Here is a 60948-nt window from a genome sequence, read left to right as displayed (position 1 = left end):
TTCTTTCAACCACAAATGGAAATAATAGTTCCAAACTTTGTTTCATTTAATTGAATCAAATTCAGTATGTGTCTCTGCTTTCCATCTCTAATTGGAGTTTAACATTTAACATTTAATAGATTATCAGTGTCAATCAGATATCAACCATTCAAAAAACAATTGACCATATAAATGTGCATAACTTATCGCATGTTTCGTACTTGTTTCTAGGTTTGTTTGGACCGGAAGCTAGATTCTTAAATTATTATGGGTATTTACTTCTCTTTCCCATGTGTCGATTCGCATAACTGCCATTAAACGCTCACTTTGCTATACTTATATAAAAAAGTCGTTTCTGTACAATTAAACCCAGCACGATCACGCCCCAGGCATGTTAAGACATAACATAACATTCCCCTGACCAAAAGCAAATAAAAACAAGCACCTCAATCAAGCACCATGAAGCGAAACATTTATTTAAAAATAAATTACATTTTTTTAACGCACAACATCCATCCTCACTTTACCTTTGGCCGCAATGTAATTGTATTGCAAAACCAAATAAACATAACGCATGTGTTGCAGATCGTTTTGTGCGTTTCTCTCTCAGCCTCCACTAACGATTGTTTTTTTTTCAGGACTCCCGCTCACACGAGCACTAACATGTTTTCTTTGCGTACGGGTTGATCCCGAAGGCTGTAAACATAGACGAAGCGGTCACTTTTTTATTGAAATTACACCTTTTGATACATGATGCTGCTATGAAAGGTTTGCAAATGATAATCGTTACAATCGAACAATGCGAACCACTTAACCATCTACTAGCGCGATTGTTACGTATGTGAAAGGGTAAGAGCCAAAGTGCGGAAAAATGGTGTAAGTCAACCGTTGTTACACGGCACAATGTTGTCAGGTTAATGGTGTAGCGACGCGTTAACCTTCAATGTCGGTGAATAAATCGCAAGCTTTCGCGACAGAGATAAGCGTTTATGGACGAGCTTTTGCTAGCATCGATTAAATGCAGTACTACATAGGCTCTTCAATAACAGGAATGAAGCGACAAGGTGCAGCAATAATACCTTTTTTATATTTTTTGAGCTCAATAGAGTACATAAACCAAGCATTCTTCTTTTACTCATATGTTGCAGGTTGAAAGCATACTGCATAAAATCTTAAAATCATCGTCTTTGCATCCAAATATCGTTTAGGAACTTGATGTCACCCTTGGGAGTGATACAAATCCCCACAAAAAAGAAAAACACGTACCGATTCAGACGCTTCTTTTTATTTCGAAAACATCCCTTTCAATCAGAGTAAGGGCAGACTGGGAGACATACACGCACACATCCTCCATCTCGTAACATGCACGATAACGAACAGTATAGAACAGGAGAAAAATGTTGTCTGGTTCTTATCTTTGTCATTTTCATTTGCCTCGGATTCATCCTCCGCAGGCCAGGCCCATTAAATTGAAACACAATCAACGGGAGGCTTGTTTGTTTGTGCGTGATGTGGTTCGTTTTTCTGTCACTATTCAACTCGTATGGGAAGTTGTCTTCATGTGAGGCTTATGTGCCTGGACAGTGTACATATTTTCCATTTTTTGTTGAGTAGGATTTTACATTGCTGGCAAATGTTTGGAAAGTAAAATAACGTTCACATTCTGGTTGCTTCTTGATCCTTTTTTCCATGCAAAATCATAAAAAAATCCCACGAGGATTTTTTTATATTAAAAAACCTCTAGTAAATTGCCTCCGTTCACTTAACTCACGCAAAAACTATCCCCAACGTGGGGAACTTAAACTGATTTGCATCATTTCCAAAAACTGAGCTTTCCCGAAGAACTTTCCACACCAATTAAGATGCCTTCAACTCAGTCCAAATAGACGAAAGGACGAATACACCATTCAAGTGTAAGTGTTTTTTGCTGTTTTTAAATTGGACCCTCCAGCCTCCAGAGAAGTCTTTGCTCGGGCACCGTACGGCACCCACAAAAATAACCACTTCAATTTTTCAACAAATTTTGCATTCCAATGAATGATGAATTCAAAATTATTCAAATGAAAGTAATGGTTTCCGTTTCGGCATTTCGCTTCGTACGCACAGCCGCCCTGTAAAGTAGGGTGGCCGTTCTCTACCCTCGGCTCGTCAAGTGTACCGTCCGCTACGTTCAAAAGCGCCCATCGATAGCGCCCACCATCATCATACCTTTTTGGTGTGCCTGAGCTCTGCTAATGACCGACCGCTTTGATGCGAGCGCGAGCTTATACTGCTTCGGACGTTCTTTCCGGCTCCGTGCGGTCATTCGTGACGCAAACGTGACGCATACTGGCAAACGCTTAGCAAACTATACCCCGCTTAAATTTGCAAACGGCTGATGGCGAATGATAGCGGTGCCAGAGCGGTCACGAAGCGACCGAGTGGACGTTGATTGACGTTGACGAATCGTTGAAATGATTTACTTGCTGACCTTCGCACTGGTGTGGGCTAGAAACTGGAATCGTATTTAGAATAATAACGCACCTTCTGCCGCTCACTGCCACGCGGGTTGTTTTAATTATTGGCGAAGCTTACGGAAACACTCATTAGCGAAAGCGAAACGTTATCTGTGTGATGAGTGTGGCTGATCAGGGAGATAATATGGATTTCGGAACCGAATTTTACCACCAACTCACAAACACCATCCCACAATTATCGTTATGAAAAAAATGTTGTTATTGAGCGCAGATTGTGAGCCCTTTTTATTCAAAAACAAGTTTTTTTCCCAATGTCGACATAGACTGATAATTGATTTAGGGTTCAAGCTTACCATTTCGATCGATATTTTGTACGAAATAGATTTTTTATATTAAATTTAATACTTAGTTTGCACTCAATGAGACGATTAAAACGACCTAAATTCTAAGATCGAATTTCCATGCAATCAACATATTTCTCTTTCGCAACAATAAAATATCACTCAAGAAAAATAAAATAATAAAGATTCCATTCCGTAACACACGCTTAACACAACTAATCCACTCACGACTATTCACAAGCATTTGCAAAAAATCGAAATCAACACCTATCAAAACCGACACTAACTCCCTTGCGCTTATTCGAAACGTTATCTGACTGTCACCAGGCCTCCTCCAGGGTCTGTCGATGCGCAATATTTGAATGATTTATTGCATCGGCATGCCCAATGGCAGCATGGCAGTACAATCACGCCCCGGAGAAACACATGGTGCTGATGGTGCAACTAGCTAATATCACACGCAACATGCAGCAGGGATCCCACTTTCGGAATCTGTCACACCGCTGACAGCATTAGTTCAACGTTCGAGCAGGAAATAGAATATCATGCATCATGCACAGTGAAAGTGAAGTGAAATAGGTTGAACAGCCCGACAACTAGCCCAATTTGAGGTGAACGTTTTTGCAGTGTACAAACGAGCGAACTAACCTTACCTCACAGTTTTCTCCAACTCCAAAAATCTCCGAAGCAGCCCTGTGATGGATAATATTCTATTTTTAATGTTTCATCAACGCAATCGATGGCAATCACGGCCGTCCAAAATGTCTCGTTTCACTCAGTGCCAGTGTCAGAACAGAAGTTTCCCGTTGAATTTCAATCTCACTCTCTCTACCTCCGTTGCATACATAAGCGAAATCTCCACACACCCACGCCCTTTTTACTTGTGCGTGACCCGTGGTCATTTCTATGCTCCAGGCACACAAACATCTGCATCGACACTTGCGAAAAGTTAACTCAGAGCCTCAAATTTACAATCGAATTTGATTGAATGTACAGAGTGGTTGCCTTGGGGTGAAGCTGCCACCTGCTGACATTCACCCATAGTTGGAGTTTATTTTCGTTGAATTTCACATCGACACGGCCGTGATGGTCAAAACCTATTGATACTGTGAAGGGTTGGCTAACAATTTTCCAACCACGAATTTAAGTGGAACATAGCGAAGAGGTGTGCACAACCATTGCGTATTCCACGACTCAATGGTGTGGAGTTGTGTGGAAATACAATTATAGAATGCCAAAGTCACACCCACACGTGGACGCCTGAGGTACTGACAACTTCATTAATTATTGTGGGTGTTAGGATAATACGGCTTTCCATATTTGTTAATAAGTTTGTAAGATACACGAAATATATGTATGTATCATATTCTCCGGTATATTTCAAACGCCAAGCCAACAATACAATATTGTAACCTATCAACTCCTAACCCTCTACACCAGACATGATGTTCGAGCCGATTTTCCGATCCACCCTCAAAACCAACTGAGGGCTGCTTTGCCACACAATAATTCCCTCACTGATAGACTCAACCCGTTCGATAGTATGCGCCTCGGCCTCGTGGTACTTCAATCGATGAGCGAAATTGTCACGGTGGATCCACAGTGATTGGTAGTCAGGTAGAGTGCTACAAGATGGTGTACCGAGAAAATCTATAAGCCTCTGCGTAAGTTAACTGATTAACTATATTATGTTATCGCAAGAATGCATACAGGGTAAACTTTCCAGAAATTAGGAGAAACATTCTACGGTTATAACTTTTCTTAGCATAATACTATACATGATACTATACATACCACAAATTCGTTATCGATGCCAGAAAAAGAACATATATTTTAAAATAATGATGTTATATTTATTCGTTTCTACCAAACACTTTTGTTTTCGCTTTTCATTCTGCTGTAAATGAATGTTGCTTAAAACTTGATAATATAAAATATTAAAATACTAGTTAATTTGGCCCGGTTACAGGGTTATGCAAGATAATTTCTGGGGTATATAATAACCTGCAGGCAACGGATTTCTTAAAATACAACGCAAATTCCATGTGGTTTTTAATTCCAAGTGATGCATTAATCCCGAACCCATGTAATCCTGAAATTTTATATAACTTATTCTGGTGCTGGAACTGATTCCATTCCCGTATAGGTATTATAATTTGTCATAAACCTGATCGTGGAACTGATCCTAACCCCTTACTGATCCTAACCCCTTACTGATCCTTTTTACTGATCCTGATCCATTCCGGTCGGGAAGTTGATCCCATTCCCATACCGGATCTGAAAAATATCTTGACCCTATAGGGTAAACGTACCTATAGTGGTGTAGTAACAATAGTGGTAGTATGGCTCTAAAATGTGATAATAAGATTATGAAGAACAATTAACTTATTTATTTCATTGTTTAATGTTCTCTGTTCTTTTAAAAAAGGCTATAAAAGTTAAATTGGGCCATTCCATTGCAGTGATAGAAACACAACATATTTTGTGAAATGTGTCAACATTCTTCCAAAATCCTTAGGATTTCAAAACTCATATTTTTGCTAACGTTTTAAATGACCACATAACAATGCAATTATTATTTTTTTAACACAACTTTCGTGAAATGTTATTGATTTACTAATATTTATTGCCTATTGACCATATTTTCGCATTTTTATTTGTTTTTTTTTGCCATAGTGCCATTATAGGTACAAAAAACAGCCATGTTGCTAGAGTGGTCATAATTATAAAATTAGTAAATACCGAACATTTTAGACTTTTTTGCGAGATATTGTTAACATTTCGTATTGTTTACACTAAAATAAGCAACGGAAGTTTCCTGTAAGTAATTTACCAAAAAAGTCAAAAAATCGTATATTCAACTGAGTGAATAACCGACTTCGAATCAAGCTTACTCTTACTGGTTTTTAAAGACTACAGTTATAAAGTTTTTAGTTAATATTTCAATCACTAATCACACTTAATACATTTTTACGATCAAATTATGTAAGAAAACAATATTATGGATGTGATTCTTACTATTCATTTGAAAACAGCTTCAAACTAAGTTCCGTGTTTATTATACACAGTTTTTAAGTATCTTTGTTTACCAACACGATAGTAACACAATACTACGACTATAGGAACCATACCACCATTATAGGTACAACGAAGCAGTCACAAAAATATACATTTTTCGTAAATTTGTTGTGTTTGATGGTTAAAATGCTTGTGATTGCGAAGATAAAACATATTCCCATTGCTTTCTGTTAAAATATTCATAAATTTACCTTCCTGACACTTTAAATCTATTAAAGTACATTTGTACCCTTACATTGATATTTTTACCCTACCGGTACTTAAATTGTATATATATATATACCGTTATAACAGCTCCAAAAATCGTGCCGGCCTTGGAATTGATCCCGCACCCACACCAAAACCTACACTAAACCCATAACGGTCCTGGAACTGATCCTGACTCCATGCAGATCCTGCAACACATACCTTTCGGTACTGGAACAGAACCCTCTACTGATCCTTGAAATGATTAAGATTCCATGTCAGTCATGGAACAGATCCTGATTCCAACCCCTGATACTGCTTCCTTATATATTTCGGGACCTGAATAGTACCTGAATCTGACTCACTAATCGAACCACCCAGTCCAGTTTTCCTATTTTTATCTCTTGTTGCATCGAGGGGTCCCGCGGTACTATCGTCAACTCGGACATTTTAATAACATGCCCGTCCCATGGACCGTCGCCCTAATCAAGGATTGACTATCCGGCTAAGTGGTACTAAGTATCGAAAGCCTGTAAAGACCGGCATGACCTGTTCATCCTAAAAGAAGCTTATTTGTTTCAGTTACTTTTTCGTATAAATGTTTTCGCAACGTTTTTATACATCCGGATCAAGTTCTTTGGACCACTGATTGGAACATTTTAGTTATGCTTAAACCAAAAATTAGGCTCATGCATAGAAAAATCTCGAAAGACCACGGAAAAAAGTTAAATTATTCAATTCTGACTGTAATTTGTATCATTGTTCTCCATACGTTTCAAAATACCAAAAACTAAGTCAGCGTTGCGTTTTCTATAGTCGATGTGGTTGCCATTGTATGGATGTAAACTAAGCAAAAAACATCCAAGCTACCGCTGGAAAGTAACGCTGATCAGCCTTTACTAGAATTTTATAATAGAGATAATGATCCATTATCACCTAATTCAATCTCCCATTGATGTAGCCACTTATATGTTTCCAATATCTTAACAAGCTAAGAATCCAGGACTCCAAAAGGATACTATTTCTGTCCCATTAAAATCAGCATGTATAAGACGAGCTCGTAAAGCCCCTAGTAAAACAAGCAAAAAATAATACAAGTCCTTATCATCAAAATGTTCATAATGATTGAGCTACAACCTTTCTGGGAACACACTTGGCCCGTAATCAATCAGAATTAAGCCTGACTTTTATGGTTTGTTAAATTCTCCCACTCTTCCATGCTGCTAAAGTCATAGAGTCATCTCATTTTCACAACCCCATACCCAACGCGCAGCAAGGTAGTAAGCTACAGGTGACTGGCCCCACAATAAACAGAACACAAAATTGGCACATTTCTGTAACTGAATAATCTGGTTACAAACACACACCTGGCTATCACCCACCCTGGGGGGTCGGACTGTTTAAAAGCATTTTCTCGTCCTCTCTGCACGAAATCCCTTTGCGGAAAGAAACCTGCAACGCTGTGAGCGATGGGATATTCTACTTGTTTGTTGTTTTCCTCATCAACTCAACACCTCCCACTCGTTTCCATCTTCCTCAGATATTCCACAAGACCGCGCTACTAAAGGTAGATTTAGCAGCCATATCCATACACTTCAAGCTTTGACTCTTGTTAGCAGGTGTTGTTTAAAGTGTGATGCTAAAAAATGGGCCACTACCAGCAAATCAAATCATACCTTCCGAGAAGTGCTCACTGAATCCTCTATTGTGGGTGTTTAGAGCGGCAAAAAAACAGTTCAAGAGGATCAAAATTATCATGCTCCGATGGCAGGGCACCAGCAATTGTGCACACGTGTACCTGATAAGCAATTCAGATCAATGCAAATTAAGCTGACCTTCCGACCGGCTAGATTGAACTGGAGATGGGTTTAGTTGCTGTACGTTACGCTCTAGCTGATAATGCCACGTACGAATGATTTTTCGCTAAACTCCAGTGAGCATTTTGCTTTTGATTGCTGTATTGTAGCTTGTTTAATTTGGTGAGTACTTTCATTACAATTTCCCAATCCAGGACTTCTTTTATGAATTTTACCCTTTACTAGACGTAATTCCACGCACAGTGACATTCGGTAAAAGACATCAGCCTCACAGGGTTTTCGTCTTTTGTTACAACTCACTCACAAATGCCAATCACTCCTCCGCTGAGTAAAGCAGCTGATGCAAAGCTTTTTGGCAAATGTGACTTCTGCATGATTTGTTTACGCTTGAATGTCCCGGATAATTACCTTCGCTTCGAAAGTACTGGACCGGTTCTTTATGGCATTTCTACACTGCTGTTTGAACTGCTAGTACAATGCGTTGCTATACATTTGTCCAACCATAAAAATACCAAAGATCGGATTGGTTCGATAGTAAATTGTGACTTTTTTACGATTCAGCTGATGTTGCAGTAATTATAGTCGTCATAACCGCATCATAAACTATACGCAATGAAACGAGAACAATCTGGCTGAAGGCCATTCGGTTGCCTTCGCTAACAGTTGGAGTCAAGATGATAGAAAACCAGACGGGAAAGCTCATGTTGCTGTGTCAGTTAAAAATAATCCGTTTACTCGCACAAGGGGGATTATCATTCGTTTAGAAAGTATATCTTCTTCTTCTTTGGCTCAACAACCGATGTCGGTCAAGGCCTGGCTGTACCCACTTGTGGGCTTGGCTTTCAGTGACTAATTGATTCCCCCCATAGCAGGATTGTCAATCCTACGTATGGCGGCACGGTCTATTTGGGGATTGAACCCATGACGGGCATGTTGTTAAGTCGTACGAGATGACGACTATTCTACGAGACCGGCTGTCAGAAAGTATATATAAAACCGAATAAAACAATAAATTTTACATTCAACTGTAACGCTAATGCCAATAATCCTTCTTATCAACAGAATAACTGTAAAAATCATCATGTCATGTACATGTGCGTGTACATTATCCTCCCATCATGTGTGTACAGCATTCAAACTATGCAAAACAAATTTTGTACATAAACAAACCACGTTATGAAATGATTCAATGATGCATAATCAAGCCCTCTCATTTACATGCGAATTATCGAGTGTTTTTTGTTTCCTCGCCACGAAACAAACGGTCATAAACTGTGAAAAGAATATGCAAGAATATGCTCTAAACCGGAGTGCAACAATCACATACTCGTTTAGTAGTGAACAAAAGCACCAACCGACCGGCCGTAAAGCAAACATTTTATTAAGCCAAACATATGACTGTGCTAAGGCGCTAGAAGATATAGAGACCACGCTTTTGCCTGGACAGATCCTATCTTGGTGTGAGGAGTGCTTAATGAAAGAGAAAATTGCAAATCCTGTACTCAGCCTCAGCCGCAATGCAAACACCGAATGTAAACAAGAGACGGCCCAACGGCACGGCTCAAGATAGAAGAGATTCCATTCGCCTTCTACTCGCTCACCAGATTACCAATCAGCCATTAACGAGCAAACACTGCGAGGGAAATTCGTCTTGTGAAAGAAGAACAGGATTAAGAGACGAATGTTGAAAAGATGACCGAAAAAGAGGGTTTCGACAGACATATTTGCTTTGAGTATTGTTATACACTATATATATTTTTTTTTGTATTTAAACATTTGACACAACTTTTGCGTGTTTTGTTTAAACGCAAAATATTTTTATACAAATTTTCAATTTTTTCAAGAAATATCACAACTTTATGGAAGTTATACAATATCTTCAACAATTGGTTAGAAATGTTTGTGTGTGTTTGGTTATTTGCAATAAACTAACAAACTGAAACCACAGATACGTACACATGAAAAAATTCTTTAAGAAAATCGATTGAACGTTCGTGCTTTCCATTCCGATTCTAAACTCGTTTCGTATTCTTTTAGTTTGAGGAGTAACAGGGAAGCAGGATGAAATGTTCTGTTAAAGAGTCTGCCTGAACTTTTCTTTTCCTGTTTCATTTCCTGCCATTCTGAACCTTCTTTTGAGTGCCAGGTTACAGCTACAAATGGCTCCGCAAATCGCAAACTGCACCCAAAGAAACGGAAAACGATCCTGACGCTATCTGATTGCATATGCTCCAGTTCCGGTTGCTCAGTCGGCTCATCGATTTTGGCTTCCATACGTCGTCACTGCAAACATGCACTGGGATGGAGCAAGCACAAGTTTTGCTCACTTACATATTGGCATATCACACACATACAGTGCCCTAGATGCCCTATAGTAAGTAGCATTAAACTTGGTTTGCGTTCACAGTTGCCTTTTGGCCCTGCGGCTAAGGTAGAATTGAAGATTCCGTTCTTTTAAACACACATTAAAACAAAACAAAAAACACCCAAAAAAATACCATGAACTTTTTGTTTTAATTTCAAGTATAACTAAGATTAAATTGACATTTTCAACTTTTTATGTCCCAATCAAGGCTCCCTGTGACACAACATTTACCAAATACATCAAAGACCCGGTTTTCTTTTTATTTCTCACTGAAGATGTCTACGGTGCTACGGGACAAAAGCAACGGTTTCAACAGCAAAACGGTCGTATAAAGCGGTTTCAAGCGTGTCAATATTGACTACCCGTACGGCACACCATATCAATGGAAAATGATCGTGAAATTCGTTTGAGTTGCGTTGTGTCATTTTAAAAGGATTTCCCCCTCAAGCACATAAACGATTCACTTGTGTGTTAATTTTCCCCATGAATAATGCTCAAATGTAACCAAATAGGAAGTTTATAAAGGGTAGGACAACTATGAGTCTATATTTCTTATTTTATGATCAGCTTTTGGGGTTGTTTGATGGCAAGTGATATAGTTTATTCCTGCTGAAAGTTGAGCAAGTAACTCGCCATAATCGACACACAATTCCTTGTTAGGCTTAAAGCCAAACCATTGCGTCTAAAGTAAATATCTTCTCAATCGGTGCCTCCCGAACGCGCAGCTTACGGATTGAGAATAAACCGACCCACTCTTAGCCAACGATGATGATTTCCACAACACTAAGGGCCAAAGGCTTCGGTGTGCTCGTTGGGATCATAAATCTAGCGGTGCAGCACTTAGATAAATGACCTTTGTGAGCCGTAGGCCGTTTGATGATAAATCTCTTCACAGAACGTTCGTCATTGCTCTCCGCACAGATAGAGTGCCGATGTCTTGAAGCGTGTTTACCGTCACGTCAAAGTCGTCCCATCGATTTTGGCAGCTGTTAGCTTTCAGCCACAACAGGGGAGTCTTTTGAATGGTTTCGAATATGATTTATGTCGTTCACTAGCTAACACTACACGGTTGCACTCTTGCCACTCCAAACAATATGGATCAGCTTAATGGCTGTTCAAGTGAATCGATCGTGTGTGTATGTTTCTGTTTTGTTACCACAATGTTATCGAAGGAATTGAAAAAAAGAAGAAGCAACTCAACACACGAGTGGCTCACAAAGAAAAGCAAACACAACACCGCTGCTCTCTTCGCCTGAAGGGATATTGGAATTCTGGAGAAGCAGTTCACCCTAACAACCCGATGTGGGCAGGACTTATAAGCTTTGAGTAAACAGACCCATGCAGTAGACAGACCCATGGAAAGTTTAAAAAAATGTTCTTGGCTTTCTGGTTTCTTTTGGAAAATATGGTTCTTCAAATACGCTTCCTTCCCAGTATTTCCTTGTTTTTTCTGCAAAACAGAAAGCCATAACATTTTTTGATAGTTTTCGAAGTCGCTGAACAAGATAAAAAAAACATGCCCCAAAATTCTAAACGCAATAGCATGTGAAAGAAAACGTCTTAGAAAATCATTTAAAAACAACTGGCAGCTTGAACTGCTTAGTGACCTAAAAATTAAGCGTGTGTAGCTAAATACTTTATCATTTGTCATAGCTCCAACGACCCTTTCGAACCATTGCACTGGAATAAGTATCGAATTGTTTGGGTGTTCGATAATGGCATGTATTGATACCAACTGGCAGACAGTCGTCTACCAAACTAATGTCCACTTCTTGAACGCTGGCTACCACATGTACAGAGTAATTGAGAAATAGAGTATTTAATGAATGGCTTGCTTCCGTTGGTCAATTAATAATGTTTATGTGTTTCTAAATTGCAAGGAGGTCATTCATTAAAAGACTTCCCGGCAGCAAGGGATTGTGATATTTATCATGGATTTACCAGTCTTTTTGACAAAAGTAGGAATATTCTGAAACTAGTTTCTTTATTTAATGACCTGTTCATTGAGAAATAATAATCATTGATAGCTTTGTTTTAAATATTTATTTATGCTCATAAACCATCTTTTTCTTAGGCATGTGGTTCCTAAAATATGCAATGATATCAAATAACAAATTTATCGCCATTTGTCATTCAAGATATTGAAAGCTTAAATTTAAACACTGTAGCTTACTAAACTCAAACAAAAAACGATAACGGGGAAGCGTTGAGCGGTGTAATGAAACATTTCTACTTTTTCTCATCTTCTTTTTATTGTATAGATTTCAGCTCCCACATATTTCCTGTTTTTTCTCCTGGTGTATGCAACAGTGCGTAGTAATTGCCCATCGATCCAAGCGGTAGGAAAGCGATTCGACTGCAAATCAGCTTAAATGAGCTTATTCCCCCCACACACATGCACTGCATAATTTACCCTTCTCCCAGAGCATCGCCATCGACCATCTCGACCAGCCTGGGCACTTGGCAGGAAGTTTATCGAAAAATCACCGAATCATAGGTGAGCGATAAAGTCTATCTTGAAGTGGTCCCAGCAGGACGTGTTGGTCGGTTGAAGCACCTCAACAAATCATGTGTGATGTATTTGGGTAGATGAAATGTGCCACCACCTCTCGTGGCTATGAATTATTTTGGGAACGTGAATATTTCACCATCAAGATCCGGTTCTGTCGGCAAACACAAACTTGAGATACGCGACTGCTGGTTGAACCCTGAGTTGAATTCCTTCCAAAACATTCATATAAATGCTCTAACTCAGTTCAGCTTAAGTGAGTGTTTTGTTCCATTCATTTCTATCTCATGAATTCTGAGAAGAGCATGCAAAACAAATCAGAACGATTGAACTTTTCGGCAAATGACAAATTAACATCACCATCACCCCTGAAATATTTTTACCGTCTATAATTTATTCACCAAAATGGATAACTTTAATTCAAATGGAAAATCAACACGATTCTTAATCCAAGAATAATTGGTTTCCAGGAAAAACGAGCGCTCATCATTGGCTGTCCTTGCGTCTCTTATAGAAAACCGACATTCCCTCTCCTTCAAACTATGAGTTTGGCTCATCTTCCGGCCCTGATTTCATTTCGTAGCCAGCTCGTCCATTCCACCTGCCTTATGAATGAGATTTCAGCAGTCCGCCTTTCTGTTTGACCTCGACCACACGAACACAGCACAAACGCATTCGATATTCACAGCATGTACACAGCGATGTGTATAATTTTGCTGAAAAAGCTAAAGTCACTCATGATGCTGGGCTGAAATGGAATTCTTCGACCAGTCTTACCAGTATGCACATGTCCAGCCTAAGCTCGTTTGAGTTCATCGAACAGACAGTCCATTTTTGCCTTCGGTATACGAGCCTACCGATTCAGATCTGGCTGGTAATATTATTCCTCTCGTGTGAGCTTCCATGTGAGAGCATCATTTTGGGGTTTTCTTTGAATTGCTGGTCAATGTTGGTGCCGGTAAAGTTGGTCTGTCTTGCGGAACTATGGGAGCACCTTCCTAGATGAGATGGAAAGTTTCCAAGTAGAGGTAATTTTTTCAATTGCAATTAAGAAAGTTTGAATGGAAATTTTACTCTGCTTGAGGTGTCTGGGTAATGAGGTTTTGTTGAAACTAAAATGAACTCCAAACTACATCAATCTTGTCCATTGAGCTTCAAGCATCGAAACCACAAGTGCAGTAAGCTCAACCATCATAAACGAACTTTGATTTTAATGCACAACACGTTCTTTTACTCTTTCAACGAACTACGGAAGGCAATGTTCTCGATATGTCTTTCACCGGGAGCCAAATACACCAAACGATATTGGCCTAGAGGTGGTAAACCCAATCAGCATCAGTTTGCTGAAGCTAAGACCACAATCATGTAAGATTTTTGATGCAGTTTTTCCACTAGCGTTGGCAATAGTGCGAAGTATTTGAGTCGTGTTCCATACAAGGTGAACTGAATAAACCAATCTTGCATAACATTAAATGAGACAATTCAATATTTTCGATTCAAACTAGCACACTTTAACGCAAAAATTCTTTCGCATTAAAAAAAACATAATTAGGACTTTATCAAATACTTTATGATGGATTTCATTCGTTTCTCAAGCAGCGATTTGTAATGCTATGTTATGATCACATGTTATCAACGTTTCAAGAGCATCGAAAAGTACTTTACTTGCACACAAAAAGCATCGTTCAAACAGGGATAGCAGAATGAAACAAAATGGTAAAATCGCGTTTATGTACATGGCACTTCATTTTCCAGAAACGTCGATTTGATTTCATTTGAATCAGTTTAATAGTAAGGAATAATCATTCAAAAACTAATATTTTATTCTCAGGGAAGCCCAAATTTGCAATTGTTTCTGCAATTGTTAAGCAACGTAGTCTGACTCTGTTTAACGTGGATCGATATCAACCAACCATTATCGCCCGCAGTGTACAGTGCGTGTAGAACAATCCAAATTCAAATTATGTATCACACGCGCAATTAACGATAATGCTGGATGGTGTCCAAGTGCAGTGCAACCTTAAACTCCCTGTTGGTGCTTAAATGGAGATTTATGTATTGCAGTGGGGGTATATCTCCGTGGTACATTAGAGCAACTAGCCTGTATAATCCCTAACAGCAAATAATCAATGCTAAATATCCCCTTTAAAAGCTGCCTGTCAGTCTCATAAACAACACATCAGCTTCAAGGGCAGCCGTATCAAAAATAAAACTATTAAAAAAATCAATTTTTGTGACACACAAAAGCAATCCATTCCAGCTCTACCAGCTCACAGACACAATCCGGCAACAGAATGCGAGAACGGCCAATTTATTCCGCCAACTGTCCAAAATAATTTCACTCCTGTCACGTCAACCACGAAGCGGCCTACGCCAGATGTCCTTTTTCTCGTTTTCCTGCCCTGCAATACCTTATTCAGCTGGTCAGCAAAATAAGAAAACCACAAGCATTAAAAATAAATATAACACACTCCAAAAAAGAGCATGCTTCAGAAGGCTCAGTGCAAAAACTACATGTTGCTTGAGCAGTCTCCCTAAAAAACATTTCCATTTTGCACCCAGTGTCGTCTCTATCAAACAACATATCCTGCAGCTCTTAATCTTTCTCGCTTTTCTCTTGGTTTAATGTTGAAATTAGGATTTTTCTGATCTTTTTCTCTAAATGAATATTTTCATTGTGAAATTCCTTTTCTCGCTCGTGTTGCTTCAAACCGAGTATGAATTGGCAGACATTGTGAGACATGCCGCTATCATCAGAACCGCGCCACACACCAATCTGTATCCATTCATCTTTCTCAAACAGCTTGGAGCGTGGGACGACGATGACGATGGATCAAATGGCTGTTTGTATGAGTGTGTCTGTGTGCCTCATGATTAGCGTCATTTATGGTTGGAAGAATCTTCAAGGTTCCGTCTAGGACACAACGTCTGCAGCCAGTGGCAGAACAGACAAAAAACATAGCTTAAATTTACTTTCTAGAGTGCTTAAAGTGTTTCGTAAGTAAAAGAATCTCAACCCAGTAGACTAGTTAACGTTCTTTTATCTCCAGTCGATAGATTTTCCCTTGACTAAATACATTCCAATCGCAACGCGTGCTCCAATTTGGGGGTCAACTAGTTCCCTACTGCACCATTTGACTTCTCCTTGTAATAACCGAGAGTTACAAGAACGGTCAGATTTAAGAAGTGCATTATGTACGAGGAACGGTTTCTGATGTTTCGGACCGCTCAACAAATTGACGTCTATTAGCTCCCAGGAGATCGGTGAAAACGGTGCCATATTATCAAAAGCTCTAACATTTCTACCTGCCAATACCGACGTTCAATATCCACTTCCTTGGCGCACTGTTGGCTTCTTTCGGTCAATTCCATTGGGCCTTGTAAATCACAAACCCCCAGGCAAATATGTGGGCAAGAAAAATAATGCTGCGAAAAAGGATCTCTCAGCGGCAGCGCACAGATTGCTTTTCCGTTAAAGTACGGCTTCCAATGGACGCAAGCCGAAAAATTCATTCACACCAATCCTCATTTCCCACTGACCTGAGCGGAGTTTCATCGCTTCGTTCTACGCTTCCAAACACTTCCACTATCTTTTCAGCACACACATTCAGATAAACTCGCACAAACACCGACTGGAAAGAAACTATTTGCTTCGAATCGTTCTTACCGCAATGCACCATGGCTAGCTGAGTTTGGTAAGCTTTGTTTGCGTTTCCTGGCAGCTGTCCGATGCCATTCGGGTATGAGTGTGTCTCGTTCACTACACTCCTTCCTCCTCTTCGTCTGAACCATCCGTTCCTCTGGTCCTGTACCCAATCAAACAACTTCAATGTCGATTTCGATTGAGTCTATCCTTGTAAAACATTGAAAATGTGTTCCTCAAACCGATTGCACCCAGTCGATCCAGTAGAAGCAGCAACAGCTAGTGGCAGGTGCTCGTTATTGTTGAGGATTTGTGGTCAATAAGCAGCTGTGCAGCAGGGGAGGGTTCTGTTTTCGTATCCATTGCACTGATTGCTTTGTGGACAACTTTGTGGATGACACAGTTGGGGAATGCAATTACAGAGTGCACTATTTGCATTCCTACTGAAGTAAATTGCATGACGATTCCAGGTCATTCTACACCTGTTGCTGGTGGAAGTAAATTTTAAGTTAAATATTTCAAAACTAAAACAAAATTTCCTTTTTTCTTACAAAGTTAACGCAATCGTTGTGTTGGACAAGTGAGCTTTTACATGAATGTGTCCATTTTGCTGACATAAAGGTAACTTCCAGCATCCGGACAAACACACTCACACATACACAGATATTCCTCCATTACATATTCATATTTCAAAACCAGAGCCAGCATTGTACGCAAAGCATATGCAAATTCACTGCTACTGCAGAACGATTAGGTCAGTTTGTGACAGCAAAACCACATGGAAAGGAAAGAAAGAACCTACAACGCTCCACACAGCTCCATCATAGAGGGTAAATTGAGTTCCAGTTGCTGTAATTGCCGGATCAAAGTGGCTTATGTCTGATGCATGTTGGACATTAATATTTCTACTAGAAAAGAGGATTTTGCCCTTGACAGTTTGCTAACACCTCTTGAACGTTTTACAATCTTAAATAATAAAGTACATCGAAAAGTTATTAATGTTTTCTATTTTATTGTCTTGAATTTAATGTATTAAAAATAAAATTCGTGAAAACCAATTGCCTTTACAACGTTTACTTTATGAATATTCACGCTATAAAACACAAATATCAGAAAAAACTTCAGAATGGTACTGATAGAGACAGACCGTTCTGTGTATGCAAAAGCAGTTAGACAATTGCACCGAAAGCGGTGTAACAAAGGTTCAGTTGTGGAATAAATTTCAATTTTCAATTTCCTTCAATGCATCTTATATTACTAACCGAGTCCATATCCTTTCCTCTCCTTGGTTGGATGACGATGTACGAAGGAGTTAACAATTGTGGCCATTTGAATAATGCAGCTCCGCCGGAAGGTGAAACCGAAAAAGCAAACACCCGGGAACATATTTTCTAACACCCAACCTGGCTACGAAAAGGAAGCAAATAGATATAAAAATAGTACAGCATATTAACTGGACAAAAACAACGACTATTTGTCTTTCAAGCAAGGATCTGAAAAACTCGAAACAACATGACTAATGTAAGGAACACTGAACAAGCTACTGAATAAATTTGTTATACAAGGAATAGAATAATGTTTTAAATTGAAATGGTTTGTTTCTAGGATTTATAACATTGTTCATGGCTTTTAACATATTCAGCATTCAGCACATTGCTTGTTTCAATCTATTATAGCATTATCTGTTCATCAAATGCTCCTTTGAATTGATTTTATACCCAGAAAAACTTTACACAACAAAGATACCGAACTAAATATTTCGCTGCACTGGAATTTAATGACGTCACGGGGGAACTATGCGTTGGGTACAATCGAATTGCTCGAAAGAGCACGTAATAGTTACACATTATTTATTCAACAGTACACTCTATTTCCGGTTAACTTTTCTCGTCCCATCTTCTCAAAAGGTAAATTACACGTTTCGGTTTTTGTAATATATTATTATCAACTGGGGTTTGTGACACACCACCAGCCTTTGCTAGCCCTTTTCCGCCTGAACGCACTACACGGCTCTACCCATTAGTTTATTCTCGTGGACTTTTGATCGAAGAACACAGTAGCTGCAATCCTATCATGAAGTGAATAGGTGAAATGTTCCCTCATACAACAAAGTTGCACAAGGACCTTAACGGTTTGTGGACTGCATGAACAATTGGGAGAGGGTTTTGGCAAAATGACGAAGTAAGAGCATTTCAGGTTCAAAAAGGCTAAACATTTTATCCTTTCAACCTAGTTTTCAGAGTATCGAGGCTGCCATTTCAAAGTTTGTTAAGCTATTTAAATATCATTTTTGTGCATTCAATGTAGTACGAAAAGCGAGGGAAAATTAATCAACCAAACTGTCTCTTCTGCACATTTACTCAACAACTTTTCAACACTTTGCAGTTAAGTCATAGATTTTTAATAATTCGTAGGACATGATTCCAAGGCCAAAACTCGTCTGAAAGCCATGCATGAACAACAAGTATGCCCCATCTTCATACAATTTTTCACAACGTGCGTAGTCTTCCCTATTTTTCCGGCATTCTTTCCTGTAAAAACCGAGAAAAAGTACCGTTTTGTGAAGTTGTCTCGTCGTTTCGTCAATTACGTGCCTTGCGTGCATCAAAATAGAAAGTGGAGAAACCTTTCTCTTTGCCCGCGGTGTTGCATAAATCAGACTCTAATTAGTTCGGATACGTGTGTGAAGATGTGAGAGTGCATTTCTTTTACAACGCTATCTCGTCGGTACACGTCCGCATGGATGCACGAATATGCTCGTAATGGCATTAAAAAGGAAATCCCAACTTTCTCCTCTGGAATGATCTCATTTGCTCCTGCGTACATAAACACGTAGGCATGAACAAAAAAAGGTTACCATGAGGTGGAATAGCTATTAAACCTAACAACTTTTTAAAACTTTACCATAGAGAATTTACTTGAGCAAATGGGAGAATACGCCGCAAAGGATGCAACGCATTAAACCCAGACATTAACAAACGCGTTATTTTCCAAATATAAATGTCTAGATGGGGTTTACGTCAAAAACGAAAAAATAAGATTTTATGAGCGAGGGAACCATATCATTTTATGAGCAACGTTTTATAACGCATTTTGTCAAATCATTATCCGTAACTTTAGATATTTTACTTTATGTAGCACTCACTGTTAAGAATAAATCTGTAAAAAGAGCATTGCAATTGCCACACTTAAATTATCCATTCGTCCGTCTTCATTTCTTTCTTATAACTAATCTCATGTAAATAACCTACCCGCATAGCTTTTTTCGTGCTGAAAACATCTTCAAGGAAAAAGCTCCATGGATTGATATTATGAAGGCACTTCAAATTAAACCAGCTGCATGAGAAGGCACAGTTCTTTCACTCCTCACCATAAGGTGCCCACACGTGGGCTTTGCTAGGAACCACTTTCATAAATTTGACACTTTCTTTCTAGTACAGCCAAAAATACACCAGTATTTTTTTTGTGTCACATGCAAATTGTTCCCGTTTTGTTGCGTCACCACAGCAAACAACTTTTTTCTTACCCAGTGTTCTCGAAAATTAACATGCCTCCATGTTGCACACGGTCTGCTGTTGTAGATAATGTAATGGCAGAATAACTTGTTCTGTTGCGGTTCTTCGAAAAGGACGGTACATATCACACAAATGGGTCCTATTTCCTGGAAGTTTTCAAAACACATAGTTACAATGGAAAATTATCCTCGGAAAAATAAAGAGACATTAAAACACATCTGCAGATGTGTACGATGTACTGAACGAACAACTCACTCCACGACTGCAGTCAACCCAGTGCCCTCCACCACCAAGTATAAGTGTCAATTTATCACACAAAGCAGCATCCCACGCCACCTACCTTGCGCTACCCAAAACACAAAATCCATTCCCCGTTTTTGTATTGTCAGGGGACCAACCATATTGCACATTGTTGTTTATGTGCACTTTGCGTTATTTTGGAGCGATTCTGTAAATACATTTAGAGTAGCGTGTTTATATAAATTACTTTGAACTTCATCACAACTGACTGTTTGAGCTTTGCATGTTCCAATTTGACAAATGTTCGCAGTAAATAAAAATATTAATTGTTTTGTATGGTCTCGTTAAGCTCGTTTGGTGAACACAATTGACCGGAAATTCTTTTAGGTGAAAGCAAACAATATCTTGTGTTGTCGTGTGGAATTTGCAAACAATGTTTAGTGTAAATTGCAAACAAACTCACAATGTGTTGGAAAAACTTTACAATATTTTAAAAGTGCGAATAATTGAATTTGTAAAGCTCATTCAGTTTAAAGAATGTGTCATGAACTGCGACGAGTACAATGGTAAATATTTTAACAACAATTCTTTTCTGGTATCAAACTATGCCCTTTTTGTTTAAAAAATTTGTTCAGCGAAATATTTTGAAATCTTTTGATTTCATTTCATAAAACATCAATTTCCCACATTCCAACCGGGTTGATTTTGCTCAAATACCGACGTTTACTAACACCATTTCCAATTATTCTCAATGCGTATGGGTTTCATGTTTTTCTTATGAAACTAAAAAAACAACGAATTTCATGAGCTGGTTCACTTGCACCAGATAAAGCAAAGTGTGAAATCGATTTCATCCATCGGGAGGAAACTTTACAAATTTTTTGCGATAATTGAAATGCCATCGGCAATCGGGCCAAGCTCGTACTCGTTTTTTTTGTTTGTAATCATTCTTCGTTTTTCTATCCAATTCCAAACATACCAACACCCTTGTCCAGAAGGTGGTTACATCGTGTCAGCTGATGAATGGAAGTGTGTAAGACGGAAACTTTTGCTTTCCAATGTTTCGATACTTTATCGTGACAAGCCATATCGACGACGGTCGTTCAACATGATGTGCAAAGAAGTTTTCAGGTATAAGCACTCACACATGCATACACAGAATGAAGGCAGTTTCGTACCCTTACCATGTGACTTTGGATAGCAATAGTTCTTATTTTTATTCGCTTTAGTATAGATTTAGAACAAAGCTGATTATTTTTTCCAAATCATATAAAATATATTACGAAATATTTCTTTCTTGTTACATTCATTTTTTTAAACAATCATGTTGGTTATTCGTATAAAACATTCTTTATTTATTTATTTTGAACTACAAGCAAAATATGTTATATGGTTCAATGTTAACCAGGTATGATAATATTACTTGAGAGAACAGATAATATAATAAAATTTGAGAACAGATTGTGTTCTAAAGATATTATTCTCTTTTTTAACGGAATAAGAACATTCGAAGCAAATATTCATGGGAAATGTACAAAAGCTAGCTCGCAAATAGTTTTAAAGTAACATTCATTTTTTTTTTTTGGAGCTGGGGTATGAAAACCAACCACAGTGTTGAAAAGAAAGCTCTGATAACGTGCATTTTAAATTTGTTAAACATTCCTCATAGTACCTGCACTCTTTGGTACAAGGTCTGTTGACGCCGTCAACCGTCAATTTAGATGCAAAAGCCTCCTTGCACGGGTCACGCGATAGATGGCGCTGTCGGTCGCTTCGAAATTAATCGGTTTATCGAAAACCGACCAGCGACGGCACGAGCCGAAGCCCTTAGGGGGAATGACCGGAGCAGCAGGATGACGGGCAGATTCCTTCGCGCACCCGAGCATACGCACGTGATTTTTTAGCGCCACCTTGCGAAATAGTAATAAATTATACCATTCAAAATTCGGCTAAAAACGTTTAATTGATCTCTGGGTAGAAAGAATCGGTTGCATCGCAACATTCTAAAAAATCACTCGTTACACTATTAAGTGTTCTTATCCTTCGCGGTACTCACCCATTGCCGGTATAAAGCTTCCTGAGGAAATCGGAAATAAAACTGTGCTGAAGAAGTAGTGTCGTGAAATGGCTAATAACGAGGAAAGTTCGTACGAGGAATTCATCTGCGGAAAGTGTTCGGCGGCCTGTATTGAAGAATATATCGTGTGTGACGAATGTAGAACGGCTTACCACGCGAAGTGCATTGCAATAGATGATGCCGCTAAAGACCGGGAATGGTTTTGTGATAAGTGCGCGAACGCCACGAAAGAGCAATCTACATCCACGCCAACGGGTTACCGTCAGCCGGCGGATAACACGATGATGGAGATAAGTCGCATCTTTGAGCAGATGAAGGCCTGCATGGAGAGTGGGGTGAGACAGAAAAGCGCACCGCCGCGGAAAACGTGCTACGCCTGCAACATACCCGGTGATACCGATATGATTGAGTGCAACGGGTGTAACCGGTACGTGCACCTTACCTGTTTGACCGGAAGTGAGTCATCCTCCTCACGGAAGTGGCTTTGTGCCTTCTGCACCCTCAATAAGATGAAAGAGCAGTGTACTATCCCGCTCGACCAGGTGATGAATAGACTGGAGAGCATCGAGCGAAAAATGGAGACGACTGCGAAAGCGCCGCCTCCCATGCATGGCTACGCGTCATGTTCAACAACGTATGGACTTTCGATGGAGGGCGCTGGCGATATAACACGAAGTCAAGCGTCCGCTAGGCAAGCTGGTGCCGGACAACTACCAACATTCTCCGGTAACCCTGAAGAATGGGGTATGTTTATTTCCACCTTCGAGGAAACTACGCAACTCTGCGGTTTCACCGACAGAGAAAACGTAAACCGTCTCCAGCACGCGCTTAAAGGAAAGGCGCTTAAGGCAGTGCAGCTGCGTCTTCGGAAGGCGGAAAACTTAGAAGAAATCATCGAAACCCTACGCACCATGTATGGACGCCCACAGCTTATAGTGAATACCCTAATGGAGCAGATTAGAAAGGCTCCGACGCCTCGAGTGGAAAAGTTGGAGTCGATAGTCGAATACGGCGTTATGGTAGAGGAGATTCATGCTGCCGTGAAAACCAGTGGTCTAGAGCTACGCTACGATGGTCCGATTCTGGAAGAATTGGTCGGACGCCTTCCCTCAGTTGTAGCGTTTTTATGGGGAATGCAACGAGTGGGAAAAGCGCCAGCCACGCTTGCGGAATTCAGTGAGTGGATGCGGAACGCCAGGGAAGCTGCATTGATCGCTTCTCCGTCATCAAAACAGACGGAAGAAAGACGCACCACTAAGCATCTGAATGTCCATGTACCGTCCGACCAACCGGACCAGTCCGCCCAACGGAAGTGTGCATGCAGTGAGAATTGCAACCAACTGGACGAATGCGAGGCGTTTCGTCTGCTAGCTCCCGCCGATAGATGGAAGCACATTAGGAGTGAGCGTCTGTGCAGCACGTGCTTACGACGCCATAGGAACGCTTGCCGCGTCACACGACGGTGCGACGTAGATGGATGCTCCAGACCTCATCATCCGTTACTACATTTACAACCCGAGCGGAGGCTGGCTGAAGATAGAAGGTATGGTTCTAACATGTCTCACTCCACAGGGTCGCATGGCGATGGTGGTATACTGCTTCGCTATGTTCCTGTAACGCTGCATGGACCAGGTGGACGAACACTGAACACCACGGCGCTCCTAGATGAGGGCTCTACTGTCACGCTAATGGAGCACCGGCTGGTGAAGGAGCTTGGAGTCGAAGGATCAGCAAAGCCGCTGTGTCTAAGCTGGACCGGTGGTCAAGCCCGTGAGGAGCGAGAGTCTGTGGAAACAGCCATTACCATCTCTGGAACGCGGGACGGCGATACAAAGTTCATCATGCCAGCCGTACGAACGGTCCGTTCACTGGGTTTGCCGTCGCAATCGCTGCAAGTAGAAAGGTTATTGGATCAATATAAACACCTTCATTCGCTACCGATATCGTCTTATGTTTCAGCTGTGCCACGACTACTGATCGGAATCGACAACTATCACTTGACCAGACCACTAAGGACGGTGGAAGGAGACGCTAATGAACCTACTGCAACAACAACGCGTCTTGGTTGGGTGGTTTCAGGTAATATCGGTAAAGAGCGCAGCGCTTTCGAGCAACATCCCGTATCTACTCATGGTTTGCTATTGTGCGAATGTCAAAACCTTGACGCAAGGATCGAAGCTGCGCTGAAAGGAGGTTTTGCTCTGGAAGACGTTCGAACAAATGATACTAAAACCTTTATGTCGAAGCACGATGAACAAGCCATTCAGATTCTGCACGCTCGAACGAAACGAATAGACGGTAGATATGAAACAGGATTGCTGTGGCGACATGAAGGACTCAAGCTACCTAATAACAAACCTATGGCTCGGAAGAGGTTGGAGTGTTTAGAACGGCGAATGAAACGAACTACGGGGCTTAGAGAAACCTTGAACGATAAAATATGGAGCTACCTGGAGAAAGGTTACGTTCGACAACTATCGGAGGACGAAAAAACAGCTACCCACCCAAGAATCTGGTACCTGCCTATTTTTCCCGTGATTAACCCCAACAAGCCGGGCAAAGTACGCATAGTCTGGGATGCCGCAGCAACGTTTAGAGGGGTTTCTTTAAATTCTATGCTGTTAACTGGTCCAGATTTTTTAGCTCCTCTCCCGTCAGTGCTGCAGAGGTTTAGAGAATATCGAGTAGCAGTAGCGGCCGATATACGCGAGATGTACCACCAGGTTGCTATAAATCGAGACGACCAGAACAGTCAACGGTTTTTGTGGCGTTGGCGGGACGATCAAGAAATCGACGAATACGTGATGATGCGGATGACGTTTGGAGCAGCGTGTTCACCGAGCTGCGCGCAGTTTGTAAAAAATACGAACGCGGACAGATACGCTTCGTTATACCCGCGCGCAGTAGAATCCGTAAAGAGCGATCACTACGTCGATGACCTGCTCGTTAGTACAGAAACTGTCGACGAAGCAAAACAACTAGCACGACAGATAACAGAAATACATGAAGATGGAGGTTTCCTGCTACATAACTGGTTATCGAACAATCGAGAAGTCCTTAGCTGTGTAGACGAAGGCGGCCAGACACACAAAGATCTAGACATTAGTGCCACACCCGTGGCGCAGAAGATCCTGGGAATGTGGTGGGACACCCAAGCGGATACATTTCGGTTCAGGGCTCCCGCTCACGATTTGGAACTTCTACAAGGGAAGATTGTCCCTACGAAACGAGAAGTCCTCCAAGTATTGATGAGAATTTACGACCCATTAGGTTTGATCGCCGGTCTACTTTTCTACTTAAAGTTCTTGCTGCAAGAGATATGGAGAAGTGGAGCGGGATGGGATGAACCCATCCCAACAGATCTTCAAGGAAAGTGGGTGGAATGGATCAGCTGCCTCCCTCACCTAGAAGCGATTAGAATCCCGCGGTGTTACCGACTTTCGCTACCACTGGAGAAGTGTAAACTGCAGCTGCACGTCTTTGTAGACGCTGGGAAGGACGGATTAACTGCCGTGGCCTACTTTCGCTACTATCGGGATAGCGACGCAGAGATAACTCTCGTGGGAGCCAAGACCCGCGTAGCGCCGTTAAAGTATCTATCAGTGCCTCGCCTCGAACTACAAGCCGCTGTACTGGGTACAAAACTTGCGAAAAGTATAGCCGATGCCCATCGAGAGAAGATTTCGGAACGGTTCTTCTGGACCGACTCGAAGGATGTTATCCTTTGGATCAATTCGGACCATAGAAAATACAGTACGTTCGTGGCACATCGAACTGGCGCAATACTAGAAGCTACAGATCCCCACGAATGGCGCTGGGTGCCCACGAAATACAACGTCGCGGATGAAGGGACCAAATGGTCAAAACTTGGCCACCATCTCACAAGCAGCGACTGGTTTACAGGACCATCCTTTCTTAGCCAACCAGAGTCGGAATGGCCTAAACTGACCATGAGTGAGCGAACAACAAACGAGGAGATTCGAAAAACTGTTTGCAATCATGTCGTCAAGGTGCCGGTGTTCGAAGCGGAACGATTTTCGCGATGGCTTAAACTAAAAAACGCTATGGGATACGTGTGGCGTTTCATCAACAACTGCAAGGTGCCCAAAAGTCAAAAGGATGGACGATCGTTCGGTCCCCTAAGCATCGCAGAACTGCAGCAGGCGGAGAGAAGTATATTGCGAGAGGTGCAACAGATGGTATATCCGGAAGAATACCGCATCCTTCATAAAGCCAGAGACAACGCCGAGCCCACACTTTTCGTTCATCGCTCTAGTCCGCTGCGCAAAAGAAGCCCCTACATGGATCGAGATGGTGTCCTTAGGGTCAAAGGTAGAATCGACGCGTGCTCATTCATTAGCGAAGATACAAAACGTCCGGTGATCCTGCCCAAAGCTAATTTCGTCACGGACCTGATCATCGATTTCTACCACCGAAAATATCGACACGCGAACCACCTTGTCCTAATAAATGAAGTTCGCCAACGGTACGATATTCCCGCACTAAGAGCAGCGTGTGGTCGAGTGCGGGCTAGGTGCCAGCTATGCCGAATAAAAAAGGCGAAACCGAATGTACCGATGATGGGAGAACTACCGGAATGCCGCTTGTCGCCCTGCACTCGACCCTTCACCTTTACCGGAGTGGACTATTTTGGACCGTTCACGGTAGTAAACGGTAGGAAAACGGAGAAAAGATGGGGAGTTCTCTTTACCTGTCTGGTGGTGCGGGCGATACACATTGAAGTCGCGCATACACTGTCCACTAGTTCCTGCATCCTCGCCCTCCGCAACTTCATAGCTCGCCGAGGAACACCAAACGAGATAGTATCTGACCGGGGTACCAACTTCGTCGGCGCCAATCGGGAACTCCAGGAAGGGCTAAAAGATATAAACATGAGTAAGATCGTCGAGGAGCTGAACCTCACCAGCGTAAAGTGGACCTTCAATCCGCCAGGAGCACCGCATTTTGGAGGTGCCTGGGAGCGGCTCGTACAATCGGTGAAGAAAACATTGGCAAACATTCAGTTTACCAAACATCCATCAGATGCGGTGTTCAACAGTTGGTTGATGGAAGTTGAATTTATCATCAATTCTCGTCCTCTTACAGATGTTCCGGTTGATCGTGAAGAGGACTCCCCACTTACGCCAAACCACTTCCTTCTCGGATCCTCGTGCGGGGCCAAGCCGATAACCAGCTACGAGGTGTCGGCCGAGTCTATAAAAAACACCTGGAAGACGTCACAGGTGTACGCCGATATCTTCTGGCGAAAGTGGGTGTCGTGCTACCTGCCCACTCTTACCAAGCGGACCAAGTGGTTTGACACCGTGAAACCTATTACGGTGGGCGACGTGGTGCTAATCGTTGACGAAACACTCCCGCGCAGATGCTGGCCAAAGGGACGCGTAGTTCGAGCCATCGTATCGAGAGACGGCGCGGTCAGACGAGTACACGTGCAAACGGCATCCGGAAAAATAATCGAAAGGCCGGCTGTCAAGATAGCAGTAATTGACGTATCCGCATGAAAGTGTTTGCAATGTTTACAAACACTGGGGGCCAGTGTTGACGCCGTCAACCGTCAATTTAGATGCAAAAGCCTCCTTGCACGGGTCACGCGATAGATGGCGCTGTCGGTCGCTTCGAAATTAATCGGTTTATCGAAAACCGACCAGCGACGGCACGAGCCGAAGCCCTTAGGGGGAATGACCGGAGCAGCAGGATGACGGGCAGATTCCTTCGCGCACCCGAGCATACGCACGTGATTTTTTAGCGCCACCTTGCGAAATAGTAATAAATTATACCATTCAAAATTCGGCTAAAAAACGTTTAATTGATCTCTGGGTAGAAAGACCCAGCAACAAGGTCCAAACACTGATTCAGTTACAGCCAAATGCATTATCCTGTGAGCTATCACTTAAGCCGATTATACCAATCTCATCAATCTTCAGAGTACTTTGCTTTTGGCCCTCTTTCTTTCTTTCTCTCATATCTGAAAGAATTATACATGCTGTTGTTCACCTATCGTTTATTATATTTCACAATGTCTTTTCATAATTGGATATAATAATAATTTTTTTCATTTCTTCATCTTTCTTCTGATAAACAATTTCATTGAAACTGGCGATCCATGTTTATCCTTTTAAAAATAGGTGTTACACGCAGCTTAAATAGAGTCTGTTAAGGTTCTAAAAGTAAACATACTTTTGAATTCTTGTGACATTCCATTGCAAGTTTGAACGTTCTCTTTGCACAAAAGCTGTTTTTTATATTTTCAAAAGATCATTTAACTTTATGTTACTTACAACTAGTACATTGTATGCCTTTTATATTTCAAAAACTGCTCCCATCACTACCCTGTCGTTAGCTTACAACTGAGCCGCAAAGTTAGCTTGGCCATACCGATGTCGCATTTCTTTGCTGGAAGAAACGTAATGAAGGTGTGTTCTGGTTTATCCTGAAAAAAATGTAACGTACACGACTCAGAAGCTACTTCAGTGGTCGTTAAGCTCACTGCAAGTTAAAATGGTTCAAGGTTTAGTGATCTTTATTTCGTTAGTTTCGTTCGTTTCGCTGCGTTAGTTTTGCACCTCAGCATCTTTTTGTTGAAGTTAATTTAGTTTATTCCCTTTGCATGCTTAAAGCAGCTCTTCGACGTTTTTGGTATTGCGTATCGCTGGTTTTCTCGTTATTTTTACTTACCCAAGAAGCATCCTTCGGCAGTCCAACCGAATTTCAACTAAAGATAGAACACTTCAGACAAAGTTGCCCACTTCAAGTAGAATAACTAAATAAATGAATCTGCCTCAGCTGCTACACAAGGGAGTGCCTCGTTTGGGCCAGTTTTTTGTTCCAATTAAAGTTTGCCGCATTATTCCTCGCCGGCGAGAAAGTCATTTTCAAAATTGATGCCTTCCGAACGTAAAGCTTTCCATCTGGCAGAAGTCTCACGGTTTCCAATGCCGTTACCGGACCGGGAGTGTCAATTCGGATGATAATCAGATAAACGAGCTAGTTTAATTACTGCGCAGGATTCGATTTAATAACTAAATCGGATCGGACCATCAACCAATTGCAAACAGCTTTTTTGTGAAGAACTTCAGAGTAGCTGGCAAAAGGCCGTGGGAGTGTGAATTGCAAGTTGATACTTGAAGCACTCTTCACGATCATCGCTTTGGTAGCGCTCTTTTATGCGAAACTTATTCATTTTCAGGGTACATCTCAACAGTTTTTTGCTTCATAAAATTGAGCATAATAGTCAATGTTCAACATCTTTAGAACGCTCGTTCTTATCTCACTTAGAGCACTTCACGATGGTTGAATTTGTTACAGGTACGTAACGAGTCACTCGTACCGTTCAATCGATATCCATTGCGAAAGGGAAAACACAAAAAAGAACACACACACAATCTCGGGAAACCACACTATCAAAACCATTCTATGGTGTAACTTGAGCGAAGTGAGGTTTCGCGGCTGAAGCTAAATTGCCATACCAAACCAAAACAGTAATCGATGCGAAGCAGGCGCAGTCTCGTACATTACAGTGAAACGGCAGTGGCATAGAGTGGTGGGACGCATTGCTCATTTTGTCTAGACATTGCGGTAATGCTGGGGGCAAAAATTGAAATTCTTTCCCTTAACCGATCGGGTAGATCCGGTTTTTCACGGCGAAAAACTTCAACCAACAAAAAAGAGACAACCACATTACCTTCTGCGCCATTAACCGAACACGACGCTTGAGAACTTGAGAAATTTTGTGTTTCATCTGTTCTTTGTTGCTGTTCATTCGCGTCACAATATTGCTGTCAACAAGCACGAGGGATTGGTTTCACACAAAATCAAAACGGGTTCATTCCACTGGCAAGGGTTAAAGGATGCGTCGATAAAGCAAAGTTAAAAAAAATCAGAATGGAAGATCGGAGAATCGGTGTTTTCATTTAACAAAAAGCTCAATACTAGAGATGGTGAAATTTAATACAAAATAAATTAAAAACCTCTCAAAGACCCTATTTTCAATGATGGATGAAATTGATTCATTGCCACCCTTTTTCTATTCAGAAGTCGGTCGCAGGTTTCTTTTAAAAGCCATAATGACAATAAAGATCATTCCGTCAGTAAAAAAAATCGATTCGCTTGAACTTCCATCACGTAGTGGTTTCATGAGAAAAAATGTGTCGCCAAAGCTGTGATGATACCAATAGCGACAGATGAACGGAATTGTTCGATAAATATAAACACGTACCCTTCGCTAAGACGCAGCCATATTCCACCTTTTGAGCGGGTCTAGGGTAGTAAGAAGGGACCAAGAAATTTTATGCCATCTTTATAAAACCTTATTTTTGGTCTATAGAAGTAAAGAACCGAATCAAAAACAAACAAAAAACAACACAATATGCATTGCTTCAGCAGGTTTAATCACTGGTACTCAAGTGCGCGTTGTTTTTGTTGTTTTTGCTGGCCAGTCATTTTTACCGCCTGACTGGAATGTTCCACCATCCCAATATATCTCGCTTTTGTTATACCTGCACTTGTTGAAACTGTCCCTTGCCATAAACACTCGCGCGGGATCGCCGAAGTGAACATCGAAGTATTTCTAGAAAACCAAAAAAAAAAAAACGAAGATTACAAGCACAGTAATTCGTCGCTCAAAAGATGCCTTGAATTTTCTCTAGTATTCTGAGCTGTGTTGTTCTTTCGAGTGAGGAAAAATTTCATATTCTTATTCTAAGAACATTTGCAAAAACATTTCGTGGTATATCATCGTTACATACACTTAAATATATAGTAGCGTGATAGGTGAAATTTGCTATAAACAAACGCTGGTTTATATTAAATGCAGCTTGATTCAAATACGAAGGAAAAGTGTGAAAAGTAAAGTTCGTTAACACTCTGGGGCGTAAAATGCAGGAGCCGCAATGGTAGCGAGGATTTTGTTGTTTTGATGTTTTATGTTTCCATCTCACGCGGAACACATTTTTAGTCGACATTGAATATGATTCGAGTCTAGGGTCAGTACGTAAATGCAATATAGTTACATTCTTAATAGATTGTTGAGCAGTGCAATTTAATGACGCGTGCTACGAATTTGTAATGGAGACGCCCAGTACTTTTCTCCAAATACTTTTTGTATCACATAGAGACGCATGGTTGTTGTTATATTTTTTTATGCAAAATAATGTACTTACGCAAGCTACATACAAAACTGCAAACGAACAACGCTTGCCAAATAAATGTTACTCTATGCAAATTACTTTTTAATTCACAACCTCACTAGCATGCGGTTTTGCCTTTATATGGCTGTATTTCCTGCTGCTAACCACTAATTGGCATTTAAAGCAACACCAATCGCGATGTGCACTTGTGACAGCATATACCACACAGGTCGATACTTTAAAAAGCCCCAACGTTATAGATCAGACAACAAAGCGAACAAAATTCCAAATCCCGAGATGATGCTTTTACTCGGATAGGTTTAATTACAACTACTACCAGAGGCATTGCCGACCACATTTGCCATTAAAGATTCATTAATGTCTCATTCCCTTTCGATTAAGTTTAATTCTGTGTCAACAATTCTATGACAAGTGTAAGGAATACAATTAATGTTAAATTAATTTTCGCGAATTAAGTTTATTTTTATTGTTTTGAAAACAAATCCCAAAATAAACGTTTATGCTAGTTTTTGTCTTTTTTATGTAACAAAATTTCAGCCTGAATTATTAAACAATAGTTTGAATTGATCAACAAACCATTTTCGGCATCATAACCTTATCTACACATAACTACCACGAACGTGAGCAGAAACAATGTTTAGCCAGCTCTATACGGCTTGATTAACTTGTAACATGTGAACAGTGTTACCTGTCTAATACAATTACCGTAACATCCCTATTTACCCGTACAAACCCTCGTTCCAACAATCAAAACGTCCCCCTATAATACTTCCCAGTATGCTCACATACACTCACACCTCCTACCAAACAGAGCTGAAAGAAGTCAATCAAATTATGAGATGAGCGCCTTCCAACTTCCGTTGAACAATGATGCCTGAACCCTTTCAGCTGATTGCCGAACCTTTTCGTCGCAGAGATATTAACAATGAGGACGTCTAGCATAATGGCGTAACATTTCCGTGCTCAACGAAACACTCCCTGCTTGTTGTAGTGTGACCGTGTCACTGATTCGTTTTCGCGAACAAAAGCTCATTTTGAGTGCCGGAAGCAGCGTGTTTATTTGAGTGGTATTACTCCTGTTCACTATCAGTCACTCATACATATGCGCGTGCGTGTCTTCCGTTCAAGGTCAGGCATGTGGAACTCAAGTCCTGCCTCAACTTATTACACTAACAACCAACTGGAGAGTAACTCACGTGCCACAAGCGAGACAAAACACGTTTGTTTACGTTTCCGGAAAGGTTGGTGCTCTTCTGAACTGTTCGCTTTTTTCTCTCTTTCCATCTCATTCTTTCCTTGTCTTTCACACATTGTGCTGCTTACTGGAAGGAAAGAAGAAAAGATTTTGAATAACAGCATGGCACTCTGTTTGTTTGTTTTTCATCTTTCAATGTTATTGCTACAAACGAATAATAAACACGAAAATAGGAACGAATTCAAAAATCAATTGCTTGTTTGTTTGGAATTTCAGAAGTGATTCAATATCGAATGTTATTTTGGTTGTTTCTTTACATTTTCAAAGCTTTCAGTGCTTGTTAAACTTACTTCTCAAAAACTATTTTATATGAAATTGATACACTGTATCGCTAGCACTGTGATAAGATTATCTAGCATGAAAAACATGACTCAATTATGTACACATGTCATGAAGCGCATCAGAATGGTACCATGTAACAGCGGCCTACGGCCAACTTTTCCAATCTAATTATCGATAGTTTCGACCGAAGTTTCTTATCAAACCCCACACATGCCGCAAACATGTACCGAGCTCGTTTGCCTCTATCAACCATTCGTATCATAACATTAGTGACGGTGACGTAAAAAAACTACACAAAGCATTATTAACATGTATGCACACCACTAGCATCATTTTGTCATCCGCAAAAGATCCTATCAACGCTTTGGCGCAAGCTCAACATCACATTATGTCAACCGAAGGGAACACGTAGCGCTAGATTATTCTGCTTCTGTGATTCGATGAGCGATATTTCCCACCACAACAACTCATGGGACACGACTCGGAGTGGGAGATGAGGGCATACTTCCTATCCTATAACTTTATCCCAGCTGCACTGCAACACCAACACTGTGTAAACTGTGCCCAGCAGCACCACAGGCCACCTTGCCGAGCGAGCAAGTGTAGCACAGAATCAGGACTGGAGGGCAAACAGTTTGGCCTTTTCATTGCTAGTTTCCGAATCGCAATGCTGTTAGTTTGTAGTTGTGTTTGTTTGTTTGCTTTTCGATCATACTTGTATCGATGTCGTGAATGTGTGTGTTGTTATGTGTGTTTTTATTTATGATTGAAGAAGTTGGTTTAGAATGCTACACTCCGTACACGTACAACGAAAACAACGAAATGAAATACACAAAAATGGTAGCTGATAATAAAACAACCGGAAGAACCATTGGCATGTGTCTGTATGCCTGTCTACGTGTGGGTGAGTTTACGTTAACGATGCTGTGCACTAACACATCAAAACCTTTGGAACGTTCGATTTGCTCTCGTAATGCTGAAACGCAACGACGCACATCCTGTTTTATAGAGCGAGGATGGACAAAGATTTAAGATGGTCTCGTTCTTCGTCGGTTTTGGCGACTTGGTTGGAATATTGGGAAAGTTTGGTTCTTAACTGGTTTGTTGCAAGTTAGGATGTCATTTTAAGCACAAGGGAAGAACAGATCAATGCGTTTTTATTGTAAGAGTCCACACAATTCGAAATAATTTCATGAAAAAGATTTTCATACAAAACAAACATCGGTTTTCGAAAAGCTTAAAGTAAAATTCAAGTTCTCATATCATTAAAAAGTTGTCCCATTTTAGGCTAACTTTCATTTTCAAGCACTTTTCGTTAATTACCGTTTACAAGAACAGCACTGTCAATATTATCGCCACCCAGCACGGGCATCGCTTTTTCCATTTTTACGATCTCGACTGACGGTGGCTGGCCATCATCATGGGTCGTATAAGTATAAACAGAACCAGCACAAACAAACATGCCGCCGATTGAACGACGTCGACAATCAACCCAGCGCTGATCGTCCTCCTTTTCAATGTACGTAACTTTTGGGTCATAAAGTCGCAACGACGTGCAGCGAATGAGGGAGACTCGTCTCGGTGCCGTTCTCGTCAATGAGTAAGATGTGAACGAAACAGAACACACCACAGACACGCACTAGCCTGAATTTGACAACCAACAGGGCGTGGGGCGTTGCATTTGATGGCTTCGTGAGTTCCATTCGATCGTTGTAGGGTGTAAATAGCTCACATGCCAACTTCTACACAAACGAAAGCCAGAACTTGTCACAGAAGGGACACAAACTCAAACGCAGTATCTATTTCCAACAATCCGTCTGTACCGCGCTGGGATTGATTTTCAATACCGTGGAGATGTTCAACCAGTTTTCAGATAAAGCACTTAACCGCCGACATCGCGCAGCGCCTGTTTGGGGCTTACGATGCATACATGATTGCTGATGAAATTATTAAACCAACTTTGCAGGTACTTCGTTACAAACGCATCAACTCTCGGATTGTGCACGTGCAGCCAAGGGGTTTTGATCAATTATTTAAACAACATCCAAGCAAGGGCGGGCAGAATATTTGAACTGCTTGATGGTCAGCAGCCATCGATATTGTGCAGCGAAGTGCTCAGAGTGTATTTTGGTACAATTAACAATAATCAATCAGAATCGATTAGGAATATTATGTTTACTGTCTGACTGTCGAAGAAGATTCAGTGTTTCATGTGAAGATTTGTGATTTTTTTTTATATTTCTCGTAAGGACGGCCTGGTTGGCCGTTTCATTAAGATTTGTGATTTTGAATGGTATGGAATTAAAATATTTTTCGAATGCATCACATTTATTACATTAAATGACATTTTGTTAAATTTTTACATAAATGTTTCTTACGACTAACTGTTAAAAGTTATGTCCAAGTCAAATCGCATGACCCATCCTCATAAAATGTTAACTGCAATATGTTGAAAACCATCCGACACCAACGCTTCTTTTAAATTGTTTGTAAATTTGATTTATTTTACGGTCCTGCTCTCGCTATCCTCAAAAAGACCGAGGCATTACTTATTAACCACTGATGATATTTCCGCTAGACAACCTATCGTCGATGATCGATTACTCAACAAATATTGGCTCAGAGTGATTGTAAACGTTCAGGAACGTAGAGAGCTTATGCATGTCCAAATATTGCTCTGCAGCTAAAGTTCGGAAGCAAGTCGGACCATATTCGCCTACACCAATACCTTTGATGCGTAGATTAAACCAGATAAGTAGAACTTGAACTTTATTTCCTTCATGGTACACAGACTAACACAGCATAGGTTCCACGCTTCTGTCATTAACTAGCCTCCAAAAGATACTCCTAAGCAAAGCAAGCGTAATAATTTCACAGCGTGTGTTTATTCTAAGTTCTAAGCAAATGCCCTTACTTGCACGTACTTCCTACTGATTGGGATGCCGCACTTCTTTGAAAATACCACATTCTACGTTGCCAGTGCGACACGCTAATACTTCTTCTTCTTTGGCTCAACAACCGATGTCGGTCAAGGCCTGCCTGTACCCACTTGTGGGCTTAGGCTTTCAGTGACTAATTGATTCCCCCCATAGCAGGATAGTCAGTCCTACGTATGGCGTCGCGGTCTATTTGGGGATTGAACCCATGACGGGCATGTTGTTAAGTCGTACGAGTTGACGCTAATACTACGATGTGCAAAAATAATATTTCACCCTACTGTGAAAAGAAACAAATTGAACGACTGAATGATGACAGAAGTCATCGTTTGATTTCTTCCAAGCAATTACTAGCGATGATATAGAATTACCGGTGTGCTCAAATGTGCCACGTGCCTTACATCTGTCTGCTCAGCGGGATGTTGGGTACCAGAACAAGAGAGAAAGATTTGTGTATCAAATTCAGGCCAAGTGGTTAAAGTGCGATTCATCGTCATGGGGATTTAATTTATAAATTTTTGTACAATAATACGTAAATAATACTAAAATTAAAATCATATTATTTAACAAGGTAGTAATTCCAGTTTCCTTAAAAATTATTTGATATCATATATTCCACCAACTTTTGAGCCACACAGTTGATGCAGAAAGCCCACAACTCAAAAAACACCAACACTAACCGAGTTTAACAACGCATGCCACTGTCAGCTACTGCAAGCGGGCAAAAGCAAAACCTTGAACTGCTCCTTGTCAACATCCGTAAACTGCGCGCTACTCGGTCTGTCACCAAGTGTACACACCAAACAGCCTCAAGAAATGGCAAACCGAGGTGCACACGGAACGCAACGTTCGCTTCGCTGCTGGTAAAAGCACCAGTGGCAGCAACCAAAGGAGATTGTTGTTTTATCTTATTTTGTTTCCACTAGCGTTGCCTTGACTTGACGCTTCACGAACAACGGCCTACTCGGGTTGAACGCAGCATTTCTGCTGGCGACCCCTCTTCTCGGATACGCCAAGCCGGAGATGGAGAGCACCTGGGGAGAAAATGTACTTACCTCAGCGAGAGGAAGCAACCGGCAACGACCAAGCGACAACATTTCGCGCAAAGTTGGTGGGTTGGATGTTGGCATTAATTTCCGCTACGTACGGAATCTATCGTGCCACCTGCTGGGCTGGCGGAAGCTCTTGCTGATTTCCATGAATCCCGAATATAGGGAGCAAAAAAAGGGAAAAATACTTCGGTACTCAGAAAAATAGGCTTTTTTGAGTGTTACAGTAAAAGAAATAAAGCTTCTCGAACAATGAAAACAGTCACACTCTCACCAGCGTTGTCCTCCACAACCGCTTTGTAGTACATCAGTCTCAATGTCATTATGCTGAATTATGTCGCTCGATTGCGTTCATTAGTGCAGTCCCCGTTTGTCGTTGCCGTTGCCAACTCTCAGTTGCGTTCGAAAGCCTTTTTGCTCCCCCTTTAATGCTATTTATTATTCAATTAGCTTTACCATTCGTTTGTTTCTTATCAGAGGCGTATCATCACCATGAGCGATAATACACTTTCCCAACAACCCTATGAACGGGACGCAAGGAACAGGAGCGAACCATTTGCTGTAAATCGTAGTATGTAATCACATTCGGAGAAATCAATTAGCGTCCAGTTGGGACGGCGCTTTGGGGCGGGATATCAGACTGCTTCGCCGTACACGTGATAAAATCATTCGATGTATAGCCGTGGGCCGGTCTGGTGGTACAGTCGTCAACTCGTACGACGTAACAACATGCCCGTCATGGGTTCAAGTCCCGAATAGACCGCGCCCCATACGTAGGACTGACTATCCTGCTATGGTAACAATAAGTCTCTGAAAGCTAAGCTCACTTCACTAGTGGGTACAGGCAGGCCTTCACCGACAACGGTTGTTGTGCCAAAGAAGAAGAAAAGAAACGATTTAAATTGTCTAGAAAGCAGATTCGACAGCCTTTCGTGTGTCTTGTGATCAATCACGAGTCAAAGTTACACAGGGTTTATTAAATGAGCGTCCTAAATAATTGTTTTCCAATGTTTCCTGTGATTCTGTGGGGCTAACCAACGAGGACTGCAAAATATATGGTATGATAGTTGCTTAAATGTTTTATCGATTGAATAAAAAAGGTATTCTAAACCCAGTTAAATGAAGTTCATGGAATGAAAAATTCACATTTAATAAAAAAATTGACTGTACCACATTTTCTCCATGAAAGATTCTTGAAATCAAACGATAAGTATCGCAAGCAAATTGAAATCTGAAGACAGCAGGAACAAAACAGCCAATTTATCATTCAAATACGGAAACGATGCTTAAAAAGCCCCATATACCATGCTGCTAATGAACATCAAAGCAACAACCACGGCTTAATATTCTCCCCAAAAATTGTTCAACGATATTCAAACCATTGAGCAAAGCAGTTTGTTTTCGTCATGGTTCATTGGCACATTGTATAAATGGCAGATTTCTACGATATCCACTCCCTCAGCGTGCTATAATCTCCACCACTTACAGCTAACCAGACAAAAGCGGCCCAATTAATTTCTCCCATCAAAAACGCTCCTCATCGAGATCCATTCCACAACAGTAGTGAAGCCTACAACGGACCGAGTTTCAAAAAGATCCTCCAAAATGGTCTCCTGTCAAAATATCTCCCATTCATGCGTTACAAGCTTACTTCGGTTGGTGGCGAGGTATAATTTTTCCCACTTTTGTGTCCGTTTGGTTTTGTCAAAAGCTTCCACGCTAGTCACTGCCGTTAGTTGAGAGCAAATCATTATGTCTTCATTTTACAGCACACAGCCAAACACGAATTATGCGCAGTGAAGGACCGAGTTTTTGTACTTTTGAGTTTCAATGCCATCGTTCTCGTCCACTCGAGTGGATGCTTGCGAAATAAAATCTACAGTCACTTGGACTAGATTTGTTTTCGTGAAAATGACAGAAAGTTTACACCATAAACCGGTGGAAAGCAGTAATGGCTCTGCACTAATTGGCATGTGAACAATAATACAATTATTCAGATTCATTATATAAATGAGGGAAAACCTGTTGTTGCTATGTAAATTTGCAGTCACAAAATACTGCAGCAATAGCACCTATGGTGTTGTTCTTTTCCAGCTTGTTTGAAATTCAAACACATTCATTTTCACAGTGCAATGTTTCTTTTACTTATCAGTTTACTCTTGTTGCACACAATCTTTGCCATGTCCTTTCAAGGATGATGATTTTGCTTTGGCAAATGCTTTTTAAACAAAATTTCATCATAATGGTTTGCGCTCCAGTTGACATAAAGTTCCATCAATTTGTTCGCAAATCAAAACACATCGAATAAAACACACTCTCCACCGAGAAGAAACGTAATGCTGCTCAACGGCAAATTAAGTTAATCAAAATAATACCAAAAATCAATCATCGTCATGCTTACCGCCACCAGACTACGCAAATTTTATTGCGACTCTCGGGAAATCGACTGGCCGGCCAGTTTTCCAAAAGTATTGACACTCATAATAAACCTTTGCTTATCATCCATCCGCACTTTCGTCCGTTTGAAAGCGAATTCGGTGGCCAAAGTTCGTTCCAACAAATTGTTTTCAATTTCCTGCCGTGACAAACCAGGAAGCTGGGGCGATCATCCAAGCTGGAAGGCACTTTTTCCGGTTGTCCTTCCGTTTACTAAACCTTTCTCAATATTTACTGCCCAAAGGCCCGAGTCAATGTGCAAATGGTGATGGAAAAAGAGAGAGAGAAAGAGTGAAATTGAAATACCGCTGCTGCTGCAACTGCGTCGCTGCAAATCGATCTCCATTTGTATCCCCGACTCTGTTTTGCGGTAGATAAGCAATTGTGTGATAGCGGAAGATCGAAAGGAAAATAAATTGTTCCTTGTCCAAGCCCTGAAGGCCCTGGTTCAAGAGTGAAGGAGGGGAGAGATTGCAAAGATCATACTGGTCGGCTTGCGATAAAAATTCATCCTCATTACCCTCCCTTGGCAAGTTCGTACGGTTTGATTTGTCTTTGTTATTTCAACTGTTTCCTTTGCCATTGCGTCCAATTATGCTGTATCCAAGCCCAACTTTTCCTAACCGGTGAGGAAAACCTAAAAACTCTGTCTGTTCTTCCCTTGCCAGCCTTTATAATGATGAAGTTGGAGTTTCTTGCATTCGCGCAAGCTCGAGCTTGTTCCATCTGGAGCAAACGTCTTCGCCGGAGTCGGATTTCGATAAAAACAATATTGGTGATTGATTTCTGAATTAAATTTCCATCTATTACTCTAGGTCCTGGAGGGTCAGATGGTGCACAGATTCAGCCATTTGCATAAAGAGGCTAAAGAGAAGCGACTTTTTAACTTTTCCCTTGGTTTCTCTCGGTGATTGTGTCATTCGTTTTGTCGATAAGAATTTAGTTGCGTCTCAGTCTGACTTAAGGAATTGTGTTCTCAGTTAAATTGTTCTTTCACTTCACTATGAATATATCAAATGATTGCGTGAAACTATTCTAATAATATTCTTATTCTTATTTTTTGGTCCTTTTCAGATTCTGCAGAAAAGTGATAATTGTTTTTAACATGTTTAGGTAAACATTGAATAACAAACTGTGTGGCACAGACATTTTTGAATAATAATATCATATTTATCCTCAGCAACACAATGCAACCTCTTCTTATCTAGCCTCCAACCAAGAATCTTCCCATGCTTCCTAAAACAAATGATTGATGTCAGGGTGATTTTGGCCCTCTACCTCTGCTAGCTCTTTTGCATCCTTCTTGCGTGGATGTCATCCACCAAGACACTCGTCAGCTGCCGAATGTCCTTGTGCTGCCTGGATCTTGTATTGAAAAGCTCCACTTCAAATGATTGATCGAAAGAAATAAATTTCGATTGATAGCTTGGAGTCTTTTTGCTGGAAGGGTTGTCAGCTATCTCTCTTTTATTCCTTCTGTGTTATTATTCTTTCCCTTTCCCCCCTTTAAGGCAAAACAGAGGCAAATTGAGTAAAGGTTGCCATCAGGGGCTGGTTTTCATTTGTTAAATTGCATCATTTATAATATGCTTGACACATCGCATCGAAAGCACCACCTCGAGTAACGATCGACACGAGTGTGTCTTGGAGGCGCACGAAGCGTGACAGGGTGAGTGACTCCTTTTGCTCATATTTCACTGCTAACGAACTGGAATGCGCGAGTGTGAACAGAATGGTGTGCTAACATGCACAGTATGGGCAGGTAAAACATGCACGATTAAGCAAATAAATCATGTCCGGTATGGAAAACTATGTCATCCACCTGCTATAATGGTAAATGAACACTGCATGCTAATAAATATGGAATAAGACCACAAAACATATTATTTATAAACTTTCAATTAAACTAATGATATGTGAAGAACTACAAGAAAATGACATTGGGGTTTACTTGAATACTGACATTTAATGTTGATTCCAAGTGAATAACTTATCTCGGATTAAAACAACTACCGTTTTCATAGAACATAAACTATTTTCCCACAAAGCACAGTCAAATTTCACTGTCAAATACACGCACTGTACCTGTCAAGTATTTCCTCCAGCATTTGGCCTTTCAAAACACTAGTTCGACTAAATTCTCAAGAATTTGAAAACACAAACCACCCCAACTAGTTCATTGCTCTAATTGGCCTGGTTTAACCGACCACAGACAACCCCATTCATTCTCAACACGGTACTGCAATCTGTAGCAGAGCACCGCTTGCACCGTATTTCTAACGTCTGTGCGCCCGAGGCACTCTGCTGTGTTTGAAGTTGACGTTTGAGAAATTAAAACATATTCTGTAGATTTCCATAACATAATTAATCAACCCTTTCCCAACATTCATCTTAACGATGCTTCCCTGCGTACCTTCTGGTATTGAATCTGGAATCGTTTAACCATGAAATACGAGCACTTTTGGGACCACCAAAAACGATCCCATCACCTGACGCACAGGGCTTTTGGGTTGAACTTCGGTTTGCTGCGCTGGCAGGAGATCCACATCTGGCAGCACAGTTCTGTGGCACAATTTTCCAGTAAGTTGAATGTCACGTCATTTCTATGAAAATTTATAACCACTCATCTCACCTGCTCGTTTGTCTTTCATTCGAATCGGAGACGGTGGCAGAATGGTTCCAGAGTCACAATTCACTGCAAGATTTTTTTTCCCTCCCATTTAGTCTTCAGTAAGGTTTGCAAACGACACCGGCAGTAATTGAGAAGAAAAGGATAAGGAATCCTTCAAATGATCATTACCAGTGAATAATATTTCCCAGTAAAAGCGGAGCTAGGATACGATGTTTGCTTATCTCAATGCGGACACTACCGTCCTATTGACCGAAACAATAAAGGTTAACTATTTCGGATGGAAACTCCCTGTGGTGGACACACCTGTTCATATAAATAAAGCAGAGGAATGATGGTTCCAATGATGAATCAACGGCGCCTTGTTGAAGCTGCTGTGTCAATGGTAACACGCTAAGCTATGTCATAAACTTCTAACGTTTTGAAAATTATCACTATCATCAACAGGAACACGGCGATAACTCTCAGAGAGAATTTCGAAAGAAAGTTCCTTATCAACCAATGTGTCTGTCATTGTTGAGAAGTTATGTTCGTTAAAACGCCATTAATCAATCTATTTATTGAACAAAGTAATGTCAAATCAAATATAGTTCAAATATTTCAGAACGAAACAATTAGTACAAGATTACTTATTGTAGTTTCTATACCTTTAAACAAAGATAATATGAAACTATTTCACATAAATTTAGAAGCTGAGCATAACACAAACTTCGCCTGATGTAATCTTTGCAAAAGTACCGCTCTAAAATGCTTATGATCAAATTTTCATCGTCTCATCCTACGCAGCAAGTAACACGATTGATTTAATGATAGACCTTTGGAGCCTAAGCTATTTGCTCAAAGCGCCAAATGGAATGCAATTAAATTTAATGACTCGGCTGCGTGTGTCGTAAATGACCGCATGATTACATCGTCCGTACCTATAGCTAAGTTCGGTTGGGATGCGTAGTTGTATCAAAGGTTGGAATTAAGATTGATTAAATTTCAACGTAACTATTACGCATTTAGCGCATTTGGGTATGTCGAGGGGTGAACTGTTCCGTTAGATCTTTCGGCGCTAATGGCAACTAATTATGTGTTTTATTTAATTGCAAGGGAATGAAGGCTGCATTGCAGTTGCCTTCGGATCAATTAATTGATGAGAGTGATTTGAATATGTCCTGCAAGTTGAATAATATGAGGAAAATTTATAACATATTTTAACATAAATATAAACAAGAAAATTGTTTAAATTATGCACATCTTTTGCAAGATAGGCTGTACATTTAACTGCCTCTTCCTCAAACTCCGCCTACTAAGAATCCAATGCCACAGGATAGGCATGGTTAAAATCCTATAACCAACCGGAAGCAATCTTTTCCGCTTTTATTCAAACTACCCCATTCAGGTAAATGCTCCATCCCGTGCCATAATTCTTTTTCATGCAGGTTCTTAAAATGGCAAACATATCGCACTGCTCTGGAAACCTGTTCACTGTAGCCATTGGGGGTATAAAGTAAGCGGAAGCGATAAAAAAGGATCAACCATTTAATTTGTTCCCCAAATCTCCCATATTAACCCTTTATTGGCCAAGCAAAAGTCAGCATCCCTGCATGTGGGGACGAACTTCGGCCTGAGAAGCATTGAACACAGCAAACTGAACTTGAACCAGCTGCAGGCACTCCCCATTTGAACCACTACCTTGTACATTAAAATAAAGGAATTCAATGCAAAAGCCGACACTCAACTTTTGGAATAACTTTCGGGAAACATGGCGGCGAAAAAATCCAACGTTTAACTTTCTGGAATTGGGACGCGAATAGGATTGGTAATGAGGTTGATTATAATTGTACTTTTAGAAAGGTGATCTGTTTTTGTCCTTCGAGAGCAAAGTTTCGGAATAACATTCGTCTATGTTCATCGATGTGTGCGAAAGAAATCAATCGTATCACTTGGCTATTTGATTAGCGCAGCTCGTCCATCAGCACGTACTGTTCCATGGATGAACCAATCGACAGTTCGAACAGACTATCAGACATGACTCTGATAGTCCGGATCGCTGGAAGCATGTTGTTTTACGTGCTCAAATCCAAAACAACAAAACAACTTTCACCCAGTTTTACCGAAACCTTTTCCCCCTTTTCACAAGTCGAAATAACTGGAGCATTGCCAGGCTAACTCTGCTAACAAAAGGTCCACCAAAGGCCAAAACCTTTCCTACGCCTAACGGCTGTTGATGAACAAGGGAAAGTGATTTTCGGAATCTTCAGGGGTAAAAGATGAAAGCTTTTGCAAGTGGAAATTCAATGTAGTCAGGTTGGTTCATCTCCATCGGAACTTCCAAGGCTGAGTTTTCGTTCAGTTCGTGTCTTCCTGTTCAATACCTGCTGCAGAGCTGAAGGCTCTTTTTCAGTACCTCGTAATCGTGTTTTCTATACTTTTTCTCGAAATAACACACACTTTATGGAACGAAAAACCAACACTTACACACGCTAACACACTAACGGATGGACGCTGGATGGAAAAGGGATTAAACATTGCAAAAACATGCCGCCTGACTTAAAACAACACTATGGCCGCTTATCCCGGTCGGTGTTTTCACTATTTCTCCATGCCCATGGGAATCTGCATATCCATCAGATGGCCCGAGCCACCCATTCCCAAGAAGCTGTCGGCTTGTTTTGTTTTCCACACTCTGTCGTCGGTTATGTTTGGAAAGCTTTGCTTTGGGGTAAAACGTTTGAGGCTGTCGTTTCGCCGTAATCTCGGAATAGCCAATCAGATGGAAAATAAACGTCCAACAAAGTAACACCTACAAGGCGACTTCCCTATCCTTTTTGGAAGAAAACTGTTCGAGGAGAGAGGAGGCTGAAAAATTCGATAGATGATCCGAACCATTCCTTTGTTTCGGAGCAATTTTCCAGGAAGAACGTTCGGTCCTGTAATGGTTGGCTGTTGTTCGCAAGTTTGCTAGAATGTCTGTTAACTGGCCCTTTCAATAGCCATTGTGATGGCAAACTTTATCCAAAACCACGTGTTTTGTGGGGGGTTTGTTTGGGAGGTGTTGGATGTTGTTTTCCATAAGGTGGATTAAGATTTGATAAGCTGCTAGTAAGACTTTGATGTGTGGCTGTTGTCCAAAGTATCGTGTCTACATCATTTACGCTCTTGTCCGCAATGTATAATGTTGATGAGATTAAATCTTATTACATAAATGCATCCACTTCATAAACTGACGTTGATTGCAACGTAAAGAGCGTTTTTTCCCTTCTATGTCCTGGTGTTATGTACTGTACCTTTACCTACACCATTAACTTCCAAAACGTTAGATCATGCTTCATCCTGTCACACAATATTGTGCAACTAAAGATGAAGTCATCCGGTGTCTCGATGACCAAGTTCTTATTAAGTGAAGCGTTTAATACAATCCCTAAGAAGGAAAGAATCAAAATAAGACTCATAAAAATCAAGAAATAAAAAAACTTAATTCTAAAACATCCACAACCGTTTGAAAAACTGCAAAACTCACTCAGCGATGCTTCCAATAAAGCCGTAAACACAATTCAATTTACAACCAGCTGAAACTATTCCCATGCATTTTGAGCAATCATTTTACTCGACACCTAACTGCAGCTCGAACTGTTCGATCGATGTGAAGCAAGCGTAGTTCAACTGTATTATTGCTGCCAAGCCACCTCAAGCAAGCGTAATCCTTCACATGAAACAAGCGTAGCTGCGCAATGATTTCGCACTAAGAAACAGCCTTCTCCTGCACCAAATTTCTTCAAACCGTTCCTCAATCGAAACTTGGAAGCAATGTTCTTACTCAATCTTTCTCCGTTTTACAAAACACCATGTGGCCGCCATGTTTCACTGTGTGAAAGCAACTGGTGCTCCAGAAGCTGCTGGTACTATTGCCGGAAGTTTCTAATTAAAACTTCACATTCTACCTCGCTCGCTTGCGGTAGAAAAACTCGCCCCAAAGCAGTGCTCTTGTAGTGGAAGCTCGCGAGGTTTGTGCTTCCCGGGAGGAGAAAGTTGTCTTCTACTACACTTGTTGTTTTTACTCTCTCTCTTTCTTGCTCACCTTCTGCTCATCTCAACCTCAAACCATCGGGTACTTCAACAGTGAACTTCGCGTTTGCGTTTGCCAAGGTGAATTGGAGAATTGCAATGCATATGCAGAGTTGTTTTGTGTTCATTTTCGTACGAGGTTTCCTCCCATTTCCGTGAGTATCCAATAAGCACAGCTGTGAAGTAAGTGAACCTTTAATTGTTTCTGAACCTTCCCAAATGCGGCGAGGAGATTTATATTTTCAGAAAATGCACCTCCTGCTGCTTCACTGTGTCCTTACCATCCTACATTGAATCTGACTCGCGTGCGAGCAAAATTTTGCAACATGTGCATGGCGTGCATCGCCTGAAAAGAATAACTCCCGGTGCATCTGCGCTCTATAGTTTTGCAATCTTGTACACGGTAAACTCCTATTCCAAAGTGAAGAATAAGAAACGAGATTGAAAAAGAAACAACTTTTACGCCATCCTAGAACGTGACGTTGAACAACATCTCCAACCATGCAATAATTAAAACTCGATTCCGGCAAGTGATGGTTTCTACGCCAATGCCAGTGGAGTGATCGAAGCATACAAAAACCCGAAAATTGATCCTTCTCTCCTTCTCCCGTCTGCTTCAACGTATTGAAGGTTCGGCAGGTAGAAGAATCTCTTAATTGAAGCTTCTTTTATGTTCTTTCAAAGATTGTTTTGCTTCTTCTACCACCTTTTCAATCTGTTAGTTCGCCAGTTCAGTTTTGTTTTGCGACAGATTATTTGTCGATTAATGGATTGGTAATGACGGTGAACGAAGACATTTAGACCGACAAAATGGAACACAGTTTCTTAATCTTGTTTTTCCTTTCTAATCACTCTCTTGTCCTTGCAAAGTGACACAATTTCAGAAAATGAATTTACTCGCGAAAGCTCAACTTCAGTGCATTCGGCTGAAAGTCTGTCAATGCTCACGAGCAAGCAATTGAATAGTTCTTTTTTTTTCGCACTTCTCGTTCTCGAGATTCATTCATTGCTAGCTTCTTTATCGAAAATCGAACACCGTCTCAATAACCATTCGATGAAATGTAGTGATTAATCGCCCTTATGAAAGTTCTTAGCAGCAACTCGGAATGACGGAAAGGCTGAGTGTTGTTGAGTGTGTACGGTGCTACATTAAATACACAACACCTCTTTTTCTCACTCATCTGAACGATGGGAAAAGCTATCCCGGTGCAAAAGCAATACACTCAGCCAAACGACTTATAATGAAGCAGCTGAAAAAACACCTCACTGATGGCAACGGGAAGGGTAACAGGAATGAAATGGAAGAAAATCCTCCAGCAAGGCGGATTCTGCAATAACCGTCCCACGGTCGATCTTCGGCAAACGGTTCTTGGTTCACTTCGTGGGTTTGTGTTTGTGCAATCAAATTTCAATTCAAAGCTCCTCCTTCTTCTCTGCTATTTCTGCTTCAACGCCTCCAACATGGGACAAAACAAAAAACTGGACCATTTAATATCTCGAGCGTTCCCCCAGGGACGTTGCATCCTTCATTGCCATTGTGTTGGCATCAACAAATACAGGATCGTACACAGTGCAATCGATGGCTTCAAGTTTTGCTACCTCTTAGTTGAAAAGGTAAAGGAACGTCGGCAATCGAAGCTAAATCCCAATTTCTTATGGCATCGAAGCACCATTTCCCATCCCGTTCTGGCCGTAAGATCACACCGGCTTACCAACAACTCAGCCAGTCGAGCCGTATACTATCGGCTCTGTATACTTATCTCCAAGTGCCGAAGAGTTCAATTGTTTGTCCAACATTGTTGCTAAAGTGCTATTTTTCATCATCATTGCTCGCTTTTTGTTGCCATTTGTCGGTGTTCCATTTCGATGGAACGAGCGAGATGCGCGGTCTAAGGAACGGGCGAGAATGGCGGGCTGAGGAAGGAGAGAGAGGTGCGGGGGGAGGAGCGAACGGAAGGCTGTCCGAGTGGCATCTGTTTTGGCGACAATTGTCTGGAACGGCGGCACCCGCAATTGTTGTTCGATCTCATCGACACCGGCTAGAATTCCGCGAAACCCACCGTAGAATGCAAGCGGGCGGCTTGTGTGGTCGGACGGACCAGAGAAGCGAGGCAAGCGAGTTGCGGCTGTTCGCCGGACCACGTTAAGGGGGAACAGAGAGGGAATGAAGAGATAAGGAGAGAGTGAGAGAAAAGAGGGAATTATGAAATTTATTTGTGACCGAGTGGAGTGGGTCAGTCTGATGAAAACCGTGAATGAGTTAAGTCGCAACCAATAAAGTTGTGCGTACAGGATTACCGTGTTCAGTACATTGCGTTAGGTTATCCGCTCAGATATCACATTGGTCCTTCGAACTTCGGATATTGACCCTTTGTGCTTTGGATATCGGTAAAAATCGCGTCATCATGACTCGAACGCCTCGGACGTCTCGCACTCCAACCGTAAAGCCGGCGCCACAACCCGGTTGGGTGGATGTAATTGTTGCTGTAAGGCCGCATGTGCACATGCGTGACCTTGCGTATGGCGAATTGATTCGCATAAGGGACAACATTGTGCAGGCGAAGGAAGAGGGAAAGGCACTGACCGCGGTACAGTGCAAAGTGTTCGGGAAGAAGGCAGATAGTGCTTTAGAAGAACACAACAAACATTATGGTGAGATCATAAAACATGACGAAAGTGAAGTGCATGACGCCAAGTTTAAGGAGACAGTGAAATTGCATGAGGAGGTGATGATGGAAATAGAAAGTGCATCTGAAGCCCTTGCGGCACAGTCCATTTCACCAAAGGCCTACTAAGGGGGATACCTGCTCCTAGCGTTTCGTCAGTGATTGTAAATGCTCCGCTTCCTCGGCCAATACCTTCGTTTAGTGGCAAGTATGAGGAATGGGCGCGGTTTAAAACAATATTCAAAGATATTGTTGACAAAAGTAGTGAAGATTCGCGTATCAAGTTGTATCATCTTGAAAAGGCCTTGAGTGGTGAGGCTGCCAAGGTAATAGATGAGAAAACAATAAACGACGGTAATTATGAACGTGCGTGGCAACTGTTATCCGAACGTTATGATAACAAACGGCGTATGGTAGACTTACATATTAGTGGACTTTTGAATTTGAAAAAAGTGAATGAAGAAAGTTATGTAGGTTTGCGCGGTTTGGTTGAATCGGTTGAAAGTCACGTGGAAAATCTAAAGTATTTAGGTGAAAACTTTACCGGTCTGTCGTGTGCGATGGTGATACATTTGATAGCGAATGCGTTAGATATTGAAACAAAGAAACTATGGGAAGCGAGTGTCCCTAGAAATGAACTTCCGTGTTATGAAAAAACCTTGTGCTTCCTAAAAGAAAGAGTGTCGGTTCTCGAAAGGTGCCAAGGAAATGTTGCAGCGGGGCAAAGGGGACGTTTTGTTTCGAAAGGGCCCAGCTCAAGTGGTGTTACGCCTATGAGATCGAATGCAGCTACAACCGTGTGCAGTGTAGTTGTGTGTGAATTGTGTAAGGGTGCCCATGAAACGTTTAAGTGCTCTGAGCTGATGCGACTGCACGGAAAGGATCGGAAAAATTTTATTAGATCGAAGCGTCTTTGCTTAATTTGCCTAAAACCGGGACATTGGCGAAATCGTTGCAAATCGCATTTGAAATGTAACAGGTGCCACGGACCACACAACACGGTATTGCATTGGGACAACGGTCCAGAACCGGTTTCAAGGGAACCCGAACAAGTGAGTGCGAGCCAGCATGTGAACAATACCGATGCGGCGGGAAGTATTGTTCTCTTGCAAACCGTCTTGCTTTACGCGGAATTACCAAACAAAGAGGTGTTGTTGTGTCGTGCGATGTTGGACAGTGGATCGCAAATCAGTTGTGTGACTGAAGCACTTGCAACGAAATTAGGCGTAAATTTGGTAAACGTGAACGTACCGGTTAAGGGGATTGGCAACATTGAATCTTCGGTGAAGAAAAAGTGTACTTTTACAGTGAAATCTCGGTGTAGTGATTTTGCTATGGACGTGACATGTTTTGTGTATCGTGAAATAACAGGTAGAATAGCCTCTGTGTATTTCGATACGTCGAAGTGGAATTTGCCGGATAAATCGATGTTGGCCGATCCATATTTCAACAATCCAAGTTGTGTAGACATTTTATTGGGAATGGATTGTCTTTCGGAAATAATGGCATCTGGTTCAGTGAAATTGGCAAAAACACTTCCCATGATGACGGACACTCATTTCGGATGGGTGATAGGTGGACGTGTTGCGGAAATACACAAAGAGCGTGAGGTGTACACAAATGTTGTGACAAAAGAAAATTTGGAAACAATAGTGCAAAGGTTTTGGGAAGTTGAAGATGTGACAAGTGAGCGTTCCGTGAAGGTGGAAGACGAGATATGTGAAGAACATTTTGTGAAGACACATTATCGTGAATCCAGTGGCAGGTATGTTGTGCAGTTGCCTTTAAGGGAATCGATAAGCCAATTGTGTTGTTCGCGAAGTGTAGCGCTGCGTAGGTTTTATTTGTTGGAAACAAAACTGTTGAAAAATCCATCGTTACGTGAACAATATCAAGCGTTTATGAGTGAATACGAGGAGTTAGGGCATTGTAGAGTGGTTGATGAAAGTGAGGACGATGGCTCCGTGAAAAGGTGGTATCTGCCGCATCATGCTGTATTGAACCCGGCCAAGAACACTACCAAGTGCCGTGTGGTGTTCGATGCTTCGGCGAAGGTAAACGGCTTGTCTTTGAACGACGTTATGATGACCGGCCCTAAGGTACAACACGACTTACTTTCCATCAAGCTGCGTTTTAGAATGCCTCGATATGTGGTAAGTGCCGATATATCTAAAATGTTTCGACAGATAAAGGTGGATCCCTGCGACAGCCCGCTACAACGAGTATTCTGGAGAGCTTCGCCGAATGAACAACTGCGTGTGCTTGAGCTTACCACGGTGACCTACGGAACGGCAGCAGCACCTTTTCTAGCATCACGAACGTTGTTGCAGCAAGCGAGAGATGAACGAGAAGGTTTTCCCTTAGCCAGTCGCATTATTGAAGAGAATTTTTATGTTGACGATGGATTGTTTGGGGCAAATGATATCGAGACTGTCCATGCTGCACAAGAGCAACTCATTGAGGTGTTTAGAAAGGCGGGTATGACACTTCATAAATGGTCAGCGAATGATGATAGGCTTTTGGAATCGATACCATTTCAAGATCGGGATGCTCTAACAAAAATCGGCGATTGTGAAGCTAACGAAATCATCAAAACGTTAGGTTTGATGTGGAATCCGATGAATGATGAATTTATATTTTTGACAAAGGTACCATCTAAGGGCAGAACACCTACCAAACGAGAGGTTCTGTCTGCCATTGCAAAAATATTTGACCCATTGGGGCTTGTTTCTCCAGTGGTTGTGTTGGCAAAGATTTTGATGCAAAAGCTATGGTTAGCAAAGTTGGACTGGGATGATCAAATTTCTGAGCCGTTGATAGAAGAATGGGATAATTTTTTGGAAGCATTGCCAACAGAAAATCAAGTTCGAATTCCTCGACATGTAGTGAGTACAAGTGCAGCTTCCTTTGAGATCCATGGATTTGCGGATGCTTCTTTGAAGGCATATGGAGCCTGCGTCTATATAAGATCAATAGAGAGGAATGGTGAAGCGCAATTGAGATTAGTGATCAGCAAATCTCGGGTTGCCCCTTTATCGAACGTGACAATTCCTAGAATGGAACTGCTTGCAGCGTTATTGCTTTGTCGTCTTGTGAAAAAGGTACTGGAAGCATTAAAGGATTTTAATTTTGAAACGATTAACTTGTGGTCGGATAGCCAAATACTTTTCGCATGGTTGAAAAAGCCGATGGAGCGTCTGAATGTTTTTGTACGAAATCGTGTAGCCGAGATCAACGAGAACCGAGCATTCATTTGGCGTTATGTTCGGACACATCAAAACCCTGCGGATGTTATATCAAGGGGTCAATCGGCGTCGCTACTGCTTTCAAATGAGATGTGGTGGAATGGTCCGGAGTTTTTACGTACTTGTGAGATACCAAATGTTTGCATCGATGAACTAAATGATGATGAAATTCCGGAATTGTGCAACGAGGTTATCTGCAATGTTATCGTACCGCTGAAAGTTCTCCCAATTTTGGAGAAATATGAATCCTTTAGAAAGACACAAAGAATACTTGCTTACATCGTGCGGTTCAAACAAAACACAAAGCGTCGCAAGGGCGAACGCATTAATGATCCAAACCCTACTATTCCCGAATTGCGAGAATCGATGCGTTGGATAATTAGAGTAATTCAGCATCAGGATCTACCGGAAGTAGTTTCGGCCGTAAAAAATAGCAAACCGTTGCAACGTTATCAAGACCTTAACCTTTTTTTGGATGGTGAGTTACTGCGGGTAGGAGGTCGTATAAGACACGCAAATCTGGCTTTTGGAAACAAGCATCAACTTCTTCTTCCAAATCGAAATGTGATTACACATCGTTTAATTGCAACAATTCATCGTGAAAATTTGCACGTCGGGCCATCTGGAGTGATTGCGATTCTTCGTCAGCAATTTTGGGTTGTCAATGCGCGATCAACGGTTCGAATGGTTCTGCATAAATGCATTACCTGTTTCCGAAGCAAGCCAACTACTTTGGAACAACAGATGGGTGATCTTCCTAGCTACCGTGTAACAGCTGCTCCTACCTTTCAACGAGTTGGGCTTGACTTTGCTGGGCCAATTATGCTGAAATCCGGTATACGTCGTGTTGCGGCAATAAAGGGATACATATGTGTATTCGTGTGTATGGTGACTAAGGCGATCCATTTGGAAGCAGTGGAGGACTTATCAACTGGTGCCTTTCTCTCAGCTTTGAGACGATTTGTATCAAGAAGAGGAATACCTGAAGAAATCTTCAGTGATAATGCGACAAATTTTGTCGGAGCAAAAAATGAACTACGAGAGCTGTATGAGATGTTTAGGAAGGAGGCGACAGGCCAAGGCATTTTCCAGTTTTGCCAAGAAAGGGAGATCGTATGGAAAATGATACCCCCTGGTGCCCCTCACTTTGGAGGAATCTGGGAGGCAGGGGTCAAGAGTGTTAAGAGTGTACTGAAGAAGATTTATAAATCTGCATCTCTAACAATAACTGATTTTAGCACGCTTCTATGCCAAATTGAAGCCATCTTAAACTCAAGGCCATTGTATGCTCACTCAAATGATCCTAACGATTTGGAATGCCTTACTCCAGCTCATTTTACAATTGATCGTCCCTTTATTGAAGTTGCAGAACCATCATATTTAGATATGCCTGAAGGTCGCTTGAATAAATGGCAGAGAATCCAACAACTGCGGCAGCAATTCTGGAATAGATGGCAAAGGGAATATTTGTGCGAACTGCAAACCAGATACAAGTGGGCCAAAATAAAGGACAACGTAAAGGAGGGAGCATTGGTTCTAATGAAGGAGGATAATACGCCCCCGCAATTGTGGAAGCTGGGACGCATTACAAGGGTGTTCCCGGGCGAGGACGGATTGATCCGGGTAGTGGATGTGAAGACAAGGAGTGGTGAGTTTAAACGTCCTGTTCATAAATTAGCTCTTCTTCCAGTCATAGATCCGTAGCATCAACCTGGCCGGGAGGATGTTCCATTTCGATGGAACGAGCGAGATGCGCGGTCTAAGGAACGGGCGAGAATGGCGGGCTGAGGAAGGAGAGAGAGGTGCGGGGGGAGGAGCGAACGGAAGGCTGTCCGAGTGGCATCTGTTTTGGCGACAATTGTCTGGAACGGCGGCACCCGCAATTGTTGTTCGATCTCATCGACACCGGCTAGAATTCCGCGAAACCCACCGTAGAATGCAAGCGGGCGGCTTGTGTGGTCGGACGGACCAGAGAAGCGAGGCAAGCGAGTTGCGGCTGTTCGCCGGACCACGTTAAGGGGGAACAGAGAGGGAATGAAGAGATAAGGAGAGAGTGAGAGAAAAGAGGGAATTATGAAATTTATTTGTGACCGAGTGGAGTGGGTCAGTCTGATGAAAACCGCGAATGAGTTAAGTCGCAACCAATAAAGTTGTGCGTACAGGATTACCGTGTTCAGTACATTGCGTTAGGTTATCCGCTGAGATATCACAGTCGGTGACAAAACCTTTTACCTTTGGGCTCCTGGGCTGCAATCGAGTGTGGTGTGGAAGAGCAGTTTTCAAGCGACGAAATAAATTGGATTCTCGCACTGTTCCACGGATGCAGAGCAAGAGCAGAGACCGGGTGTGGCGCTACATCCGGTGTCGAATCCGGTTTAATTGAGATGAATCGAATACAAACCTTACAGTGGCACTAATGCTGCTGGCGGATGTGTTGCTCCGTCGCAGCGCCCAACGCCGGTGCTTTACACCGAGTCGGGTATATTTTTCCTTCGTCGACCGGAGAGTGCCTCCGACTATTAAGAAACGAGCGATTCTGAGGTTTGTGTTCGAATGCGCTTACTTTATTTAGGTTTTCATCTCTTATATGCTATTTAGTTGCTGACCGCATATAGGTCGGCTAACTGTAACTATAACTATTTTGATAACAAGTTTTATTTATATTTAATGCGACATATACCTATGGTTTATGAATTGCGTAAAGTTACTTCCTCGTTTGAACCGTGAGAACGGTTGACTACCTGTTTATGTTTGTTGCTTTCTGAAGCGCGCGCTATCGCTTGAGGCGTGTTTTGCTTGAACTTTGTTTTAACTTAAGGTGTTTTAACTTGAAGTGTTTTACTTCGCTACATCCGCATCTATGCTTTTACTTCATAATGAGGTCGTACGCAACATCCCGGCCCCCGTAACTTCTCGTGAGAGGTTACGCTTCTGTTGGTGCCTTAAACGGCGGAGGACGTTGACGTCTTCTATTACATCTTTTAATCGTAAAAATCGCAAATATAGTTAATGGTATGAGCGCGAGCCTTGTTATTATTAACATGTAGTAAATGACGTTTTTAGAAACGGCGGTTTTAAACGGTAGTTCTTTCATTGGCTTAAAATATGTTTTGAATATTTCGTTTTTCTTCACCACTACCGGACGTATTTCCATCGATCTGGTTTCTAATTTACATGCCGGTGAAAGCGTGATAATGCCCGTGTTGTAGGCGGGATTCGTAAGTGTGCCGTTACAATTCAAAAAATCTCCTGTGGTTGCGCGGAGTAATACAATATTTGGTTTGGTTGGTTCAACATATAGAATTTAGTAAGAGGTAATTTTATATGCGATATCGAGCAAATTGTTGGAATTGATATGTGCAGGAGTGCAGCAACTATACAATCTGTTTCTTTTCTGATTATGGTTTTAGATGAAAGATAGTGAGTTGTATTAATAGGCTTCATCTCATGTGGATATACATAGCTTTGATCATTATTTACTGCTACACGTGTTTCTTCTATGTTTAGTATTGTACCGTTTGTAAAGTCTGGAATCGGAATTATATCAAAAATCTCAAATTGATCCTTGCTTATGACTATATGCTCTATATGAAGTATTACTTCTCCTGCTATTAATTCCTTCTTCCTTAATATAGGAGCCTCAATTGTTACGTCTTGGTTTGACTTTAATCTGATGTCCAAAATGGTTTCTAGCTCGTTGAAATGACTCAAGGGATCTACCCTTAAAGTTTGATACTTATTTATTATTTGTTGAACTAGTGTATTCCCTAGCATAATAGTTTCTTGAATATGTTTGTTAAAAATGTTTCGTTTACTTTCGTTCCAGTCTTTCCGGAGCTTGGCTGCTCCTTCGTCTATCATTGCTACCTTAGCACTTATTTGCTCCATTATCTTTTTATGATTACTATTCGCATCATCTAACTTATCTGAAATCTTGGATATTTTTAAATCTTCTGTTGATTTGAGCAGCGAGAGTTGCTCATCGATCTCATTTCCTCCGAAAATAAAATCCTTCAAGACTCCGAATACTCCGACACTGCGTTTAACTCTGAATTTTGTTGCCTCTTTGACGAGATTGATGGCATAATTGCATTCGTCGATAAGGCTTTCCTTAAGTTTCTGAACCTTAGTATCAGTCTCGTAGATCGGATTCAACGCTTCGTTTAAATCATACTTTATCTGTGTTAATATGTCGGTGTCGTTTTTTGGGAATATTTTTGTATGGAACGTAGTTTCCCAAGCTCCCCTTTCAATAAGGAGCGTCCCTAAGTGATCAAAGAATAGTCCCGGTTCCGTAATGGGTGTTATTGTTAGACTAAATGCGGAACTGACGAACGTCATTACTACTGTTGTCCACCTATTCATTTTGACGATCGTGTTATTCTTCGCCTTTCGGTAGGTTTACTATCCTTATTGTTTGATGATTCTTTATCCTTGTGTCTAGGCTTGTTTTATCTATTGTTGAGGAGTACTCTTGCTTTACTACTTTTTCTGATTTTTCAATGAACTTTAAGCCTAGTGCGATTGCTCTTTTTGGAGCGTGTCCAACTAGAGCACCAGTCGATTGAACGCGTTTTCCTATCCTTAATTTGCTCCGTTTTTTCTCTAATCATGTGTACCGGTCGGATTTCTACGTTTGTAGCAAATTGTTCTGATTTGGGGGCTGCTAATGTTTTTTGTTTCAAGAAATCTGGACCCTCTAGCCATATCGAGTGCCCCTGTTTAGGTTTCGTGGCTTCGTCTGCTGGGTTGTCTTTTGAAGCTACCCAGTGCCACTGAATTCTTGATGTTCGATGGATAATTTCTCCTATTCGACATGCCACAAATTGTTTGTAATTGCGAGCTTCTGAATTGATCCATCCTAGTACTGTCTTTGAATCTGTCCAATAGAATTCTTCATCTATATTCAGTCTCAATTCCTTTTTAATGGTATCGGCAAGTCTTACACCAAGTATTGCCCCTTGAAGTTCTAACTTTGGTATTGTAAGTGGTTTTGTGGGAGCTACTCTTGACTTAGCTGCCAAAATATTGACATTTACTGTGTCACCCTGTATTGTTTTTAGATATACCACAGCTGCGAAAGCCCTTTCTGAGGCATCTACAAATGTATGCAGCTCTCTGCGACAGTTTCCCTTAATGTTTGAATAGGATCTGACGATCTTAATATCTTCAACAGTTTTTATAGCGTCGAGCCATTCCTGCCATTTTCTTTGGAGGTTAATTGGCAATACATCATCCCAGTCAACTTTCTCCTTCCATAGTTCTTGCATGAGGACCTTTGATTCCGTAGTGAGATTGATGACCAGGCCCAATGGGTCGTAGATTCTCATTATATTTGAAAGTATGTTCCTTTTGGTCAATTTCTTATCCTCTAGTGGTGGAATTTTAAGTTTATATCTGAAAGTATCGTTTCTCGTGTCCCAGTGCATGCCAAGAATTTTCTCGTAGGTATCATCTTTGTTTTCGATAAAATGCATCTCTTTATTCGCTCTCCTGTTCTCAGGAAGAGAACTTATCAATTCATGAGAATTTGACACAAAGTTTCGTATAAAAAAATTAGCCTTATCATGAATTGTCATGATTTCGTTTACTGTTTTGGCAGCATCTTCAATACTGGCGAAACTATCCAGATAATCATCTACGTAATGATTATCGGTAATTGCCTTCACCGCCTTTGGGTTTTGTTTTTCGAATTTTAGAGCGTTTTGATTCTTTACAAATTGTGCGCATGCTGGAGAGCATGTCGCTCCAAATGTCATTACCTGCATAACATAGACCTGAGGGTCTTTGTTAGGAGATTCTCTGTACAAAAAACGTTGGGCAAACTGATCTTCTTGCTTAACCTTTACCTGGTGGAACATTTCCTTTATATCACCAGAGCAAGCAATTTCGTGTTCGCGGAATCTGATGAGTACACCAAATAAAGAGGTGGTAGCATCAGGACCGGATAGGAGAAATGAGTTCAGTGACCTTCCTTCATTTTTTGCGGCTGCATCAAATACTAGACGAGGCTTAGGTGGAAACTTGTTCTTGTTTACTATAGCAAAGTGAGGAATGTAGTTTATCTTCCGGTTATGTTCGAGCAGCTCCCCAGGGGTAGCCTTTCGAGCATATCCTTTGCTTAGGTATTCCGCAATAGTTCGGTGATACCATTCTTTTAATTCAACATCCTTTTCGAATTTTCTTTCTTGTGATTTTAATCTTGTCAGGGCTTGGGGATAGCTATTTGGTAACTGTGGTTTGTCTTCCTTCCAAAGTAATCCTATCTCGTATCGGTTTTCCTTATATGCCAAGGTATCCTTCATAATTTCCAACGCCTGCTGTTCTAATTTTGGCATTGGCGCTTCGTTTGATTTAACTCCAAATTCTTCAGTTGAGAAAAATTTCTGCATAAGTGATGACATTAATTTTTCATCTTCTTCTTTTTGATCTTTGATTGTAAATAGTGGACTACACTTGTTTATATCATTTTGCCAATAATGTTTTCCTCCTCCGAATATTGTCCATCCTAGACGAGTCTCTTGAGCTACCGGCTGGTTAGGTTTTCCGGAGCGATATCCAATGCTTTGAGTATAATAAGCATGTGGGAGACCTAATAAAACTGTGGGAATGGCATCATAGTAACTTTCTAAATCGATATTTTCGAAGTGTTTGTACATTTTGCTTAATTTCTTAGCATCTACCGTTTGTCTGGGGAGGTCGAGTTCCTTCACCGAGCGTAGATTCTTGATGTTGAGCATTTTATTATTTGGCCCACGAACCCTCAAAGAAACAATTTGACTATGTGGTTCGTCTTGTATGTTTCCATTCGTCCACGATAATTTAAGAGGCATATTGGGCCCTGTTAGTTGCAGCTGTTTTCTTACATCATCAACAATAAGACTTGTTGCTGACGCTGGATCCAACAAGGCAAATGTTTTTATTTCCGCACATTCGTGATATAATGTGATCGGTATGATTTGATAGTAAAGCTTTCTGTCCTCTTTGTGGAAGTTTAATCTTTGTGGAGGAATGTATGAGGGGGATTGTTCCTCTTTCCTATGGAGCAACGTATGGTGTTTTTGTGAGCAACGTTCCACTCTGCATTGAGCAGGAAGGCGGCAGGTAACTGCCTTATGGTTTTTGTATTTGCAGCAATTAGTACAAATGCCCTTTTGGGTTAACAGTTTCCATCTCTGCCATACTAGCTTATCTATGAGCTCTTGGCATTGAGTTGTTTCATGAGCCCTTCCACATACCAGACAATGATTGTCTTTAGAATACATCTTTGGCTGTAAGTGGGCATTTAATCGGTGCCCTCGAAATTTCTGACCATTTTCATTTGCTACCAAAACTGCCGCTAGGTCCTCGGTTGGTTTTATCCATAGTGCCAGATCACTTAATGTGTGAATCTCTTGGTCATTTAATGTTTTTGCAATCCATTTATTTCTAAGATCTGTTGATAGCCGTGCTATGAGGTCGCTCAGGAGCCTCTGATCATTTAAATATTGTGTTCTCCCCAGTAAATTCATATTATCTACCATATTATTCAACGCGTTGGAGAACTCTATTATTGATGTTGGATTTTCTATTGAAATGTGCCTGCAAGCTGTGAGATCGTTAAGCAAAGACTTGTAGACGCTTTCGGGGTTACCATAAAGTTTTTCTAATCGGTCGATAATTTTATCAAGATTATCAGGACTTAACATGAGACCACTGACTGATTTTAATGCATTCCCTTTTAAGTATCGCTGTAGTCTATTCAGATTCTCCAGCTTTGAAAAATTTTCTTTCTTAGTTGTTTCATCAAAGGCCGTTTTAAATCGAGGCCATAGTTTATAACTACCATCAAATTCAGGAAGTTCCATAAGCGTACTTTTGCCAGCAGAAGAACTAGCAGTTAGTGCGCTTACAAGTCTGTTAATATTTTCGGTAAGCGAAATATTTTCCTCGCTTGTTTCGGGTTTCAGAGCCTTATCGCTTAGCAATTGTTTTGTTTCCTGCTTGTTTGGTTCTATTATGATTTGATCTTCAAGAGTCTTCTGCAATCTTTCTATTTCTTCTTCTTGCTGCTTCTGTGATTCTTTTTCATTATCATTGTTTCGTTTTTCATTATGTATCTTTTCCTGCAATAATTTCTCTGTTTGAATTAATGCTTCTCGCATTTCTTTCCCGTCGTTTGCGGCTTCGTTTAATTCCTCTTGTAACCGCTCCAAATCCTTTTTATTGTTATTACTTTGTTCTAATTCTTTCTCTCTTTTTTCCTTTAATAATTCGCAAAGTCTTTGTGATTCTTCTAGAGCCTTCTTTATCTCCTTCCTTTCTTCTTCAGATTTCTTACATTTTGAACATACGAAATTCTTTGGGGTACTCTTTACCCCCAAACAACTCAGGTGAAACCACCTGTCGCATTCCGTGCAACTAACCTGTTTCCCCCACTCATCTTTGTTAGTACAAAGTTTACAATGACCGTTTGGATTAGTAATACATTCCATTGTTACTCACTCAGCGTTTGAGATGCTTTCGTATGCCGTATCACGGATGTCCGCTTGCTGATGATGCTAGTCGATCTGGTGGGTTCTTCTCTGGTCCGGCTACTGCTGTATAGTCGTCTCTAGTAGGTTGGATGCTTTCTTCAGTCACGTTATTGCCGGCCCCGCTCTGCTGCTTGGAACGTCTGCGATCGCTGTCTGCTGCCTGAAGTCGCTGGTGCACTGACCGTTATCCGCTCGCTGTTTGTCTTGTTTGCCGGCCCTGGCGATGAGTCGCTGCTTGCTGCTTGGTGCTTGGAGACGCCGGTGGACTTGCCGCTTGTCGCTCGCTGTTCGTTTTGTTTGTCGGACCTGACGATGAGTCACTGCTTGCTGTCCGTTCCAAACCGAGTAAGCCTACTCGGTGTTGTTTAATTCGATATTTTTAATCAGCTATTTCCATTGAAACTTAAGCTGTTTGTTGTTACTCGTTGTTTTTATTTCGTTGTCGCCGACCTTGCTGTGTAACCACCTAATGGTCACTACGTTGGCGTAGCCTTTAGCTGATTTGGCT

At 41.2% G+C, this 60948-nt stretch overlaps 1 long non-coding RNA gene across 1 annotated transcript; it reads right to left on the bottom strand.

The window, feature by feature from the left end:
- Window positions 1-13118: 13118 nt before the first annotated feature.
- Window positions 13119-16480, bottom strand: LOC120902059. The gene is made up of 3 exons (XR_005739370.1): window positions 16272-16480; window positions 13509-13729; window positions 13119-13456 (listed from the first exon to the last, which is right to left on the bottom strand). It is a non-coding gene; the product is annotated as an uncharacterized LOC120902059 (long non-coding RNA).
- Window positions 16481-60948: the final 44468 nt, after the last annotated feature.

The sequence above is a fragment of the Anopheles arabiensis genome, chromosome 3 (genome assembly GCF_016920715.1).
Source record: "Anopheles arabiensis isolate DONGOLA chromosome 3, AaraD3, whole genome shotgun sequence".
Lineage (NCBI taxonomy): Eukaryota > Metazoa > Arthropoda > Insecta > Diptera > Culicidae > Anopheles > Anopheles arabiensis.
Note: the sequence above shows the minus strand (reverse complement) of the source record. Positions and strands in the feature narration are given on the sequence as shown.